We start from the raw sequence: 72,089 nt of genomic DNA on the forward strand, positions 1-72,089 counted from the left end.
TGTCATGGACGTCTAAGTATTTTTGATATTTTTGAAAGTTTTTTAACATTTCCAAATCTTTTATATTCAACGTGCTGGACATCTTAGTGTGCAACCCCTGACACAATCAAAATCTGAGCCAGTATGGGCTCATGAACACACCGCCATAACATTAGCAAAAATACGGCTGTTCCATCTTGCACATTCGTAATGCACATCTAGGTATTTTTGATATGACATATTATAATCATCAATGATGATAAGGGCTTATTCGATGCAGAAGCATGGTCTTTGATGCAGATATGTTGGATGGTCCTGAAAAGGGCTTTTTTTTTCATAGGCCAGGGGTAATTGAAGACGTTGACATAGATCAGCTTATCCTTGATTTTGTCATTTGCTCCAGGTGTAATGACATGAATGGAAAGCCTTCACTTATCACGTTGACAACCTCCTGCCGCTTGCGGGAATGGATAGAGAGAGCAGCTTTCTTCAGCAGTGTATCCAAGTTCTGATACATATGACGAAATGCCCAAATCTGAAATTTTGCATAACGTACCATGAAACACACATTTTTATATGCAAATAAAAAGCTGCGCAAGAGAAACAAACCTTACAACACCTTTCAGGAGAATACAACACCATGTGTACGTGACGGATCGAAACAGGTTCCGGATTGTGCGCACAACACATGGTATTGGCGAGCAGTGGCTACACACACACCTGCAATGTTTGTACAATTTAGAATGGTGTCACGATCAGGCGGAACATATATACGCAAACAAGTGCGCTTTTATGGATGAGTCTTACCCGTCAATCGATTCCGGATCATCCACTACTTTCACTGGCTAACCACGTTGTTGTGGCAAAGGGCCAGTAGCTAAAGGTTCATCGACGTCCCCGGTTCTTCAATCGATCGGCGCCGATGAGCTCATCTTCACCGCTTAGTGATAGGGACCCGTCACTATCGCTAAATTTGCTATCAGACATTACGACGTCGCGCGTGACAACTTCCAAGCGCAAAGCGCATACACCTCCGACTGTATTGTGCATTGCGCTTCGGTCGCCCAATGGGCGACCTGCCACCATAAATACCATAACCACGTCACATGTGACGTTGCATGAGAGGGAGTTGAATCCAGCTGCGACTTCCGTCGTCTGCTGTCACGGCATATTCCTTCAAATTCCTCGAAAACCACTTCGTTGTTCTGGTTGAAACTTCGCGACTGTGTTTCTGTAGCACTCTTGAATATAATTTCAGCTAAGTTTCGGAATCGCTCGATCTGCACGAGACCGTCCCTTTAAGCGATTTCAGCGGAGTTCTTTGATATTTGAGCTTTTGAACGTTTAAGCTTCTCGCTGAACAGAAAGTTTCGATGGGCTTATATTCGCTTTTCGGTCCCTTTAACCTTGGTCAATCTCGAGGGGTCAATATTCTACATGAACTAATCGCTCCGCAACCCATCAAATACGTAAAAGGCTCCCCTAACGTAACCTTGGTCGGTCTCGAAAGGTGCATATTCTACATAAACTGATACACTCCCCAACAACTGAAATACAAAGCAGGCTCTCCTGACTTAACCTTGGTCAATCCCGAGGGGTGCATATTCTACATGAACTGACCCGCTCCATACACCATCAAAGACGATGTCACGTAATAGACTTTACCAGATGTTTTATTTTGACCACCTCAGCCTTTAGTAGCTCGCACAATAATGATCATCATATACTCTTCATCGTCTTCCTTCCTCCTCCTTCCCCTTCGTCGTCCTTCTTCACACCGGGCCCCAATGCCGTCACAGACGTAAAAGGCTCCCCTAACATAACCTTGGTCAGTCTCAACGGGTGCATATTCTACATAAACTGATACACTTCCCAACAATTGAAATACAAAGCAGGCTCTCCTGACTTAACCTTGGTCAATCCCGAGGGGTGCATATTCTACATGAACTGACCCGCTCCACACACCATCAAAGACGATGTCACGTAATAGACTTTACCAGAGGTTTTATTTTGACCACCTCAGCCTTTAGTAGCTCGCACAATAATGATCATCATATACTCTTCATCGTCTTCCTTCCTCCTCCTTCCCCTTCGTCGTCCTTCTTCACACCGGGCCCCAATGCTGTCACAGACGTAAAAGGCTCCCCTAACATAACCTTGGTCAGTCTCAACGGGTGCATATTCTACATAAACTGATACACTCCCCAACAATTGAAATACAAAGCAGGCTCTCCTGACTTAACCTTGGTCAGTCCCGAGGGGTGCATATTCTACATGAACATACCGGTCCGACACCCATCAAATACGTAAAAGGCTCCCCTGTGGGGAGCCTTTTGCAAAAGTGCTGCAAAAGTTTAAATATTTTTATTAGTGGCCAATGTATAAATAAAGCAGCTGGAAAACAAGAAGCAAGTAAAACGGTGATCTTATCTTCGCCTTGAAAGTTACGACCGTAAGCGTTTGTCCGGTGAGCTTTTGTTTGTGTCCAGGGAGATACACCGTATGAGCGGTGCAGTCCCTTGAGAAGGTTGCCTTATTTCAGGGAAGGAATCTGACCAAAACGCATTGTGTCACCAAAATAGTTGTTCTTAGGCCAAACTCCAAAGCGCGTTGTCCTCTCCTCTAGCATTACATGATAACTCATTGCAGTTATGCTCCTACATTTGACCCGAACGTGAAAACCATAAACTCCGAATTTAAAATTATCCCAGCATTTTGTTCCACGTTGATATGTTATCTCTCGTTGCACCACAAGGGAGACCTTTAATTTTGCTCCCTACACTCTTAGAAAAAAAGGTGAAGCAGTTACACCTTTTAGAAGGTAATAGTTGTCACTATATGTTGTGCCTAAAAGGTTGCGAAGTTCTATCTGCTACCTCACTCTCAAAACAGAACTTCAACGCGTAGCACGTTTTCCCGCTTCTGATTCGGTCAGCCACGGGGGCGTACGCCTTTCTGTAGCGATTTGGATAAATGATGATTTCATTTACCACCACATTTTACACCCTTTATTAGACGCCATGTTGACCACGGTGACAACTATAGAAGTTACCCCCTTTTCACACCCTTCTTTCTTTCTTCTCCCTGATTTGAAATGGAGAATGCATCGGAAAGTAAAACAACAGGAAACGAGAAACCGCACTTATGAGGTTACCGCATACGCATAGTTGTGCACGGCGTCACTTCGTATTTTACACTTTGTTATCCTTGTTTCTTTCTACTTCTTCTTCTTCTCCTTGGAATACGTAGTAAGCAACACGCGTCTTTTTTTTTTCTGTCTGATATAACATGCTGTGTTTCATCCTTTCTTTTTTCTTTTTTTGGTTCTAATAAATACATCCCCTTGTACGTGCGTATTTAGCGAATCAATGCACCACGCAGCAATTTCCACGCGCTGTATAATCTGAATCCCTGTCTCGTTCATGGCCATAACCTTGTCATCTTGTTTACGGTTGATGTCGAATTTTGTTTTATTTTTGATATCCCACGTGCACATGTGGCTGTGAACGCGTGCTTGCAAAGGAAATGCCATGTACAAAGTACAGGTAGGTTAGTTGTAGTTGTACGAGGTAGGTTAGTTTTTGTATTTTACGTGCACATGTGGTTGTGAACGCGTGCTTGCAAAGGAAATGCCATGTACAAGGTACAGGTAGGTTAGTTGTAGTTGTACAAGGTAGGTTAGTTTTTGTATTTTACGTGCACATGTGGTTGTGAACGCGTGCTTGCAGAGGAAATGCCATGTACAAGGTACTTACTGGAAAGTCAATTCTCGTCGGGGACTTTTCAGAAATCTCATTGATACAGATATTTATGAAGGAATCACGTACACCTGTATGGAGTGTCCTATAAAAGCCAGGCAGTTCCGATAGTGTACATACATCTGAAATATCCTCTCTATACAGGTAAGCACTTCTTTGAGAGATAACCGCTTTTTATTACTTCCTGTACTGTACTAGCATGGTTCTCTGTTTGAAGTACTTTGCGTTGGCTATTATGTGGTGTAATGCAATTGAATACATCTAATCACTTCGTAACCACGGCTCCTTTGGCACAGTTCTAACCCTACCACGTTTGTGATATGATAAGATGTCGGTCTGTTCCTCCTTCAAAATATCTCGACTCAAAGATGACTCTGAAAAACGAGGGCGTTGGAAAAAAAGACTCCTGTAATAGTATCCATTTATCGCCAGAAAAGCGTATTCTCAGCGTCAACGTCAAAGTTTTAGAAGCCTAACCTTAAATGCTAAACTCGCAACTCATTCTCCACACGAGACAGTTCATGTTCTGAGGCTGGAACACATGTCTAGAAGGACAAACACAAACGTGTTCATCATTTCTTTAATCATTTTTCACTTTCACGGAGGAAGCGAGGTTTCTACCGAAACTATTTCTGAGGACTTCAAACAAACAAGCTCTTTTATTCTCTTTCTCCAGGAAAGTTTCAACGATCTCTTCGTGGACACAATGACGCCTCTACGTTTCGCTGTTGTCTTCGTCCTCCTCTTTGGTAACACTAATATGGGATCTAATATAGGATGTTGTGAAAGTTTGATCAAACCAAAAGTTCCACTTCGAGAGCTGCGGTAGTTTGCAACCGACAATTATTCTACCATGTCTACTATGTGGGGATGTCCTAGGATAGTACAAGAACCAGTAATTTATCCATACCCTCTGCACCACCCTAAAACTCCCCAAATGTTCTGTGACGCCCCCTACATTTTCGACGTGTGTATCCCCTACAGAGAGTGCCCTTAGGATTCTGGTTTAGATACATCACAGTGATGATATGTTATGATAACGTAACCATAATAATGACGCACCCCCCATTTTTTCCAACACCCCTCCACGCTTAGAATTCTGGGTAAACCACTGAAAAGAACACACGGTGTTGGAAACATTGGCGGGTTCCGAACTAGGGTTTTTGTCCCCGTCTTTTACCCCTAGCGGATTGCTCCAGGATAATTCAGCTTTAGTTAGGTTGAAAAGTATGGCGAAACTGACTGAAAAACACCGATATACACCCCCCCTATCCTTTCCTTTTTCCTTGAACATGTCCTTCGCCCTAAGACAGCAGAAAGTTTTCTACACGAAGGCTTTCCTCGTCATTCGGTAACACGTTCAGAGAGATGAGGTAGTCACGTGAACAGGTGCCCAGGACGCGTAACAAGCTGTCGAAAGCGCGTGACGTAACAGCTCACCTGGTGCGATCCAAGTTGCGGGGAACTTGAGAGTGCGAGAAACTCGAAAACTTCCCTTTCTTTTTAAGGTGTATTTGTCGCCAGTGAAGCTGCACCTGAAGGACACGAGCTTGAACGTAAGTTCCTTTGGAATTATTAACGATGTTACCGTATAGCCATCATTGTGAGGACGTTTCCCTTTGCAGGTCGTGACGATGACTTCGGTGTCTGCACTTGTGTTCAGGGTATTACATGCCCTCATAACATCCCTTGCACAAAGTTTAGCGAGTGTAAGAAATGCTTCGTTCTCGGTGGACTAAAACATGACTGACCGGCAACCCTTAACAACGAAACGATCAACTGCACGTATATGAAATAAGAGTCCCTGGCATTCTCTTTCACCAACATGATCATGGGTGGCGGGAACTTTTGAGGGCAATAAATTGTACTAAGCAGCAGACGTTGCGTTCGTTTATTTCTCTTTCGATTTTCTCTACGACTGCATTTTCATCGGATCCCGTGCGCCTGCACAACTGCACGCCGTGCAGCGATAACAACACATGCCGTCTGAAAGCCCAGCTTTACTGCGTAACACTCTCGCCATCAACCATTTTGCCGAACAGTTAGGACACAGTTAGAACAGTTAGAACAGTTTGCATTTATCGGTTCACAGAAGAGTGGATCCTTTTTCTAAGGATTATCGTATACATTTACTCGAACACGTAGAGACTGACCAAGGTAAGGTCAGGAAAATCTTCACCTGACCTAACCTTGGTCAGTCTCTACGTGTTCATATCTATACATAAACTGACCCACTCGCCAAAGTGTAAAAAATTCATAAAAGGCAGTCCTTACCTGACCCTGGCCAGTCTCGACGGGTGCATGTTCTACATGAACCGACCCACCCCAAGTGTGAAATACGTAACAGGGTGTAGAGGCCTAAACTTGGTCAGTCTCAACGGGTGCATATCCCACGTGAAGTGACTCAATCTACAACGCATGAAAAATATAGAAGGCTCTAGTAACCTACCCCTGGTCAGTCTAGACGGGTGCATATTCTACGTGAACTGACCATCTCCACGACGTCTGAAATACACAAAAGGCTCTGAAAGGCTCTACACGAACTGACCCACTACCACACGTGTAACTAACAGCCCAGCACACCATTAATCAGATTCCTACAGCTTGGGACAAAAGTTTACGCAACACCGGTGTGCAGTATTTCTCCAATGGAGCGACAACCTAGCAGCAAGCTGGAGCGGGCACACATACTGAGAGATGGAAGGAATAGCCGGCCACCCATTTCTTATTCGATCTCTTCGTGATAGCTCACATGGGGCCGCTCCTATGAAGAAATGGGCAGGCGCCGTGTTCCGTAAACTTTTGCCACAAAGCTGTACAACAACAGAGCATATGAAATGAATCTGCGGCACAGTGCCAGGTCCCGATTCAACATGACTCGAACACACACAGGCGACTAAAATAACTGATCGTGTACTTACGAATAAAACGTGTTCCCATGACAGAGCTGCTTTCTGTTCGACGAGAGCCGAAATCGGGACAGAAACACGTTACCATATACGTCGTTTCTACGAAGGTGCTCACATTTCCACAATAAATGACTTTCGAAAAGCGAAATCACACGGAGAGCAGCGCGAGAAACAAAGTCTCGCAAAACCGAAACTTTAGAGAGGATCACGTGGTGGACAGGACGTAATGGCGATTTTGACCCGAGCGACCGCTAGAGGGCGGCTATGCCAGTCTGGAAGGAAGAGCCGCTCCTTGCATTTCCTTCTTCGATGGATACTGCCCCAGAGTTAAAGAGATGTAGACGCCTGAAACTCAACTGGAACTCGAGTCCTGATCGGCGATGATGGAATAGAAGCGTCAGATGCGCTGGAGAGCTCGTGGGTCCAGGAGTAAAGATCCACCAGGACAATCACATGAACAACATCCTAAAGAAGCATTTGGTCCCTCGGATCAATTTCCATTTTCGGTAACGAACCATACGTGTTTCAACGAGACTCGGCGCTAGCTCACAAAAGCAGCGATGGTGCACGGCTGGAGCAGAGGAAGTCTCAGTGATTTCATCTCGGCACAGGAGTGATCCCCATACAGTCCTCATCTCAATCACTCTTATCTGCGGAGTATAATAAGCACGGACATGTTGTACTCCTGACTGCAGACTCCTTCGAGTCTCATTCGAGGAAGGCGTGGGACAAAATGGATGACTACTACCTGCGACACATACTGTCAACTCCTTCCTGCGTCGTCATCTGCGAGTGCATCCCTAACAGAGGCGATGCAGTTAACAGGTCTGGTTTATTTCGAGTAAATGTATTACGTTGAGCTGAAAATATTAGAAAATACGAATTATACAACTGAGGAGTCATAATTGAGGACAATCCGGATACAGCTTCACCACGCGACACACGCAAGGCCAATCACTGCACAGATCTGAGGATAATCCAATAACGTCAAGTAACAGGGGAGTAGTTGTGGTGTCCAGTTACTCCATCGTATAAAAAGCGTTCCCCCGAGACTGAGGACACCAACGATAGAACGTCGGACAGCCCCATCGGCGGCTGTATCATTGCACCGTTTCTCAAAAAACCCCTTCTCCTCGCAAGGCGGGACTAGTTGTAACTGCCGTAACGAACGTTTCTCAACTGTACCTGAAGCGTCAGTCACGAGAACATTTATTCATTAATTAAGCCAGCGCTGTCTCATGTAACAAACATCACAACCACATCTAGTCTCTCATACAACACACAACTGCCTCACAGTGATCGCTCCATAGTACCGAACGATTCATAGACGCTGTGTGTGTCGCATAGTCTCTTCCTCCGTTTCTGATATTTGCCTTTCGCCGTATTTCGAGTGATTTCGACGGCAGATATACCACGTCGTTGTTGTCCAAACCAAAACCATGCACCCACATGGTCCCGCGGTCATCCTCGTCGTTCACAGTTGGATCAGAGAATTGGATAGCTGTGACGTAAGCCCTTTTCAAAGCCAATTATCCAGCAGTCACGCCCTGCTATTTTTGCCCGATAACTCTGCCCCAGTTGTACTGAATACAGTTAGAGGTCGATGTATCTACTCGATAGTAAAGCATCGTGAGAACGTTGTCCTGCAGAGTATTCGCTATTCACGGAAATCATCATGGTCCCTTTAAGTTCATTGATTTTCCCATCACTTTCCCGCTTACCTGGTAGTGACCTGGTGCTACAGTGTCTTGTGTTTCCTAGGAGTGGTGGTCACGCCGACACCACTGATTCAAACTGCCACCGTAAGGCACGCGTTCCCAGATGGTGGTGGCGGTGGTAAAAAGGCTTGCCGATGTCGCCCTCACATGGTCGCATTCCTTCCTAGGTATGATCCTAGGCAGAATATTTCACAGAATTGTGTCACCGGCACCAGTTAACTTCATGCGTCGTCGTCATCGCCTTCAGCTAGGGGAGCACCCGTGACGAACATTTTTAATTATAAACGCATCCGCCACACCAGTAAAGTTGAACGACTGGCGCTGAGGTTATGTAACAGTCGCCAAACTCGCATCTCGCGTTTGCGGTGATCGCCGCGGTAACAGTTGCAATGTGGGTAAGCTTACACTCTTAAAAATGAACTTCACCTCATAGCACGCTCCTAGCCAACCATCATCTCAAATGATATCGTTATCTGCCCTGATTTGTTGAAAACAGGGGACGGACGCCTTTTCTGTAACACTTATGCTGTTCATAATTGTCACAAAAAAGGCGTCCGCCCCCTGTTTTCAACAAATCAGGGCAGATAAAGATATCATTTGAGATGATGGTTGGATAGGAGCGTGCTATGCGGTGAAGTTCATTTTTAAGAGTGTATGTCTGCCACCTACAGTCATTCGGGTCGCCATAACTCGCAACACGTTGCGTTTCCTGGGTCAGGAGGTCACAGCTGTATCTCACGCGTGATCGGGGCGGTTTAGCCGTGCCGGCTATCACGGAGCGCTCTCTAGCACTGCAGATCCGGGCTCTCTTTGAGGCGCTTCACAATCCTGATCATCCAGCGTGACCACGCCCCCCTCCCTTGACTCCGCCCCCTCTCCCGGCCCCGCTTCCCCTTGGGTGCCGCGCGCCTTCACGCCCGGTCCTACAGCTGGCTAACCTTTTCAGTGACTTTCTTCGTTTACTCCACTCTTAGAAATGAACCTCACCACATAGCACGCTCCTAGCCAACCATCACCGCGAATGACAACGTTCTCGTCATAGATTTGTTGAAAACGGGAGGAGGAGCCTAGTTTGTGCCGGCCTCTCCTGTGGTTTTAAACAAATCAGGGTCGAGAACGTTGTCATTCGGGATTATGGTTGGCTAGGAGCGTGCTATGTGGTGTAGTTCATTTCTAAGAGCGTAGGGTACTTGCTCCGAAGCAACCATACGCGATGACGTCATCTCTGCTCTTGCAACCAATGCACAAAGTATGAATGTGAGTTCACTACATGCCATACAACATTTACTTAAATGTTATCATATATAGTAAACTATGTCGTACTTCTATACTATACTACCCTACCAGTTAAGCGACGATTTATGATTTACGTGCTTCTTGCACTTAGTGGTGTAACTCTATTCCTTCAGTGTTACTCTAAACCCACATTCCCACACCAGGAGGTGACACTTACTCGCACGACAAACAAAGGCGCGGTGAAAGATAACGCCTTATCTGCCTTCCACATAAGCAGGTTTCCCATATGCGTCGCTTCAGACTCCGCCAGGTAATCGATGGACCTCCATCTCTTCAACTGAACATCACTGCAAGTCTAAAGTGAGGTGAGGTCCCCAATACGTATATTTTTCACTATTATTTATGCTGCGTTGTAGCGATTCACTGTGTGGTTGCGATTATTTTTACTGTTCTCACTGTGTTGGTAAATTGTTTTTTATTAACTGTATAGCGTATTTTTAGAAGCGGGATTTTCTTGCGTCTGTCTTTGCTTATCCTGCTACTCCTCTGCGACTCATTATCTATTAATCTGTATCGTCACAGTAAATAACGTACGCTGCATCCGGAAAGGTGGTTCGTTAAATTGTCTAAGCATCACCGAAGCGCGCCCTTGCTTCTCCTTCGATTAATATAAAGCGTCACTCACACCGATGGTCGCTCAGAATTCCCACCTATTTGTGCCGTCTGCCTTTTTTTTTCCTTTCTCGGTGGTTGTGTTGCGGTTAATTGGAACGCTCGTCATTAATGCTACCATCCCTAAATAACTGCGTACTTCGCCCATCGTTGTCACCTTGTCGTCTCAACACGATTTGTTGCATCCGCAGTGGGAAACAATCTCACTGCGCCATCCCTTCTCGTGTCTGGTGGTGTCTTTCTGAACAATTACTGGCGACTTTTGCTCATAGTTTGTTATATAAAGTGTAAATTTAATGATGTCCTCGCTAGGAAAGGTCACCTTGGGTGGTCCGCAGGCAGAAAAACAACTGATAAGACGATAAGAACCCATGAAGGCATCACGTGAAGTACCCTCTCGAGCCTAGGAAAGAGATATTTATGTCTTTCCTAGTCACCGTGATGTGACTAGCTCACATAGGGCACATAGACGTTGTAATATATAATCTTTTCCCCTTCTAGCTTAATTGATACATATTATAATACACATTTTTATATTTGTGCAGTTTTGAAACCTATAGCTCCCATTGATGGTCCTCTATTCGACAGAAAATAAAATTTTTTTGTTATGTTAAACCGGTAGGGCCCTGCTGTAGGTGAAACTAACCCTGAATGACATTACTGACATGCCATTTAAAAGTCAGACTACGGACACTTTATGAATACGTTGTGGAGGCGATCTTCAACACAACGCAGTGACGAGCATGAATTTATGAACGCCAATCGTTGTTAGAAAGCATGCAGCAAGCCCTGTATGGAATGTGAGACAACACAGTTTACACCACACTTGTGACCACACCATGCAAGATCACCATGAGAATGTCTCGTAAGTCACATGGCACATTGCAGGTGGGCCATGGGTCCGGCGTGGGAACATCGACGACGATCGTAACTGAAGTGTTCGGCGGAGCCAGGGCACGATGAGCGCAGGGTACAAAGACTGACACGTGATCTACCTGGTGCTTGAAAGGAGTACTGAAGAAAAAGGTTTGTAAGACTCGAATACTATTATACGCTCCATTGTGTGATATTGCATTCAGCCAGATAACATAGTTGACGGGGACTATAGCCCGCATTGCGTTGACGTTTTCTTTTTTTACCGTAGCAGGTATTCGATCAACCACCCGTCAACACGTGCCATCACAGCGAGGGCTGCCAGGGAGGTCACCTTCTTGCACACGGTTGTATCGCCCAATAAGGTAAGTCCCGTCAGAGTCTCCCACTTACCAGAAACGACCGATTGGCAAACAAACGCGTTTGCTGGAATCTGTTCCGTATAATTTCAGGCTAGATAAACATTTTGAACGTAGAACAGATTCCTTAAAGGGGCTTTCTGGACTCCACATGTGAACTAAATAGGCCTCATCAGGTGATCGTCATTCGTGTAGTAGTTTTTTTTTACGAACCCTAGCGGAAAATATTTTACTCATTGAATATGTTACTCGCAAATCGTTTATTTCAAGTTTCTTCGGTTATGTGACTGGTTGTTCGACATTATATTCTGAATGTGAACAGATGTTCGAATATATTTATTCGCGTCATCTTCTGCAAGCAACTGTTTCGATCCCTGCCATCTGGGAAGCGAGAGCTTCGGCCACGCTGATTGGTTTTCGCAAACACGTGGCCTTACCGGAAGTAGAGGCAAACACGTCTTCGAAGGTGTCTTCAGTGATGTCATGGTTGGTTTAGTTGCGGTATTCTCAGTGCGAATTTTCCACGCGCAATTACTTTTACTTTCATTTCGTTATTATTTTTTTACAACTTGATGGAAAGAGAGATATATAACAAACGTAAATATATAGTGTAACACACTAGTGCGTAAATAACGCAGTATAGGCAGTACAAAGACTCGTTTTCTTCTATAGATTAACTCCAGACGGCTTCATCATTTGCAATGCTCATCTTACCTCAGATATGCGATCTTTTGAATCGCTATGTTTCCCGTGTGTGAACCACACTCTGAAAAACCTTCCTACTTTGCAGAGACGATGACGACCGTTACGACAAATAAATCAGAGCTGGAGCTTCACAAACTCCTTGAACGAGCAGTCCTTCTCTCCTACTACGACAAATTCATCGAGATAGGTGAGCCAAAACGGAACTTTGTATCACCGGGCACGTCAATCAGGGACGTGACACTTTCGTCGTCAACCACGCAGAGCCAACAGGTCGGGAGTGACCGCTGCCGAGGTCATGTGTTCGAAACCCTGTACCATGCGAGCAGGAGTCGGTCACGTCCTCCTCTGAGACTGTAGCCAAATACGCTGTCCCGTGCGATGGGGTTTAGCGAAGGTTGAGTAACTCTCAGTATAGGACGAATGATAAGGTACTCCTTGACCAGAGTTCCCTTTCGAGGCAAACCCCGATGTTACTAGAACGCCTATTTTCTTACTACGATCGCGAAGAGGCAAAGGTCCCAGTACAAAATATCGCGTGCCAAGATTGTCTACACTGAGGGATGTGTTTATATTGACGTAATTCGTTTGCAGGAATATGTTGCAAAGACAACTTTCACCTTGGAACCGAAGACCAGCTTAAATGGGTTGTCGGGTCCGGAAGCGCGTGCATAAGATCGATGGTGTAATTTTCTTCACCGCTTGATAGCTTCATTGGTGAAGTTTCCCTCCCGAAAACAGCTTACATGTTAAATAAACGGGATTTAAAAACTCGCACACCCTCAGAAGTACCGAAAAAATATCCCCAGATATAAATAGCGTTGATCCCTTTAACATTTGGGGAAATATATTTTTCGTACGATTTTTTTTTTCATGATAAGTGAAACACCCTACAACAGAAGCCTCAAGTCCTGAGAACAAGTACTTTATATTACTAAGAGCAGCTACTTTCCAGTACTCTTTGCATATTCTCAAGTACAACGATGGTTGCCTCATGATCTAAAAACTAGGAATCAGAGGAAAATCTGTTGGAATATATATACACAATTACCTCAATACTATGCACTTTGGAGTACGGATCTACATGTCAGTGCATTGGCAAAACACAAGGCAACTGTTCCGTCCACAAAAAAAGAAAAAAAGAAAACACCGGTCCAGATAAATAAATCTTTGATATCGAAGATGAAGGCTGCAAACAATGACACTGGTATCTCTACAACGCATGGAGTCACGTGTCTTGATAAGGAATCTGTCCACCCTAACCTCACTTACGGATTTGCCCTTAGGCGGGGACAATGTGCAGCAGCTTCGTGACTCCAGCGGACACGATTTCCAGGAGTTGATCAACATGGTAGATATGGCCAGAAAGCCACCTCACGTCAAGAGGTTCAAGAAAGCACTGGCAGAGTGGAAACCAGACACAGGTAAATAGAAAACTAAATTTGAAGAAAAGGCTGTCTCTTCATGTACCGTGTGTTGGCACGCGTGCGCAGTACATAATGTCCGTATAGAAAGATGGCGTTTCGTTGAACTAGGCCTCAGTCCGGCCTCACAAGCAGATCAGTTAACGAGCTATTTTCTGCAATCTCCGTAAGTCTTTCTAATGATTCTAATTGTGTGCACGAATCTCCTACATGGAAGCAACGATCGCGTAGGCCTTTGTGGGAACGCCCGGCTCTCCGTATATGGATAACTTGGCAGAAGTGGAGGATAGTTAGGTAGAATTGCAAGCGGCTGCATTCCTCTCGAAAGACCTTACTCAACCGACAGTTACGTTACCGCCACATTAGCCCTTCAGTCGTTTCCGACAACGAAAAAGTGCGTCTGAATCTAAGAATAAAAACGACAGTTTCAGCAACGTCCACTCCAGCGGATGGGGCAGAAGGGGAGCTTCACAACCTACTTCGAGGAGCAGATCTTCTCTCCTATCACGACAAGTTCATGGAGATAGGTGAGTCAGAATAGGCCGTGTCGATGCGTACGCGGAATACTAACGGAAGCTAGTCGTGCGTGTACATGTGAGGACAAGGGACGGTGGCCGCATGATTCAGAGCGTACCCGCGACCAATTAAGAGTTAATTTGGAGAAGAGAAAGATACGGAATAAATTTATGAAAAAACAAATCTGCCTATCACGCAATACGTATTTTGACCTGGTTCGTAGGAGACGCCGCGCGACATGTCGTCACTGTTAGCGTTGCGTCTGGTGTAATAATGGCGACACAGAACACGATTGTCACGTTCTCACTGTAAAGGCCGACTTGCATTCTGAATAGTGACTCCTGGTGGACAGCTTGACAGACGAAGCAGGATTTCGAGCGACGTCAAATGTCGCTCGATTGCTTCTCTAAAGGGACGCTAAAATTAAAAAAAGAAGTTGCTCTCATATGAAAGTCAGCGTTCGAATTGGTTTAATGCAAACACAGTGCGCACAGCACTAGCGCTACAGGAGAGGGCCACCAAATTGGAGTACCGACGAAATAAGCAACACAGTTAAGATGTTTAATTGAGAAAGGAAGATTTCCGTTTATGGAAGGAACCAAAAAGGTCGTCCTACTTACAGAACACCACGATGGTCGCAACAGTTACTTCCCTCTAGTTTTGAAAGCCGTACGGTTCCACAAATTGAGAGGACTCCTTTCGCATACTACTGTCTATACATGTCTATACATGAAATACATTATAAAGGATGTTTGCTGTAATGCGTCCCTAAATTATATTTTAAAAAAATTTAGAGGATGTAGCTCGCTACATTCGTCTTTGCGGCACTTCTTTCACCAGGGAAGACTGATTTTGTCGTATTTCAACTGGGATAAATTGAATTTTTAAAATTGATCTCGCTAATTTCCTGAGTCAACGCCACGTTTTTCCAACGGAAATGGAATGCGCATATTTGATTTACTCCGAAACATCACTGAAGGCGTCAAGCACCACATCGGGAACACATAAAAAAAAACAAAGAAAAAAGGCGCCGTTTTGGTACTCCCAAGTCGCTGGGCGGGAGTATGTCAGCGCTATGTGGGCCGTCATTGCTCCGCCCTCTTCACAGTCCCTCGCCGCACAAAATTTGCTGCGTCACGCCTTCAGTTTCCCCTGGCGCTTCCTGTCGTTCCACGCATATCTCTTCTTGCCGACTCCCAAACCGGTGCTTTTTGCATTTTTTTATGTGTTCCCGCTGTGGTGCTGGACGCCTTCAGCTATGTTTCGGGGTAAATCGAACGTGCGATTTCCATTTCCATTGGAAAAACGTGAGGTTGACTGCACAGATTTGCGAGATCAAGTTTAGAAATTCAATTTAATGCTGTTGAAATTTGACTGGTGAAAAAAAAAACTGGTGTGTTCCTGGTGAAAAAAGTGCCGCAAAGACCAATGCAATAAGCAGCATACACTGTCCAGATTTTTAAAAATATAATTCATAGGCACTTTATAGGAAACATCCTGTATATTTCCAGTCCCCTTACCTGGACCTGACCCCATTGATGCCAGATAAAGTATTCGTTGCGGATTTTGAGCCCTGTTTGTCTTCCTGTTCTTGTGGACATTTCGTTCCCATGGAGTTGAGATGACTACAGGTGTTTTGTCGACACACCTAAATGATGTTTATCTTTGTTTTTCTTTTTTTGGTGACCGCCACGTTTCAGTTGTTGATCTTCTATGTAAAGGCCCCGACAAATATTTACGGAACACGCAGCAGGTGTATTTTCTCCTGTGCGCGACAGCCCATATCCCCAAGCAGCACAATGTACTGAAAGTCGGGTGCAATAGGGGTGGACGGGTAGGTGGAAGACCTTGAACAGGCTTGTGAAACGAAAGAACATTGATGAAACACATACCGGCCACCCCTATTGCACTCGACTTTCAGTACATTGTGTTGCTTGGGTCAGCATGCACGTGGCACTTGTCCATAGGGACCCCCCTCCCTTTGGGAAAATCCTGGGGATCCGCCCCTGCTCGAAACATGGTTTGAATTGGTGTCGCTGCCGTCGCACTCCTCTACCCCTCTGAACGAGTGAACAATCCCACTTCCGCTTGCCGCCAGGGTGTCGCACCGAGGTGGAAATATACCGGTGGCGTCTTCCGTAAACTTTTGCGGGGCCTGTACTCTCGCGACTAAGAACGCCGTAAGCGGCACCGAAGGCCAAGCATCGCCGACGCTGGTCAAGGAACCGTCGAGAAATCACCGTGTGCAGGTGGGCTGAGCGGTTTTCTGACAGGCTGACGTCACCACCGCGGAACTCTGTGTCTTTCCGTCGAGAAAACGTTGTACGCGGGTTTCATTTTATAGCGCGGTCATCGCCATGTATCGCAGTCAGGCGCTACTCTCCAGGATATTTCTAGGGTTCACTCACCATTCAACGTCTACTCTCCACCCGTAGCCGCCCTTTCAGTTTGTTTTAGTGTTACTTCTATAATGCACGGAGTCACGTGTCTTGGAACCTTAACCTCAGTTTTGGAATTGTTTTTAGGCGGGGACAATGTTCAGCAGCTTTTTGACTCGACGGCGGGCGATTTCCAGGAAGTGATTGACCTTGTTGATATGGCCAGAAAGCCATTTCACGTCAAGAGACTGGAGAAAGCACTGGGCCAGTGGACAGGACCGTCAGGTAAATGAAGAACCAAACGGGTAGAAAGGACTCCATCTTCGTGTATCCCGTATAAGCTTTCGGTACCGGTGTATAATGGCACCCTGAATGCCGGGAAGGCTTTCTTCGTTGGTTCACAAATCCAATATTACGAGCCGAGCAGTTGACGACCTATTTTCTGCAATCTCCGCAATATACCTAATCGATCTAATTGCATGGAAGAACATTTCAACTTGAAGCAGATGATCACATAGGTCATTTGGGGGTACCGGACTTCCGCATGCACGATTGTATAGAAAATGTAGAATTGAGAGATAGAGGTACCGATAACCTACCCACAACTGACTCGATTCTCACACGCGCTGTTGTCACATCAATCACTCTGTAGTTTTATCTCTGAGCATCTTTAAATGAAGATAGTGACAGGAGTTTCACGTTATCTTACAATGAATTATGATTTTGCGTGGATGTCGATCGATGGCTTAACAGTCGACATTGCTTTACAGTCGCGGTAGCGTCCAGTGCGGCCGACGAATCAGAAGGGGAACTGCACAAATTACTTCGAGGAGCGGATCTTCTCTCCTACCACGACAAGTTCATCGAACTAGGTGAGTTAAAAAGTGTGTCTGTGTATATCGAATACTAGCGGGATCCAGGCAGGTTGCTGCATTTGCAAAGGCGTGTGGGGCCGGTGGTGGTGAAAGGCGAAATATGAGATAGAGCAGAGTGTTAAGATAGAGAGAGTTAAGCCGTCACCTAACGCCGTCCCGAATGGTAGTTCTTCTTCCTGCGCTGAAGAAGCGCTAAAGTTCAGCTCGTAGACCTGTGTGAGTGCGCCACAAAAATTCCACGATTCGCTAATTGGCAGAGGGCGCGACATGGGGGGTGAATTCCACCACGCAAAGCGGGGCCTCAGGGTGTTTTTCATATATCTTTACCATAGTCGTGTGGATGCAACCAGCCATCAAAACGGCAAGCTTTCTATACAGTTACAATTATTATTACAAATAAATCTCTTTCGACAGATTGATAATTTCGGCATGCTGAGCTAAGACTGAAGACGTTAGAATGATGGGCTGGTTGTGTTGAAAATCTAGATAAAATGGTTAAAAAGCAAGCGAGCTGGTGGCTAAGATCCATGACGAAAACCCGAGACTGGGAAAAAGACGAAAAACAGACGACACAACACAAAGTCTCAACTTTGAGACTTTGTGTTGTGTCGTCTGTTTTTCGTCTTTTTCCCAGTCTCGGGTTTTCGTCATGGAAATTCTAGAATCGCCAGTGAAGGGGAACACGAAAAGAAATGTTTAGTCCCGTCGTTTCGTGCACTCTTGTATGGCTTCTCTTGCCATTCTAAGAAGTAATTTAAGAATACTTATTTTAGAATGGGATTAAATGTTTGCTGCATCCCCTGGAGTGAAAGAACAAAAAAGACTGAAAATAGGGCCTTTGGGATTGCAGAGGTTAACGAGCCTTATAGTATAGGTCATCATAAAACTATTTAACGCGAGACAGAGACAAAAATTCGTATTCCAGGTCAGGTAGGGCCTTCTGCGTTAGGGATGTGTCTAATGTGTCCGAGGACACGTTACGGATGTTTAATCTCGGTACTGGATTTGTTCTCAGGCGCAGACAATGTGCAGCAGCTTTGTGACTCAACCGACGAAGAGTTCCAGACACTCGCCGAGCACGTAGGCATGGCCAGAAAGCCCCTTCACGTGAAAAGATTGAAGAACGTACTCAAACAGCGGTCAGGCCATGCAGGTAATTGAGAAATCCTGGGTTCTGGTAAAACCACTCACTTTTCGTGTACATGCTCCTGGCACTCCATGGTAGTATTCATACACGACGGTCCGTATTGGCCAAGGGGAATTCGGTTGTATACGTGCGGTGTTTTTTGATTCCCAGGTCCTACGCCGAGTATATACATAGTAGCAAGGCGTTACGTGGCACTGTAAATCAGTTGTATGTTGCTTTACGTTTCCTCTACTTCAATCTCCGCGATGCCTCTAATTATTCCACGAACAATCCGCGATCCACAAAAGATGTTACGGACCCTTCGGAGCTCTTACAGGTTCAGGTTAGTAAAGGCATGTGCCTCAGCAAGGATTCTCAACTCGGGATGGGAAATTTTGGAATTGAAATGTGGGAAGGACGCCCCGCGTCATTCACTTGTGTAGTGTATCATTCGCAGGACATCTCCTTCGTCAGGGACACACCAAGGGTAGGTCATGGCAGTTTCTAGATGGGCGTGTCTCATCGGTGCCAGCGGTAGGGTCGCTCGCTAGGAGCAATACAGCCTCAAGAAACTCGGGAGGAGGAATAAGATACCTCGGAACTTATGCGCGTATTGCTTTGGAGTTATTATGAGCAGGGGATAGTGCCTTGATGGACGGTAAAACGGGTTCATACGTGAGCGAAAGGGTGTTGAGAACCGATCACGTAGAGAGGTACCAGTCCTATGTCTCAAACCTCCAGCTGCATTAGTCATTGTGTCCTTTTATGACCGAGTGCTTCTCTGGAGCTTCCAAAAAGAAATACAGTGACGGTAGTAATGTCAGTGAAACGGTGGCTGCAGATGTTTTCTCGTCCATTTCTCAAGTCAGAGGAGGAAAAAATCCTCAGCCCCTCCTATGGTTTTATTATCTTGTCAATGAACAGCGCGATGGCCGTAGGTTGCTATAGGTCTGTCTGACTTATGGACGTGGACGTCAGCCGGAGAGATATGCACGATGGCTCACAAACCCTATTGACTGACATGTCTCCCGCATTTCCGAGCCAGCTGTGTTTCGGGATTCGCACAAACGATGTAATACGCGTCTATTACCCTCTGTTGTGAAGCTCTGTATACAGGTCCTCATCGTATCGGAGAACCTTCTCTTAAATATGCACCACGTAACAGGGGGCCAAGTGTTACATCCCCTTCTGCCCATATTATTCCTCTTCCTGGTCCAGTATAGCTTACGTATTCCTTTATGCTAGCAAGTCGATTTTATCTTATCTTACATGAAAATTTAAAACCTCACTGCCCGGACATATGTGTCTGTATCGCCTACACTGAACTTCCTTTGCAGTCATAATGACGTCCATTCCTTCAAACGAGTCGGAGCGTGAAGTTCACGAACTGCTTCAGCGAGCGGATCTCCTCGCTTACTACGACAAGTTCATCGAGAAAGGTGAGCCAGAACGTGATTTCGTGTCAGCAAATATAGCGAGCTCACAGGTACTTCGGTTGTTTTGTTAACGATTAAGATCAATATTTTTCGGCATGCTCGCTGAACGATTTTTCTGAAGTCAGCCTGGGTGGATCAGTAGTATACTGCGGCCAAGTGCCTCGGATTTGAAATGGCGCGAATAATAATAAAAATAAATAAATAAATAAATCCAAAGGACAACTTCTCTCACTTGTAGAGCAGCGCCTTGTGTGGTCTACAATGCACTTACTAAATCGTCTTCATGGGACTTGGAATGTGTTTAACTTAAGTGTTCAACTTGACCCTAGGCGTAGACAATATGCAGCGGCTTTTTGACTCGACTGAAGAAGAGTTCCAGAAGTTCATGGATCTTGTTGGCATGGCCGGATACCCTTTTCACGTGATGAGGTTCCAGAACGAAGTAGAACAGTGGACAGGGCACCCAGGTGAGCTACGCACCATTGAACTGAGGCACAGCACTCGGTCCTCGTGTACCGAGCGATGAACACACACCTATACCCTAATACGCAGTTCAGTTTTTTATCAGTTTGCACGCTGTGTAGTAAATCGTGTGCACAATGCAAACTAACGTCTATCGAGGTTTTGCTACCCGTTTAGATACATGGATCAACAATCCACCGCTGTCTTTGTATTTATGTACCACATAATAGCCATCGTATTTTTTTCTGTTTATTTATTTATTTATTTATTTCATTTAAATGGGCCCTAAAGAGGTTCGTGTCTTGTGTCTCATAGACTACTGGACGCAGGTATATTCTGTTTTGAATGGTTATTATTTTAATACATGCACAATGTAATGCAGGGAGTGTAAGATGTGCGCGCTATGTCGCTAAAAATGACGGAACGATATATCGTAATGACGAAGTTTCCCACCTGCCGCTAGCAGACCGCCTGTGCACGTGCAACTCGGTAACTTCATCCACAGACAGTCTTTCACCGCAATTTGAGAATGCGGCTTCGAACGTGACCTTTGATGTCTTTTCGTTAGCTGGTATTTACCAAATCTTACTCTCTTTATTACGCCGAAATATCTCTATCATCCTTAATAGATGGCTATCGACATGTCTGTAAAAAGGTATACACAGGGTGCCCCAGCTAAATGCGAACATATTTCATATATATGTATATCAAAGTAAAACATAGAGTAAGAAATATAAAAGTATTTAACTTCGCAGCCGTCTGATAGATCAACCTCTTCAACCTCACTTTTTCCGAGATGAAATCAATCAATTTAGCGTATGCTGAAGGGCACTCCGTAGGAGGTCATCAGTGACCAGTGACACCAGTGCACACCGGTGCACCAGTGACACTTTGCAGGTCGAACTTACGACCTCTGGGTACGTATTACGCCTTCAAAAGTACTATAATACATGAAACGCTTCGTTTTGTGTATTATAATACAGATACAAATACATTTCAAAAAGGAGTATTATAATACGTAATAAAAATACTGAAAAGTATTACAGTAATAGTATTATAATACAAAGTATTAGTATTACTGCCCATCCCTGCCTACGCATCACAGGCAAGTCTGAGATTCCCTTCCCCCGCTTTCATTGGACAAGGGGGATTTCTGGCAATATGTTTCCTCTGGTAATTATAGACGTTGGGGGTGACGTACCCTCCATGTTTCGCGCCGATTCAGAGGAAGCTCCAAAGTGGCACCTTTATTCGCGCTTTAATTACAAACTGTGCAAGTGGTGGGTTTAGTTCCTGTTGCATTATTCCAGTGAAGACAGGATGTTTCATATCGCGGATATATTTTTCAACTTGAGTGGCCCTTTAATATAGACGAACGTTACGCAGATGCAAATACCCGAGGCTTAGCAGCTACCCTCACCGAAATGTTTTTCTTAAAATTCCAGTGAACGCAGCTCATAATAATAATAATAATAACAAAACGTCAAGTTCGTGGCCAATACGATGTCATTTTGCGAGCATTCAGTACTGCTGTGTGTGTTCATTCAACATTTGCTACATACGAACATGTGCCCATGTACGTCTCCTCTGCTCGAGTGTTTCTCAGCGTTCGTTCAGCCCTTTTGTCCTATGAATTAAGCTCATAAGCTTCACGGCAATAACAAAGACGCCAGCGACTAGAAGCAAATGTTCTCCAAGTGCGGGGAATCCTTCCTTAGTGGAGATTTTAAGCCTAACACTCATCTAAAGTCTAGCTAACACTCATCTCCGATCGCCCCTGCAATACACTGCTCGTACTACACCCTTCATATTCATACACTTCACCAACTATATGAATGGTGTATGAATGGAATATGCTGGCGTCTCTGTTATTGCTGTTTGCATGCGCTGATGCGATAGATTTTCCTTTGAGATGTCGTTCCAATGCATACACAATGTATGTAACCCATATAACGCATATACAAGTTCAATGATCATTTTTTTCCAGCGTGCCAACCAATCGCTTATTTTTTCAGTCACAATGACGCCCGTTCCGGCAAATAAACCGAGACTATCTGAGATTCACCACCTCCTTGAACGAGCGGGTCTCCTCTCTTACTGGGAGAAATTTGAGGAAACAGGTGAGTCCAAACGATTCGCACAGCTTGCACAGCACACAACACACAGGGCGCTTGTTGGTCTGTGCAGGCTATGGTAAGTGCGTACTGAAAACCCTGTCTTTCCGTTCGAGCCAAAACGCACTCTGTCGCCTCATGCCATGGAACAACCGCATGAGTCAGTTAGAAGGCAAATTCGCAGTAACGATGTAACGATTCACTGTGTCTATATTCTCAAATATGAGTCTTGGTGTTTTTCAAGTAACGGATACTCTAAACAACATCAGGAACTTTATTTTAAGATGATGAATGGGGAGTTCCATCGTGAGAGCAGACACACTACCTCATTGCTGGTGGAGATGTGGGGAATGAAATGATGAGCCCCTTGAGTATAAGGATCGAAGTCCTATGGTGTCCAGAAAGGTACAGAGAGCTTGGAGGACAGAGCGTTGGTGGGCTGCGGATGTGGCCAGGGACCAAGCAGTTTTCTGTGGAGAGGGGAGGATGGGCGAGAGTCCAGCTGACTAACGTTGGTAGTGTGGCCAAAGAAGAAGAATGTGACCACAGCGGCAGCGTCTAGGAGAGTCAACTTGTACGCACTTTTACCGAATTAAGGCTTACTCGTGGAAGAAGCTACGACACCATGCAGTATCTTACGACGAAATGTTAATCATTTGAGGTCACGTAATTCGTAATTAGTCCTAACGTGTAAAAAGGAATATTTAATGTAACGTTTCAACGGGAACATTACATTAATTCGCAAATGCTCGTATACGAGCACTTGGGATTTCACGGTTACGGTTTTAGTCTTGGTGTGACGGGCGACTACGTTTGCCAATTTGTTTAATCTCGACCACTCTCGCCATCGCGGCCCGTAAAGGCTTAGTAAACACCACTATGTGGAAGCAGACGCGGTTATTCTCGACTTTTTAGGGACACATTTTTCCATCCCAGCGTACTGCCTCTGGGTACTTTTAACGCAGCCTGTTGACAAGCCAACCTTTCAATACGCATTGAGATGAATACGTAATGCCCCTAAGCGGGCCTCTAACTAATGACCAATAAATAAATAAATCAAAACGACAATTTCTCTCGCTTGTAGAGCAGCGCTTTGCGTGGTCTACAACGCATTTAGTAAATCGTCTTCATGAGATTTGGGACGTGTTTAACTTAAGTGTTGAACTTGACCCTAGGCGTAGACAATGTGCAGCAGCTTTTTGACGCGACGAAAGAAGAGTTCCAGGAGTTTATGGACCTTGTTGGCATGGCCGGATTCCCTTTTCACGTGATGAGGTTCAAGAAGGAACTGGAACAGTGGACAGGACACCCAGGTGAGCTACACACCACTGAACTGAGGCACAGCACTCGTACCTCGTGTACTCCACCTTGGCATACCTGCGCGGAACATCCCAGACAACCATCAACGTCCCGAGGACATCCATGTTTTGTCATAACGTCCAGATCCATGATGGATGTCCAGGTGACATTCCATGGATATCCAAAAATATCCATAAATTTCCTACATTCATCCAGGGGTGACGTGGCAAGAGGGACGTCCCCTGGATGTCCTGTAGATATATATTTTGGACGTGTCCTGAAATTGACAACGAGACTAACAGTTTTATGTTATCTATGCTAACAGTTAACAGTTGTGCATTCTGGTCACAGCTAATATTAACTACATGCCTGAAATTACATAATGTAAGATTTTGTTGCCCATATTAGCAGCTATGTTCAGTTTGGATTGGCGTCGTGCGAGAAATACTACTCCAGCTTCATTTATTCAATACCTCCATAAATGAATGTGCATACAACTGCGACAGTATCAAATCGGAATACACGCTAGGTTCGCTGGAATCAAAGAACAAGAAACGTTGCCTGCTGTCCACTGCTGAGCGTCGTCTGCTATACTAACTGCACCGCCGCGACCAAGGCAGAAAGCGCCATGGATATCGACAATAGCGCCGACATTCATCATCATCATCCGCTCGCCTGTGCCGGCGTGCTTTGTCCAGTAGCTCTTTCCGTTGTGCTGTTCCAAGTTTGAAGGTGGGCTTATTAAATGTGCACGAAGTTGCCGTGATGCCGAAAGTTAAGGGTAAAAGGTGTGTGTACATGAAGGCACTATACGGGCTGAAAAAAAAAAGGCTCCATGCGATTTCGGCTGACGCCCTGAATACGCTACGCGAGCAACACGAGTGTCGCGCGTCTTGTTCACGGGATCAAGATCAAGACCTTTGTGTACATGGTGATTGAAAGTGATGAGAATTGTGTTCTCAGCAGTCCCTCCAGTCGCCGAGGAGATTGAGGAAACTTATTCGTCGACGTCAGAGAGTGCTGAACAACAACTTGATTGTGAGATGATGAATGGCGTCCGAACAGTTTGCTGTTCAACAGTTTAAAACACAAAGTACTCAATGTGATTTCCAAGGCAGAAGAGAATCGAGCCCGGCTGTACATGGTACGTTCACGCCAAATGTAAATGAAAAACCGCATATTTTGACTTCTTTGAGGAAGTGGGCCGTTGAGTGTATAGCATACATGCTTTACATTAAGCATATGCTATCAGTGCCATATGAACTCGAATGTATCGTTTTCGCTCGTGACTTGGTGGGAACGGGAGGAGTACGCCTTTTTTGTACCACTTATCAATTGCATAATTGATACAAAAAAGGTCACGCCTCCGGTTTTCAACAAAATCGGGGGCGGGAACGCTGTCATTCGGGATTAACAGGCTATGAGGTAAAGTTCGTTTTTAAGAGTGTGCTGGTAACAATCTTGTGTCAGATTTACTTCAGTCTCCTCAAGACAAATTATTGTTGATGTAATATTGTAATCATGTTTTGAGCCGATATTCTGTGAATAGTGGATTGAAATTTTTGACAAAATTCAGTTGGAGCCTGTCTAGGCAAGGGAGCGTGCTATCAAGCGAAGTTTGTACCGTAAAAGTTGATTTGAAAAATTCATTTGTTACACTCTAAAGACAGAACTTCACCATATAACACGCTCTGCGCCAACCATGGCTACGAACGATAGGGCTAGCCTCTAATTCCAAGAGAGAGGAGGGCGTACGCCTTTTTGTGTCAATTATCATATATCCAAATTGACACAAAAAGGCGTACGTACCGCTCTGTCCTCATATCAGAAGCTACAACCCTATCATTCGTAGCAATGGTTAGCGCAGAGCGTGCTACGCGGGGAAGAGATGTTTTTCGAGAGCGGAAGGGAGTATGTCTACCAAGACGTGGCAAACATAAAATGAAATTCAACAGTGTCCACCCTGTGTTCCTTTCTACTGTGCTTTTTTGTGTGAAATTTTTTATTTGGAGTATTGTTAAACGTACCAATAAAAGAGAATGCTATCTTGGGCTGTAGAGTTTTAGAGAAGCAAATGACGTAGGGTACCGCCATGGGGTGGTGATTTTCCTACACTCTTAGAAATGAACTTCACCGCATAGCACGCTACTAGCCAACCATAATCTCGAACGATATCGTTATCTGCCCCGATTTGTTGAAAATGGGAGGCGTACGCCTTTTTTGTGACACTTATGATGCTCATAATTGTCACAGAAAAGGCGTACGCTTCCCGTTTTCAACAAATCAGGGCAGATAACGATATCATGTGAGAATATGGCTGGCTAGGAGCGTGCTATGCGGCGAAGATCCTTTTTAAGAGTGTATATCTGTAAATGTGTTCTTATATGCTCACATAATTTCAACTTCTTTTTTGTTTAGCGAGCTGTGATAAACAAGCTACAGTGCATTCTGCACTATGTTACAGTTACTTCATTGAAGTGTTCCTTATGATTACAATCTCTAAGAACTTTATTTATTTATTTATTTCTTCATGTTAGCACAAGCTGTGATATTTACTCACTTCCATGAAGTTTATAGAAGTATGTCACAAGGCTATAGTGGCATTCCTAGGAATGTGATGTCATGTGTTTGCTGAATAAATTTGACTACATTCGTTAAATACTTTTGGTGTGTCTTGTACTACCAGTTATATTGCGAAACATATATTGCAGACATTACAACATTATACACAGAAATATGATTGTCTGGGAGTATTCCGATCGGCAATTGTGCATTGTTTCAGGATAAGTGAGGTCGTGTATATAAGGAGTGTAATACTAGAGCATACTTCCTCGAATAACCTAGGTGTAGTTCAGTGGAGCCAGCATGTAATTCGGCAACATACATAGGTTGATAGTCACTGTAAATCACATTTGTGAGGGTGGGCTAGGATGACCGTACAACATCCTTGAAGCGTCAGTAAGGACATCCACTGGACTGACCTGGGACATCTATGGATGCAACTTTGGCAGTAAATTTGACGTCCACGAGACGTCATAGGGATTTCTGTGGACATCCCTAGGATGTCCAGATGTCCCAGAACGAACGTCCACAGGATGTTCCTGGAACGTTGGTGGTTGTCTGGGATAATGACTCGGAGAACGTCGATACATTTTTCTTCGTTGATTCAGAATTTACACGCTTATCACCTATTTTTTTGTTATCTCCACAATGCACCTACTGTCCTACTGACTAACGACGCAGACTGAACGAACGGATAACCCTATGGTCCCGATGATGGACACACCTATATCCTAATACGCAGTTTAGCTAGTTTTCTCAATTTACACGCTTGGTAGTACGTTGTGTGCACAATGCAAACTAATAACGTCTATCGAGGTCTCGCGACCCGTTTAGATACGTAGATCAACAGTCCACTGCTGTCTTTGTACTTATGTACCACACAATACCCATCGTATTTCCCCCCCCCCTGTTTTTGTCATTTACATGGGCCCTGAAGAGGTTCGTATTCTCAGTCTCATAGGGTACTGGACGCAGTTGTATTCCGTATTAAATGGTTATTATTTTAATACACGCACAATGCAATGTAGGGAGTGTAAGATGTGCGCGCTATGTCGCTCAATATGAAGAAAGGATATATCGTGATGACGAAGTGTCCGACCTGCCTGCTTGGAGACCGCCTGTCTCTGTTCTACTCGTTAGCTCCACTCACAGACAATACTATACTGCAATTAGAGAATGCTGCTTCGAATGCGACCTTTGATGTCTTTTCGTTAGCTGGTATTTACCAAATCTTACTCTGCTTATTACGCCGAAATACCTCTATCATCCTTAATAGATGGTTATCGATGTGTCTGTAAAAAATACAGGGTGTTCAAAATTAAGCTTTCATTATCACTCTATAAATAGGCGAACAAACGGAAACTGGTGCTATTTTCTCTGTTCCTTGAGTAAGAAACAGGTGCTACATAATTAGCAGCACCTGGGGTCGGATTCACAAACGCGATCGTAAGTTACGCTAAGATGCGCTAAGACGTCGTATCCTGCGACGCGCGTATGACGGCGTCGTAATCGCGATTCACAAAGCTATCGTAGTGGAGAGGGTACCCCCTTTGACGAGGAAGAGAAAGTTGCTCGCTTCCCGTCACGTGCGCCTCGGAGAGAAACAGCCAAAGGGTGCGAGACTATGTTTTCGCTATGGTAACGATGACGAAAATTTGTAATCGCACCAATAAGAGTCGTCCCATTAGAAGAAGACGAAGTTTTTCGCCCCAAATGTTTTGTTACTGCACGTGCTCTCGGTCTTTCGGTAGCCAAGCCATAATGGATGCCATGCAATCACAGGCGAAACGCGTTCGATGACACAGCAAATATATTTCCAGTATGTTCGTCTCAGGGAGGGGGTGGGTGAGGGTGTTTTGTAAGCGGTGTGTGGCACCCAGTTTTGCTGCTTTTATGGCTTCTTTTGCCTTTCTTGCAGACAATTTGGAGGGGTGTTGGGGGTGTCTTAGCGGTGTGTAGGGGATGCTTGAAAAATCCCTGCAACCCTATTTTACGGAGCACAAAGTCGAAGCATTTGTTGAAGGTTACCAAGCAAAAAAGTGCCTCAATGTCACTTCGGCGATGGTCTCGAAGGTACTGTGGCAAAGTACAATGCGTTGGAGCGTATTACGGAGTCTTTATTTGCCGTCTCCAAATCCACCGCTGCCAAATAACGCCGCCATCTTTCTTCGTAAGACTGTTCGGAAGCTCTCGCAGGATTCCGCAGTAAGCTGCGAAGATTTTGCGACGCGCGCCCTTCGTGAATCTACACTTCGTCGTAACTTTCCCGTACGACGGAGCACCGACGGAGATACGACAGATTCCGTCGCATGAGCTCTTTGTGAATCCGACCCCTGTTTCTTACACAAGTAGCGTAAAGTTATTCTTTAAAGTTATCCGGTTTCCTGTCAACGCTGTGTTTGCGTAGCGCTCGTGATAGCTTAATTTTGCAAAAATTTTGCAAAATTATTTAATTATTTAATAATTTGCAAATTTTGCGCAAAAATTTCCATAATTAAATTTACTTTACACGACATTCACACGAGCAGGTGGCAAAAACCCAGTAAGAACAAATGCCATTGACCGCATGACTCTAGGGGGTGTAGTTTTTTTTTTATAATTCAATGACACGTTTTCTGGGACACCCTGTATATATAGACAGCGTGCCCCAGCTAAATGCGAACATATTTTTTTATATGTGTCTATTAAAGAAAAACGTAAAGAAAGAAACATTAAAGCTTGCAACTTCACAGCCGCCTGATATACCAACCACTTTCGCATGCGATGGCGCCTTTCCCGTTCTCCTATGTGTCTGCTTCATTCTCGTCGTAACAAAACCAATGCTTCGCGACGGCCGCTGTGACGACCACAAAAATGGTACCCATTGACGTGGCTTAGTTCAGTTCGGAACGCTGTTTTGTACGCAAGCACAGTAGTATAGTTTATTAAAAGCGCAATAGTCAACCCCAAAATAAGTGACACGTTAAGGACCAACTACAAATTCACGTTAAGTATGTATTGATTACCTTAGCATCGTGTCGTTCTATTTCTGGATATATCATCAGTGCACACTGAGATCCCAGTGTTTGTGTTATACTGGGAGCATGCTGAGGGCGACATTTTTCCCCTGGTGGCGTGCGGGAGTATCTGGGCGACAGAGTTTGTCGCGAGAGGCGTTTTAGCTTGCAAAAAACGCTCCATGGGCGTCAGCCTTCAGACAACGTGATGATACAATAAAAGCGAGTGCCGCGATCCGGACGAAATGCCACACTTGATCAGTCTCTTTTACTTCGATGAATATGTGTTTAGGTTACTAATTTCCTTATGAAAATTACAGGAACTTATCCGGCAGCTCAATTTGATCCCCACATGGAAAGGTCGCAACAGTGGAAAGACGTCAGGAAGGAAATGCACGAAGCTATTGCGGCCAAAGATGAGGCTCGTGTTCTAAAGTGCCTGGATGCTGCGCCTGCATTGAAACTGTGGTTGGATCCTGACACAAAAAAGTCAGCTCTTTACAAAGCAGTCGAAGAGAAAGCTTTCCGTATTCATGGTCTCTTAGTCTCGCACGAATGCGCCCTCAAAGACGACGAAGAATCATCGTGTTACCAAGGTCTCACACGCCTTGAACGAGCTGAAATTCGTCGGCAACAATATTACACCACCAAATACGAGGACTCTTACATCGACTATCTGAAAAGCAAATCGCGGAGCGCCACCGGATGTGATGACTTCGGTGTACGATTGGAGAAGATGTTTAAGCAGCTCTCCAGTGATGAAGTAAACAGGATTATTCTCAAAGTTGTTTCAACAGCACCACACCTAGAAATAGTGTTCGACTCTGCGGCTAAAAACGTTCAGGGGATTACTGGATCCGGCGGGTGTTCCACACGCGGTCTGACCTATCCTGAAGAACAAATGGTTTGTGTTTGCGGCAGCATAGAGAAGCGAGAAGTTTGGGGAACTCTCATTCATGAGTTGTCCCACATGGCGCTGTCCTTAGTTTACAAGAATGAGGGAAAGCCATATAACCGCGGCGATAAGAAGAAGGAACGTGACTACCAAGAAATTCTGAACGACGTTAAAGGAAGGAAAAATAATGTGCATTTCCTTATCCAGAAAGCCTTCGACAATAATGAGGAAGAAGAGCTAATTGTACGGATTCCTCACATACTGACCGAATGTGACGAAGGAAATAGGATTCTGGAGCTTCAAGCACCGAAACTACTAAAGTTTTTCAAGGACACTGTCATGCCAGACATGCAGAGATACATTATGAATGGAATCCCGTCCATAGATTCAACGGAAATCGAAAAAGAGAACATAAGACTTGGAAAAGCTTCCCATGTTGGCCAATTCAAAGTCAATTTCGAGAAGCCGCTGGACCTGCGTGACCTGCAAAATATACCTCTTCTCGTCCTTGCGGGTCCAGAATTGAGACTCCTCGAAATAATGGTTTACAACACTGTGCAATCCACGGGGCAGCCATACTTGTTTTTCGAAGCAAACCAAAAAATGGACCCTACGCTGAACCATGTGTTAGTGAACTACAAATGTCGATTTGTGCTTGTAACGGTTTATCCAAACAAAAACGTCCAAGATGTTATTGCACTTCTGAGTGAAGTATCCCGTGTGACTGGAACAAACGTCATCTTCCTTGTGGAAGACAGCGGCAAATCTTCCTTGTTGGAGCAAGTGCAAGGAGACGCATTCTTTGCCGCTGGACTTGTAGTGCATAACATCCTTGAAGCCAGTTTGGAACATGTTTCGAATAGCTGCAAAGAAGAAGTGTTCGAAAAATCTGGCGTAGAACTTCAGGGCATTTATGTTTCTTCCTTTCCTGAAGCAATGAATATGGACACCTTCTCATGTTGTGTAGACACTTCGGTTTTCCTAAACCTCTGTGAGCATAAAAACATTAACCTGGGACCTCCGCTTCATGAACTCGAAGAATGTGTTCAGAACTGTTATGTGGAGCGAGTGTTTACAAGGGCCGTGAAAATTGACCTCAAAAAGTGCAGAATGGACGACGAGAATGAGGCTTTCGCACTTTTGGGGTGTCCGCATGATTGTGCTGCAAAACTTGTACCTGATGGCTACGAGGCAAAACATCAGAAAAATTTAATGCAGTTTGAAAAATTTGTGATCCTTAAGGAACCATGTGACTATGAAGCTCTCCTGAAAAATGGTAATTACCAAGGGAAGGTAGTGCATCTGTTGCGGACCACCAAATCCGGTAACGAAGTGCTGTGGACTAAATCAAATGGTCGTCTCAGTCACCTTTCAGCGACGGGAAGTGACGATTATACCACGGAGGTGTTGCTGAAGGTGCCCGAGAAGGTCGTCGTCGTCTCTGGTACTCCTGGTATGGGAAAGAGTGTGTTGGCATCTCGGATGTGTACACAGGTAAAAACTCAAGACGAGAAGCGGTGGGTGCTCTACGTCGACCTTCCTCGGAGAATGAAATTAGTGAAAACTGCGTCTCCTACTCTGAAATATCTAGCGGATCTGTGCCAAGTACAGAAAGATGGGCTGGAGTTCGTCTTGTTCGAAGAAAGCTTGAACAATGGGAGCCCTTTCAAGGTCGTTGTCATGTTGGATGGCTTCGATGAAGTAACCGAAGAATGTCGAGAGTGTGTGGGGGAACTTGTACAGTTTCTAGCTGAGAGAGAAGTTTACAAGGTGTACATTTTTACTCGCACTGTGTTTAAGCGTGATGTACAAGATGCCCTGCACACGGTGTCATATGATCTCGTTCCCTTTTCTGTACAGAACCAGAATGATTTCCTCACAAAATGTAGGGTCCAAACAGAAACTTCAGCGACCAGGAATGACGCATTTGCGGCAAAATTCCAGCAACTGTACGCGACACTGAAAGAGAAAAACAAGACAATCCTGGAAACCCCACTCCTACTTCGCATGATGGCACAGATGGAGAGCGGGGAAATTACGGAGTCGCACGATTACTCTTCGCTGCTTAATATTGCTGACATTTGTGGCGGCAGTATATACACTGTACACATCTACAAGATGTTTGTCGACTACAAGCATCTTGTGCACCGAAAAGAAAAGTTGAAGGAAGACATCGTCCTACGTGCCACGCGAGGGGAGCACGAAACAGCGCAGTCTTCATTCTACACACACCATCGTCTCCTCGCTATGAAGTGTATATTTCCTCAGGATATATTGCAAACCTTATTGAATGAAGACGAATTAGTGCAGTTAGATCCAGAAGGAAGTATCATGAAGGGCGTTGTGGACAATTCTCTCAAAGAAGGTTTTGTGAATAGAATTAATGGAGGAATTCCCGAGTTCGTTCATAAGACTTTCGCCGAATTTTTCGCAGCTCAATATCTCCTCGAGAAGGCAAAGATAAGGACAAAATCGAGCTATTGGGAAAAAGTAGTAGAACTATATGGTAAAGAAGACTACGAGGGTGTAATGCTGTTGTTCGATGGACTGGCGTCAGAGTCCTGTCCACTTCACTCTGCTGTGATAAACAACGACGCTTCTTATTTTGAGCAACGTGTTATTCAAAAAGAAGGCATGCTCGCTGTCGATGAGCTAAAAAGGACGCCGTGGCACGTAGCAGCCCTGCATTCTGATAAAGCAACACTGAAAAGGCTTCCAATGGATGATGCACTAATCCAGAATGATTTGTTTAATATGTCACCGTTGGGGTACATGGAACTTTTTTCCCCATGGATGGATGTTTTGTCGACTGGGACTTCGACTGTGAAAGGCAGACTCGACGTATTATGCGCTCGATGCAGTGAGGAAGCAGTGAGGCGTTCTAACGAAAATCTGCGCAGGTTTCAAACCTTGGAGCAAAAGGGATATTTTATTGAACGAGCAATATTCACGGCTGTGAGACTCGACCTACGAGGCGTTTTAGACGTGTGTCTGAGCTATGTGTCCCCGAGAGAGAGTACAGTAGATCTGCACAGAGACATCATGGACCAATTAGAATCACGCAAGGAACGAAGCTTGAGATGTTCTGCAGAGTCTTCGGTAATTAGAAACCTTGATAGTTTTACAGACAGTAGCAATAGAACTGTCCTTTTTTACGCAAAGTCCGAGACTGTTTGTAAAATGCTCGTTCCTTACTGCGATATGGGAATTCTTGATGAGGATGGAAACACAATGTTGCACATTAGCGCGGATGAAGGAAATCTGGAGACAACACAGTTTCACCTCGCACATTTTTCCATTAACGATAGAAATAGATACTTTCAAACTCCTTTGCACTTGGCTGAAGATGCAGAGATTGTGAGGCTACTTCTTCCTCTTTATCCCTCAGTGAATGTTCTCGATTATGATCAACAAACTCCGATGGGTATATGTGCAAAGAGAGATGATTTGGAGGCCATGAAGTTATTACTCCTTCGCACTCGAACATATGACACACATCACATCAGACTGAACACAATACTTCATGTGGCTTCTGACTCTCATTCCCTTAAAGCTGTGACGTTCCTTCTACCTCACACAAATGCGCAAATGCTTAACCGCGCTTGGACAGGTTTGCAATATGGGACGACTTTGGAGTCCAACGTTGTGAGGTGTCTCATCCCACACTCGATCGTGAACTCACCTGAAACGTTCGGCTCATCACCGTTGTACGTCTGGGCTATAGATGGTAGAAGGAAAGCAAACTCTATGCAAACTCTATGGCCTTATTTGCGACACAGTGACCCTAGGCATGCACAGAGGATCAGCAGAAGCCATGTGTTGGTGTGGATGACCAGGGATTTTCAAAAAGAAATTTGGTGTCTGAAACTTCTCTTCCTCCACTTAGATGACATCGCTGGTGATCGTTGTGGCTGTAAACTGCTACATGATGTGGCCAAGAAAAAGCTACGTGAGATAAAAGAAGAAAATTTCATTAATTACGTGAAGCTGTTACTGCCGCATTTAAATCTCACTCAGCAGGATTATGTAGAACGTGGAGTTAAAAATGAGGACATTGTAACCTTATATCGGGGATGGTCGGACACGAATAACATCGATGATCCCCACATTGACGATGTCGACACGGAAATGATTGATGACGATGACAATACGGAGTTGCTAATGGAAGCAGAGGAAGGTGATGTGGAAGCTGTTAAGATTCACCTCTCCCCTTCATCCGTGTGGTTTACAGATGAAGAAGAGAACACTGCATTGCATTTGAGCGCGTCGAATGCACACACAAATGTGGTGAAGCTTCTCATTCCTTTTTATACATCAGTGGACGTGATCAATGTGCATGGAGAAACGCCCATGCATGTGTGCGCCTCAAATGGACACCTGGGCGTTGTAAAGTTATTATTACTCCGCTCTAGAATGAGTTTCCGTGACGTGGTTGGAAGGACACCTCTTCACTGGGCCTGTGAAACTGATGAAGTTGATATCGTGAACTTCCTTCTTCCCCACTCATTTCCTAATATGCGTGACGGGTTGGGTTTCACGTGCTGCGCTCTTTCCGTGATGGAAGAGGAAATGAATGTTTTGAGATGTATCATCCCTCACTCTCTTATAAAATGCCCTGATTCGAGAGGCTATTCACCAACTCGAATGTGTGCAAGGGGTTATAGGAGAGAAGAGCTGGTGACATTATTGCCATATTCTTGTGATTATGACGCAGTGAGTTTATTGACTATTCTCCCGCTGTCAATTTTTAAGGACGATATGAGTATGGAAGCTACGTCTTGTCTGAAACTGATGGTACTCCACTCAAATGTCAGTGCGGTAGATAAGTGTTTACGTGAAACACTCAACGACGTTGAAAAGTTTCACGTTGTAGAGTCTGATGCAGAGAGTGATGAGAGTGATGTATTCCTGAGTCTAGAAGAGCTATTACTACTCCTGAACTATATTTCTCTCTTGCTTCCGCATACAAATGTTTCTGCTAAGGACGATGAAGGCATACTATTACAAGGAGCCCTCCAAAGTATCCAAGATCCCGAATTGGTTAGCTTCCTTCGGAAATGGACTCGCTTGAGTGACTTTCATTCATGATGCTGACGATTGTTTGCAATGGTTGTGGTTAAGCACCAAGTGGCACCGAGCTGTCAATGGACACGAGCCCTGAAGATGATATAGCAGTTTTAATAGAGGTATCAACAGCAGTATACTGAGTCCTTGCCTTCATCCGAGAAAGCACAAATATTCATCCAGTGTCAAAATGAAAGAAAAAAGATCACTTTTCTGATTTTTTGTGATTGTGATTATGACTTACGCATTTTGTTTCTTATTCCTTATGTTACAAAGTACTATTCCGTAGTAGGTTCATAAGGTGATTTGAAAATGTGTAAAAAATGTGTCTATTCCTAATGTGCTAGTAATATGGTTAGCAATGATATGCCACAGTATTAGAATACGGCTGCGTGCGATTATGTTTGGTGTCAAATGTATATACCCAAATGTCAAATGTAAATGAACAAAAGTGTTTTTCGCACATTGGAGAAGGTTTAATTCAAATTATTTTGGAACTCTCGCTCACTTCGCTGCAGAGTTGTGTAAAGTAAATATTGTCGAGCGAAACACATGTGTGATACAGTCGTACTTTTATTACGACCTAATAAATGTAAGGGTTCCAAATTGCTTTCCCAGTTATCGTTACAGATTACGGAACATATTACTTTGAAGTAATCAAGGTTCGTGTAAAGAAACCTCGACTGACTCAAATATGCCTGTTACAAATTAGATTTGTGTACGTGTAATTAAATGATTATATGCAGTTGTCCTTGGAAGTAATGTGTCCACTTAGATGTCATCAAGAGATGCAGATGAGGAGAAAATTCAGTGAACCGGTAAGCAAAGATGAAGGGAAGTGTCCCAGGAGGAGAGACGCCCATATATTTCGAACAGAGACTGCTATTCCTCTTCATCATGAGCGAGAATCAGAATTAGCGGCTCGCACACAGCGCAGGACATGTCCTAGGGCCTCATAGCAGCCACAAGGACACGTGCTTCGAGGGGACGCAAGTTATAGTTATGGCCAGCTTGTGAAAGCTTGGGATGCGTGCTTTAGTTGTTATTACAGTTACTTTTGCGGATTCTAACTACCCGAGCAGCACACAATATTGGTCCAATATTGGCACTGTCTCGGTTTTAGTGAGCCTAATGAGGGCCAACCAATGAAGAGCAATAAGGTGTTATCCTGGCTCACCCTACTCTCACCACCGTGCTACCCATGGCAGTGTTTCAGTACCTACCCAGGTAAATATAAGAGAAAAGACAAAAGAGAAAAAAAGAATGTATTGTACTGTGATGCCTTCCCGTTGTCGTGCTGCCATTCAAACCAATTAAAACTAGACCAGAGTGGCAGTTACTATAGCTACAGGGCATTCGTATTCTTCATTGGCTCACCACGGGCTTGCAACATTGGACCAATATTGGCAGTTTTGATTGGCGTATTACCAGACCTTTGTTGCACGGCCTATATACTGGACCAACGTAACTTATATTGGCTGCCAATTTTGGACCGATGTGGGACCATTGATGGCGTGCTGTTTTTAGAGTTATGTTTAGAGTTACCAAATTAAATTTTCGCAGCCATCTTGTGCTCCCACCACATCACTTTCATAGCTGCTTTCATATCGTGCATTCGTGCTGCCCAAACTCGAATACGCATCGGCCATATCGGATCCCCATCAAGAGTACTTAATTCAAGCATTAGATTCAGTTCAAAATGTGCTTCATTACATCTAACTATTCCAGAGACGCGAGTGTTTCACGTATAAAGAAAAAACCTCGACGTTGATCAAGACGGTTGATAGCCAGGCGGTGTCTCTTCCATAAAATGTATCACAACACAAACGCTGGCGATCGTCTCCTAGTCCCTGCTAACTAGATTTCTAAAAGCGATAAAACTCCGGTGCAGGGGACACAGACAGACAAAACAGACGACGCAAGTTCTATCGCTTTTTAACTACATTTCCTCTCGTCTGAACGACATCCATGTGATTAAGCTTCCCCATCGTAATATCACTTCCTTTCTGAAATAATTCTTTCCTAACGATATTAGTGATGGAATCTTCAGCCTGAACATGTTGCTTGTACACTCGACACCACTCTGTTCTACTACAGTAATGTATATATTATATTGAGCATCCTTTCATTGTTTTATAGTTTGTAAATATTTCACCCACTTGCCGTTGGGTCATACTGCCTTGTATATAGTGATACAATACAAACTTCACATAGTGTATGTCAAGAGCAAACGTTGGCTCATGTAAATAATTTGTTGCTGCTTTTTGTTCTGGGGCTCCCCAGCACTGTTCCTTTAACCTGCGTCAGTAAATACTTCATTCAGTAACTACTGGACTACCAAGATGTTTCTCAAACTCCCTAACCAAGGTCTCAGGAACACCATGTCATGGTAAAAGCCGGTAAAGCGATAAACTACTGCGGCTGCCCAACTGACTGAGGTAGGGGACTTTTTTTTTCTTTTTGCGGACACTTTATATTCAGTTTAGGTAAAAAAAAAAGATGACATACATTCACAACAAGTTTGATTTATCAACGGGCAGCCGGTACAGCGGAAATATTGCGAAGGAATTAGCCGCTGTACGCAACACTTCACCATGTACTATGAGGTCACATCCCCGAGCGTTTATGTTTAACTGTTGCTGCATTCGATCAAACTTGTCAGTACGATCAAAACATGTTTTTCAATCCAAGCACAGAAGCAAAAGTGACATTGTTTACAAACGTGTTCACCGGCGATCATGTACGCCGCCATTTTACTGATCATGTGAGTGATGACGTTTGCGTAAACGTCATGATAATGATGATGATGAATCTGGTGGCTGTACCCGCTGTACCCTTTGTAGCGGGCAGACAACGCTAAAATAGCGCGTCCTAGCTTAAAATCCTAAAGAAAAAAAAAAAAACTAACCACAAAAATTACCGTTCTCTAATAAAATTTCTGTCCACTTTTTTCACACCATAGCGTCCGTTTCTCCGCCAAATCCCAAAGCGTCTAGCAAAGATTCTGTATCCGCTTCCGGTGACAACTTTGAGCACCGCAACACGATAACGATATGTTCAATTGTTTCATCCGTTTGCCCGCAAATGGAGCAGCGTGTGTCGGTCTTCGGTGAATCTGAGTCGTCAGTTTTTTCCTGCCGTGGTCGCAACTTGGCCCTGCATTTCCTCGTTCGGAGTACTCCCTCGCGTGCCTCAAACAAGAGTCTACTTGATGGTGAATTATCGTAGAGTGTCCTCTCCGCCTTTATTACCTCCTTTCCAGCCGCGTAAATTCCAAGTGCTGATTTTAGGTTTACTTGTTTGCGCCATAGGGTCATTTCCCAAAAACGGACGTGGTTCCGAATGGTACCGCGATTTACGTGGTCCCCGTCGGTCAACGTCTTTTCATTTAGGTCCGCGGTTTTCAGAAAAGATCGTGTTTAGATGTCCCTGACGATGAGGATGGAGACACATCATCTTTGCATTCTTATTATTATTTCATTACCTTCGCGGGGATGGAGATCCAGCCGTCCTGGCGAGAGGATCGAAAGAGAAGGGGGGGTGATAAGATGTACAGCTTTCGGCTAGAGGCGCGCCCGGTCTTCCGGCCGCGGCGCGGGTCGTGAAATGGGTCTGTGGGCTCCACGACATAGTTGACGTCAGATGATGTAGTCATAAAAACTACCATTACACTTATGTTGATCGCTCTGGAACAACAGCTGATACGCCTCTACCACCATGACAAAGGCAACATCACTTTGACCCAACTTTTCTTCGTCACTTGAAAGAGATATGTCGCTCGGGAACCAGCGACAGTCATCTACCGCAGACTGTCGCAGTTATTATTGCGGTGTTCATCCTCACTTGATCCGCGCGGAAGAGGCACAGAAGTTACATCTGATATCCCTGTCTCCTCCCCATCCACTCCGTTAGGAGCGACAAGAGCGGCAGGCTGAAATGCCACAGAATCCGTGACCTCCGACACCACATCCGCAGAAGGCGCACTCTCTCTCAGCGCCACGGGTTTCCAGCACTGTATGATCACACATGTTTAGGGGATAGCTCTTTGGCTGCACGTATAGCATATGTTTGGAAGTCAAACATCGCCATGCCAGTACTGGACAGCTGTTTCGGCCTTCTTGGGCCTCATCAGCAGTTACTGTTGATGAGGCCATGCCAGTCGTCGCCATATGCCATGCTATGACGTCGTCATGCCAGTAATGGACAGTTGTTTCGGCCTTCTTGGGCCTCTTGTGCGACGTTTGACTTACAAATATATACTATACGTGCAGTCAAAGAGCTCCGGCTATCTTTTTTTTTCCTATTATACTTCACTCGCTTCGCACTGGGCTTTCAGTGGTGAGCTAACTTACCCTCACAGGAGCGATCACGTGTTACGTGACCTTCTGACGCCATCCAGTCAAACGTTGTCTGCCTGCGTACAGCCGATGAGGCCCACGAAGGCCAAAACAACTGTCCGGTACCGGCATGGCGACGTCTGACTAGGTTACATACAAACATATGTTAGGGGATGTTTATTATACACGTTCGTCATACACGTATGACGGGATGTTCGTCTATAACGTATAAACAGTGTGACTCTGGCCTAACGCGGATGAAGTTTGTCACCCGAGACTTCCTTTCCATAATCACATGGCGGTAGCAGGAGCCTATGAAATTGAGTTCCGGATGGTCGAATGTCTCGCAGACAATGTCCTTTGCTGTATTGTCGTCAAGCAGGAGAGCTAATTATGGAAGTAGGCTCCTTTACACGAACAGGAACACTAGTATCGCGCAATGCTGAAAGGCAGGATAACAACTCTCCTAAGTGAGATTGCTGTTTGTACGAGTCATACTATGAGAACAATCCATGATATACGGGAGAGTCGCGACGGAGGACAGCACAGGTCTAGCAATCTGGCTAGAGCAGAATGTGCCACTCACCCTGATCACAGCGGAAGATGCGAGTGGAGCAGAGCCAGCGACGGGAGCACTCGACTGGGCCGAACACTGCCTGTTCCGTGATCAGCCCCCGTAATCCAGTACGAACTACCTGAAACAAACCTACGCTCCCGCAGTTGGGGCCACCGAAGGCTAACCGGCACCGGCGTATCCAAATTTTGAAATTTATTTCCGCCATCAAACACGCCGAATGTTTCCGACCCGCTGCTGCAACCGGCAACAGTTCCATGAACCTTACAGCCCACTCGACTCTTGGAAGATAAAAAACAACAGCCACTCTTCTCCGCAGGAGCAGAGGAATCTGGCACTGAAGGAAGCAGTGCTCTGTCGAATCCGAGATGCCACAAGACGGGCAGTGATCCGTGCGACAAATAAGAAAGCGGTGTAAACGTTCAAGGAGCGGCAGGACACCATGAGCCAGCTTCCACTGGAGACTCGCCCGACGAGCGTCTAACCAACCAGCCGTGATACATCGCCAGGCTCTCCCGGAAGTACCACCCACGGCACCAGGCAGGGAGGGAACCAGCAGCGCCTCCATGAGCGCGGCGTAGAAATCCGTGGCTTCCCAAAGAGACACGTCAGCGTCCGGGGACGTCTCGCGTACGCGCCTGACGACAGCTATGCAAGCTGTGAAAAGGGGAGAAGGAACTTCTGCTCTCGGGCGGCTGTGTCAGTGATATCGGTGAACCACCGGACGGTATGACTGAGGAAATAGCGCACCAAAGCGCACTCTGGATGATCAGGGCTGTGAAGCGCATCAAAAAGAGCACGGATCTACAGTGCTAGACATCGCTCTGTGATAGCCGGCACGGCCAAACCGCCCCGATCACGCGTGAGATACAGCTGTGACGTCCTGACCCATTCAACTGAACCGGCGCACAGGAAACGGAGCGCGTTGCGAGTTATGATACTCGAATGACTGCAGGTGGCAGACATACAGCAGCGAGGAACAACAGACTACTGTAGTACTAAGAGGGCAGTAAACGGGCACGGAAAGTGAGGCGCTGGTCTACAGATTTGAGTTCACTGAGAACAGCGGAACGTTTAAACACTGTAGGCCAGTTTACTCGAGCTACCCCACTACCATTGAAGACAACACCAAGGATTTTGACTTGAGGTTTTGAGGGTAAGCCATAGGGGGCAACGCGGGAAGATTCCGCATTAATGTAGAGGGCACCGCTCTTAGCCCTGTTGAGTTGTGCGCCAGACACTTTACCGTAATCGTCGAATGCCTTCAGCACAGGTTCAAGGCAAGCTTTCTCGGTAGTATGACAGAGGTGTCATCTGCATATGCGAAAACAGGAGGGGGGCAACCACCAGGCAATCTAAGAAGCATAGATTGATAAGTTACCCGTCATAGAGAACTCGTGACAAGTTAAGTTACCGTATGGAAAATGTAACTAAGTTAATAACGAAGCTCTTCAGCCTGAAATGTAACTCGCAGTTACTGAGTTACTTAAAAAAGAAAGAGTTACTTCCAAGTTACATCGGACACAAAATAGTATTACGCAGGTGCAGCGCGCGTGAGCAGCTGAGTTAGACTTTGAGTTGCACCTTGCACGCGAAGGAGTGCGACACGCTTAGATCTTTTTCATTTATGTCCAACAATAGTCCTCTCCCTGTTTGTAAAAAATAAAGTTGTCCGTCTCAAAATAAAGTTATTGTTGTTTTGACAGCTCCAAAATCTGGTAGAATTGAACTACGCTCGAAGCTAGAGGTGGACAAGGTCGCGCCCGAAAATCACGATCTTGAGGGGATTACGGTATGGTCCTTTAAAGGGACGCGACCCTCGGTCCTACTTTTCTTTCAATGGGAGGCAGCGAACAAGTGCAGCGTTCGTGGAATCCAACCCTCTTCTTCCAATTTGTTTCGGTTTCAGTCTGTCTACCAATGTCATGATGACGGAAGGGAGTTGCCTCAGGACAGAAGCCGCCGATATTTCGAACAGAGTTTGCTCTTCTTCTGGGCACCGTCCTCATCATTGGCATGGTATTTAAAGGGTTATGTGTGACGTGTTTAAAGGTTCATTCAAATTTCTTTCCCCACGTAACCGCTGACCTCCTTATCTTTCGCTATGATTGCCAACTCTTGCCTGTTGTCCCGTTTCGTCCACCTGTTCGTGAACCTCCCATTATTCTGTAACCGGTCAGGAGCCTAGATCAGTTCGAGACGATGTCACGGATGGCCATCCTGTGGAGGACCGATGACCTGCCAGGGACCGAACAGGCTTGACATGGGTGCAAGACCTTCTGCGGCGAAACGCGTAGGACAGGCGCCTTGGCTAGAATTTTGTAGTCCCAAGTCAAAAGTGTTACGGGGCGATACGCATCCTGGTCCTGCTTTCTTGACGCTTCCCTGCAGAGAAGGACAATCACGCCACTCTGCATCGTGGAGCAGAGCGCGCCTCGCGACATTGGTTACATATACGAGTTAAAGCACCGCCAATTACCCTCCAAAAACGTTTGTAGAACTCGACTAGGGGGCCATCGATGCCGGGACACTTCCCGTTCGGTATTGACGAAACAGCGGCAAAAAGTTCATTTCGCGTGAGCTGTCCTGAGTGTGCAAACTCTATTTGTTTCACCGGGAGTGGGCACTCTGGGCTAACAACCGGCTCGTCGGATGATGACTCTTGATAAATGGCCGCGCAATGCTCACGCATTGCAGCTCGAATGTCATCAGGTTGTGTGAGAAGTGAGCTGTCAGCTGATCGGACAACGGCGACATCCGAGGCCGTGTTTCCTGCCAAAGAGCGCCGGAGGAGTAAGCGATAGCAATATGCTTCCCGACACCAGCGTTCGACGTTTCGCTGCGCTGCGAAATTGCGCCAGGAGCGCATTCTCATGGCCATCAGGCGCCTCTGCACATCCGCAGTATCAAATTCAGTGTCATGGCTGCGAGAGCCAGGGTAGCGTAGAATAACTAAGACCTGCCTGAGTGCATCTTTACACTCCCGGTGTTCACTCGCGCGCCGTCTACCCCAACATCGAAAGCGATCAGCGGCTCCCAGCTTCAAAGCCTCCCAGTGATCGGGCGCAAAATCGAATACGGAACATTGTTCCGGCAGCCAATGTTGCATATCTTCTTTAATTTCTTGGTCTTCTAGTAAGGACGCGTTCAATCGCCAAAGGCAGCGACCGGAGCGAAACTTCTTCAGCCCTGACAAGGATAAAACGACTCCATGATGATCAATGAGGTCCCCGATCGGTTTTGTGTTGCGCCCAGAGACAGAATTCAGCATTCCCGGAGACATATAGAAGCGATCCAGCCGACTGTGGTGGCCGCGGGAGGCCCAAGTGAATTCGTATCTGTCACCATGAACATGGGACCAGGCGTCAGTTAAGCCGATGGCGCTTACAAGACGCTTAAATTCTCTGCAGGCCTGCCTACCGTGTTGGCGGTCGATCGTGCAACTAGAATCACCAGCAAGTATCAAGTTTTGGCTGCCAAAAAGAAAAGTGTGTATTGTCATCAAGCAGGAGAGACACCTATAGAGGCAGTCCCTTTTGGAGGAAGTATGAAGTTTTGGCAGCCGAAAAGAAAGATCTAAGAAAAGATCTTCCTGGAACAGCACCACCAAGACGAAAGAATAAAATTATTTCCCGGAACAGCACCGCAAGCGGTACTGCCCCGTCGACCTGTTTATCGGCCGTACCAGTCAAAGACACGGCCCACCCAGGGGCGGACCGCGGTATCAAGGGGCCCTTCTCCATATATGAAGGACCGGCTCCCTTTCGCCTCCCTCCACCGCGAAAGGTCGTGGCCACAAAAGGCGAAATATCAATGCGCGGATTTGAAGGGAGACCAGAGCACGAAAAGTGTGGAGGTAGTCCCCTTTGGACAGACACTAACTTTACGTTACAGTCCTACAAGCTAGATAACAACACTCTTTAGGGGAGTTTGCTTTTCGTACTGACCATACCAAGTGAACAATCCAAGCACGGGAGAGCCGCTGCGGAGAGCAGTACGGTCCTAGCGAGCTGGCTAGCTAGAACATGATTTGTCACTCACCCTGAACGTGGCGGAGAAGACAAGTAGACATCAGCCAGCGGCGCAAGCACTCCACGAGACCATACAGTGCTTGTTCACGGACAATGCGGCAACGAAGACCAGTCCTGACAGCCTGAAATATAGGTGCGTCTCTGAAGTCTGGGCCACCGAAAGCAAGCCAGCAACAACGAATCCAGATTTGAAAGTTGATCTCGGTAATTAATAAAGCCAATTGTTTACGCTGAACGCGCGGAACAGGCAACGGTTCCAGCAACTGTACGGTGGCCCAGGCGACAGTCGACAGCTCAGATATCTGGGTTACTCTACGCCACAGCAAATGAGGAACATGACAACGCCTGAAACAGTGCTCTGCTGTTTCACACATCCCGCAAGACGGGCAACCTTCAGAGCGAGAGATGTGAAAACGGTGTAGTCGCTCACGAAGAGGAAGTACAGCGTGGGCCAACTTCCATTGAAGACTCGCGCGGCGGGCGTCTAGCCAGCCCGCGGTGATTCGACGCCGAGACAGCTTCGTCGGCACCGAAGCAACTGGGGGACCAGACTCCAACTCCCGGATAGCTGTATGAAAACCTCTGACAGCCCATAACTGAATGTCAGCATCCGGGAGCTGCAGTCGCAAACACCGTACAACATCAACACAGGCACTGTAGTGATGAGGCAGGACTTCGGACCTACGCCGAAACCTAAGGCTCTCAACGAACCACCTGGTAGCACATCCCAGGGAGTACTGCACTAATGCGCACGCTGGGTGTTCGCTAGTGTGCAATGCCTGGAAATAAACGCGCGACTGAAGTGCAAGGCACTTGTCGAGCACCACCGGCAAGTCTAAGCCGCCCTGGTCACGTGTACGGTGCAAGCGGGACCTCGCGACCCACTCCACTGAACCGCCCCAGAGGAAACGGAACGCGTGCCTAGTGGTGGCAGTACGAATTAGTGGTGGCGGCGTGGCAACGACACCCAGAAACCACAAGCGACTATAGTAAAAGGCCACTAGCAGATGAGCGCGAAAAGTGATGGGTAAATCAACAAACTTAAGCTGCCGCAGGACAGCACTGCAACGATTAAACGATTCGTGGCCAATTTACGGTTGATATGCCAATGCAATCAAAAGTAACACCAAGAAGTTTGACTTCAGCCCTCACTGGAACACAGAAAGGAGCCCCGCAGGAAGACTGGAGGTTCAGAAACAGTGCTGCACTTTTTGATCTATTCAGTCTTGCCCTTGAAACGGCTCCGTAATCCTCAAACGCCTTCAAAACAGGCCCTTGGGAACACTGACGAGAAGGGACCACAGAACGCAAAGACAGGTGGGGGGTATCCATTGTGCAGTGGCAATGTAACAAGAAGCGAGCACAGTCTCTCGAGTAGAGAGTTGATGGCAATGTCGTACAAGGCGGAAAGAGAGGATACCCTTGACGGACCCCACAAGTTACGTCAAAGGGGGACGGCAGTCCGCCACCGACAGAGACAACGCTTCTAGCGCCCCTATACAACGTTTCCACATACCTGACCCAAGCAACGGCGAACCCATATGCCCTGAGCCGAGAGAACAGGTAGGCGTGTCGCACACGGTCAAATGCCTTGCACTGATCGAATGACGCCAGCACAGCGGGGGCATGACCACTGTTAATCCAGTTTGTATCGCCAACTGTGTGATGGGACAAGCGTTAGCTTGCCCATATCACATTTCAAAAATAGTACTGAGGTCCCTCAGAAGCCTTCATTGGGATCGCAAGCACCACGTGTTTGTGACGTGTTTGCAAAGAAACAGATACTAATACAACAGTCGAATTGCCAACTGTAGGATGGGACAAACGAAAGCTTGCCCACATCACATTTCAAAAATAGTACTGCTCTCGCCCTAAAAACGAAGAGCAGGGTCAACTAGTGCTAGGCAGGCAGTCCCACGGAACTGCCAGTTAAGCCAATTAATCGAGTTTCTGTATTGTTACCGCGGCGATCACCGCTAACGCGAAATTTGGGTCCGGCGACTGTTACATATCATCAACGCCAGTCATTCAACTTTGCTTGTGTGACGGATGCGTTCATAATAAAAATGTTAGTCACTGCTGCTCCCATAGCAGAACGCGATGACGACGACGCCTGAGTTAACTGGTGCCGGTGGCACAATTCTGTGAAATATTCTGCCTAGGATCATACCTAGGAAGGAACGCGACCATGTGAGGCCGACAACGGCAAGTCCTTTTACCACCACCACCATCTAGGAACTCGTGCCTTACGGCGGCAGTTTGAATCAGTGATGTCGGCGTGGCAACGACTCCTAGGAAACACAAGCCACTGTAGCCCCAGGTCACTACCAGGTAAGCGGGAAAGTGATGGGAAAATCAATGAACTTAAAGGGACCATGATGATTTCCGTGAATAGCGAGTACTCTGCAGGACAACTTTCTCATCCTCCTTCACTATCGAGTAGACACATCGACCTCTAACTGTATTCAGTACAACTGGGACGGAGTTATCAGGCAAAAATTGCAGGGCGTGACTGCTGAATAATTGCCTTTGAAATGGGCTTACGTCATATGTACAATTGTCTCTCGTAATTGCACGCATACCGCAACAACTCACGGGATGTTTTCAACAATATGTTTTCTAGTGTCACGTGACCAAACATGACGTCACTGCACAAGCCTCATTGAGGCTACTAGCCTGCCCTGACAGCCTGAAATATTGCCACGAAATGATGATTCTTGGCAATATTTCAGGCAGCCTATTTGAGGCAATTATCATAAAAATATTTAAATATTTGGCAATATTTCAGGCAGACTCATTGAGGCTTGTGCAGTGACGTCATATTTGGTCACGTGACACTGGAAAACGTATTGCAGTCTGAAGTCACTGTAGGAGGGCATCCCGTGAGTTGTTGCGGTATGCGTGCAATTACGAGAGAAAATTGTAAAAGCATACGCTGCTGCCTCATTCGGCCCAAAGAAAGACTCCTCTGAAGCATCCCCATGTTTTCCCATGTCACGTGGCTCCAAGGCGCGCAAAGGCTGCGCGTGACGTCACGTGCACAAGCCTCATTCTCTCAGCAAACTGTGAACGACGAAGAGGACAGACGCCGCGGGACCATGTGGGCCCATGGTTTAGATTTGGACAACAACGACGGGGTATATCTGCCCGTCGAAATCACACGAAATACGAGATATGCAACACACACAGCGTCTATGGATCGTTCGGTACTCAACCAATGTATGCATGTATATTCTGACGAATAAGAAGTTCAGAGAGAAAAACGTGCTCCAGTAACCATGCTGACATTCAACGACTACAATATAGGGTGTTTTCACATGACGTCAAACAAACGCGTTTGGCTGCCATAGTGGTGGTCACTTATTTGGCGCAGCTGCCGGGCTTATCCAGCATTTGCTCGAATACGAAGCCTTGAATTGTGTTTGTGAAATCCGGGAGCGTCCGTACCCTTCTTTTATCCCGAAGACACTTCGTCATTGTCGTTCTCACATTTTCTTTGATGAAAACTATGGTTCTCGTACTGAAAAATAGCGCAGTTTCTCATCTTTCTATGCCGCTAGCACAACAAGTGACTACCAGTGGGAGGAGCTCACGAGCATGCACGTCACTGCGACATCACAATGTGACGTAGATGAAAACTCCCTATAGTTGTCTCAGGATTTATGTGCAATCGTTCGTTGGGGAGCTTCGCTGAAAGGCAGGGACTCAAGCATTCCATCGCAGCATCATTTATTTGCGACCATGTCTCGCGGTACTCGAACCAAGAATGCACAATGCGGCATAGTTCTCTCTCCGTGGGAGGAACCGTCGTAGGGCCTGTAGAAAACACTTGCTGGAAATGTCCTCGGACAGCTCGAGTTTTCTACGGGCCCTACGGCGTAGTTGAAGGACGTCGCTTGTGGCATTATACCTCATCCATAGCTGCGGAACTCTACGCCATACTTTTCTTTCTGCAGCACAGCGTTCCATTCCCCCACCCCCGGAATTGGGTGGTCTTTACTGACTCAGCATCTGCGCTGCAAGCAAATTCTGGCATACGAGGCTTCTCCGCACCGTTGGTTATGAATGTGTTAACGTCTTACAACCTTGTCTACGAAGCAGGACATAGGTTCGCTCTCCAATGGGTTCCAGCCCTGTGCGGTGTCCAAAGCAATGAACTGGCTGACAGCACCGCCGAAGCAGCTCTCTCGTCTCGGGGTCGGACGCGTATTACGCTGTTGAGAGGAGATCGACGATCCATACTTCGACGCCTCGTGACTCCTCTGGCTACCCACTAACGGACCGCTGACATACTACCCCCACCATGCTGAGCAGAGTTGACCCAGCACCTATCTCTCGGCAAGATGCCACATTAGTTCATCGAATGCGCCTCGACGTGGCTTTCACAGCACAGTGGCACTACCGCTTGAGACAAGTCGCCTCTCCCCCCTGCAGCCACTGCGGTGCTGTTGAAGATCTCGAGCACATTCTTCTCCATTCTCCACATTACCAATTTTCCCGATCCCCACTCTCCGCATCCCTCAACGAGCTATACTCCCACCCCTATCTCTCACAAAATTGCTTGACCCCTGGCCCCATTCAGCTCACCCACGCTCTGCCCTCAAGGCGCTCTTCGCCTTTCTGGACGCCACAAGATTTCGTTCCTTATTGTGAAGGGCCACATTATTTCCCCGCTTCACCTCCAGCAACGGGGTAGAGTGTCGCCCCCTGGCGATGAAACTCCCCATCGGTCATCCCGAAATAAAGTTGTTGTTGTTTGTCTTAGAATCCTGTGTCAAAGGTTAGATACAATCTAGGTGAAATTAAAACACATTTCATGGTAAAGTTTGCAAGCTTGTTTGCAAATTTTGCAGTTTGCTCCCAAAAGCCCGTCCACGAGTCCTCACCACGTTCTGTGCATGGTGTCACTCCCATGAAAGATGAAAGTCACTGAAAAGGTTAGCCATTTGTAGGGATCGAACCCACATCTTCTGGATTGCCGGTTCAGGGGTCTACCAATTGAGCTAAGCTAACACGCCTCTCCAGCGACTTTCGGGGTGCGTCATCTGAAGGGACGACAAACCAGCCACTCACTCTCACTCACCCTCCTTTCACTCTTACATTTTTGCTCACTCATACACACATTCATACGACGGAAATCGACGCAAGCGGCACCTGTTGAACAAGAGATAAACTGATGTTCTGAGGCTGGAACAACATAGAAGGGACAGATACAAACAAAGCCTCAAATGCTCAAAGGCTCAAAGGCTTTGTTTGTATCTGTCCCTTCTATGTTGTTCCAGCCTCAGAACATCAGTTTATCTCTTGTCACTCCCAGTTCACATCGAAGGGGGCCGTAACACCTACCGTTTCCTCCCGTGGTTAATATACAATATATTTTCTATTTGAACCATTTTAAACTTCGTATTTCACAGAGTGAATTATCTTGCCTAATTACTATCTTACTAATTACTAAGTACTGTCTTACTAGTGCAGAGGAAACAATTCGAAATGACCGTGGGATCGGTCCTTTTAAGATGCTGCAGGGCAGCTCTGCAACCATTAAAAACGTGTGGCCAATTTACTCTAGATATGCCAGTGCAATTAAAAGTCACGTCAAGAGTCTTGACGTCTGGTCTCACTAGAACACGTAAAGGAGCCCCGCAGGAAGGGTGCAGGTTCAAAAACAGTGGTGCTACACTTTTTGATCTTTTCAGTCTGGCCTGAAGCAGCTCCGTAATCTTCAAACGCCTTCTAAACAGGCTCTAGGGAACACTCGCCAGAAGGTATCACTGAGATGTCATCCACGAACAGAAAAAGAAGAGGTGGGGGCATCCATTGGGCAGTGTCAGAATAACAGGAATCCAACACAGTCTCTCGTGTAGAGTATTGGTGGTGGTGGCGTAGAAGAGAGGACAGAGAGGGCATCCTTGACGGACACCACAAGTTGGATTAAAGTGCAGCGACAGTGACAACGCTTCTAGTGCCCCCTATACAACTTTTCCACGTACCTTATACAAGCAATGGCGAACCCATAACACCTTCTCCAGCAGAGGTGAAACGCGCAACAGAAGAGTTGTAGCTAGGATCTTATAATCGCTCGTCTGTAAAGTAATCGGGCGATAAGAACCTGGGTCCAGTTTTCGAGACTTATCTTTGCACAGGAGGAAAACAACACGAATCTGCATGCTAGGGCATAGCAACCCCTTAGCTAGGCAGATGTAAAAAACCCGGGTCATGCAAGAGTCTATTACACTCTAGGAGGACTTGTAGAACTCAACTGGGAGGTCGAAAATGCCGGGGCACCTTTCCGCTCGTCATTAAGGAGACAGGCGCAAATGCTTCATTTTGGGTGAGCAACCCTGAGTAAACATGCTCCATTTGTTATGCCGGCAGCGGACACTCTCGGCTGAAAAGAGTATCGTCGTCGGGTGACTCCTGATAAAGGGCCCGCAAGGGCGATAAAGAGCATCGTGCAGAGAGTCGCTTACAAAGGCCTTTCGAGACATTAAAGGAGCCGTAAACAGGTATGAAAGGTGCGCATCTCTCTGCGTTATATTATTGCAACTTAAGCAGGGAAAGTTCAGTATAATTACTAGCGCTCAAAACAAAAAGGAGCTTGCATGCGAATGAAATATTCGCTGCACTCTTTCGCATTTTAGCTCCGCCCTGCGCTCTAACTTCCCGTTATTTTGATGTGGCACTTTCCTCACCAATTACGGTCAACGGTTCCACGTATGATTTTATTCCACTTGGGGAATGGACTAGATGAATGCGAGTCCTCTTCTATTCAATACCAAAACAGTTACAATCTCAAGCTGAAAAAGAAATGCATTTAATTTAGGTATCACACGCGCACTACGTTTTCCGCGCAGAAGCACGCAGCACGCCGCGAGCGCGCATGGATCCGTCACTACAGTTCCGGAATCTAAGGTAGGAGCGCGATGGGCCGTCTTCGTCATGTTCGAATGGTTCCGACGAGGGCGCTGCCGTACTTTGGTTTGAGTCACGCGGCATCGCGTCTCCAGCTCGCCTGGTACAGTGGTTAGCGTGCTCGCCATGTCACTCAGGACCATGTCGCCATGTCACACCCGGGTTCCTCCTGGGAACCCGGGTTCGAACCGCGTCCAACGACAGCAGTCCATCTGCTGGCGTTTGCTCCAGGCGAAAATGTTGGAGATATCATGACGCTCAATTTCAGAACCGCGGAGCGCAGACTCAAGTTCCATAGAAAACAAAACGAAGCGCTCCGCCTTACAGCCATAGAAATCATAAGGAGAGAGGCTAGAAGAAAAGCTAGGAGAGAGAGAGAGTGATGGGGAAGAGCAAAGGTATTTGTACGGGGCCGAGACCCTCTCCCAATGTCCAAGTCCGGGAGGCGCCATGACCGACATTCTGGATTTGGCCGGATTTGCCACAGCATTTCCAAGTGTGAAGATCGGGTGCGTTCGGTGCAGTGATATCCAATCCAATGCAAGTCGCTTCCGCTGGGCTCCGTGTGCCACGCCCTGTGCGAAGTGTATTTGTTTTGTCTGTCATCACCTGTGCGTTTGAATTCTCTAGGGAAAGAGTATCGCACAGTTTAAACCCTGCGCTGCGACACGAAAGAGCGGCGCAGAGAACTCGTAGGAGCCACCGTTCGTAACACGCTAGGCCTACCGTATCGATCACGGCGGCCCACATGTTGACATACTCCTCTCCGCTGGCTTGGTTTCTAGTTGTTATGAGAGCCCTATGCTCACAGCTGATAATGAAGCGTGTTTATTGGCTGGTAGTTTGAAACGTCATGTTCGAAGCTCGGCCCCGCGATTGGACGGCAAAAGGCTACGTAGCCATTTGACGTACGCATGATGGAAAGAGGCGCGCTGGCTACTCATCTTTGAAAGTTCAGTTATATGGGTCACTGCGAGCTGGTATGAGGCAAAAGAAATGTATATTTGCGTATTATGACCAGAGTTTTTTTTTTCACAGAGTCCCATTAGATGCGAAATGTTCGGCGGCCTGGTTATGGTCGATCGTTTTAAGAAATGGAGATTAATTCGTAGTTTCTCCATTCTTCCGAGGAGATAAATGTCTTGAAGCAATTGAGACAGGAGAGAGGCCGAAACATTTGTACTGTTTTTTTTTGTTTTTGTATTGTTGACTGATTAGATGAGTCACAAAATTAGTGAGCCCATCTTCCTTATCTTTTAGCCTACCACTCCCTATATCCTGTTGTACTGTTTCTATGTACTGTTTTGTACTGTTTTTGTATTTCTACTGTTGACTCGTCTTTTACGAACTTGGAAATTTTGAAATGTTACTGCGAATATCGCTATAAGAACTGAGTTGAAGATCGACCACGGCTCCATATAATCACTGGCTGTTATCCAAATTTGCCGGTGTCACATAAGCTTTACGAAGGAAAGTGTTCGCCACTCCCGACGCTATGCGGCACGCAGCGGTGACGACAACGACGATTCAGTTTTAAAACCATAGAGTTAATATAGGAAGACGCTAGAGAACGTAATTGTCGCGCCGTCAATGGTATTCTCCTAGCCCCGAGCGTGACCTCCCGGGCGCAGCCATCCGTTGGTCATGGACAGTGTTAGTGGACGAATTTCTACCCCTTAACTACTGCGGAGCTGCTCCATTTGTTGCCAACCCTGTGTAGCCACGTGGGAAACAAACGGGGAAACAAGCCGATGGAGGGAATAACGCCCAGCGTAGGAAGCGAGGCAACCCGTGTAATTACGTTGAGTACGTACGAACCTTCGCAACACGTGCAGAATTCAGTAGTGCAACCGGAATCGCAAGGTAAACGTTGTCATATGAAACGTGAATCATATTTTATCTATGAGATTACATGCGACACCGCCATCCCTTCGCTTTCGAATAACACACATGAAGATATGCTTACCGCCTATGGCGTGTTGAAGTGGCGTTTGTATGCCTTGCGAGTGAAATCAATAAATCGTTATCCATCGTAACAAATGTAGGCACGTATTTCCGAAGACAGCAATAGTCCAAAGATGAATACACACAGTAAACCGACACGTCCGTGCCACTGGTCTCGATTGTAAAAGGCTGGATCGCGGATAGGGAGCGCGAGCGTGCGGCAACCGGCCGCCATCTTACTGTACCCAAAACAGTCGCTGCAGCGATCATGGCAACTTCTTGCAATTACGCTCGTACCAACCGTACCGGCAAGGATACAGGGCCAAAATTTCTACAGGTGAGTCATTCTTTATCAAGGAATAAATAGGCGTCCATTCTGTACATTTATTTGACAATTACCAAGTGTTTTTTCCCCAGAACCAGCACTGGGTGCAAGTTGTTTGATCGCTCTTCCGAGGTTCAATCGAACACACTTCCATTTTACCCGGCAAATACAGTTTGAGTGCATAATTTGCTGGAGAGAACATGTTACACTACACTGATAGTGTCGTCATCAATATGGGCGAGCACTGGAGCGCTTTCCTGCATGCATTGCTAGCACGGTACACGGTGTTCTCTACGGAAGCAAGTGCACAGTCATTGCTTTGAATCACTTTCGCGCACAAGTTCAGTATTACGACGTAATGAGACCAAGAGAGTCAATCTTTTTCATGTATTGGTATTGTTTTGTGCCTTGGTTTGATTTGTGACAAAGAATCCTACGTAACGGTGCTGTGGTGTGACTTATGGATACCGCCTTTGTGTCTGAGCTATGTTGTAAGCTTGTTCCGATAATAATAATTTTTATTGATAATTAATAATGTTAATAATAATTTGTAGCTGTGTTTAAGGCAAAAGTGGTCTCTCAATACAGGTTTCCTCACGGGGGCTACCCAGAGGATCGCCTGTGCAGTGTGATGCGATCGAGCTTGCAGATAAGTATCATGTGTTCCTCATCCACGGGTTCCTACTTTACGGGGAGGAATCACCTCAGTGCACGCACTGTGGTGAGCCTCTCTCAATTTTGCACATTCTCTCTACATGTTCACATCATGGATCACATCACTTCAGAGAGTTTTATATGCACCTTAGGCCCCTTCACCCAGCATTGTCTTGGTGATGAAGCTATAATTCTTTTTAAAACAGCGTTTAGACGTTGCAATTTCTAAAAGATATCGGGATTGTAAACCCCGTTTTAAACTGGTGTTTTAAACATTTATGCAATGCTTTTGCTAAACAACATATTTATTTTTAACTAGTTGCATCCTAACCAGTGTTCTCTCCTTCACAGCTGCCTCGACATACTCAAGAAATGGGTGCAAAACCTGAGCAGTGCCCACAAACTTCGATCACCGCAGCATCTCCAAAAAGTAAAAGCATATGTGTCGCATGAGATTTTTAAAGGTATTCATAGTGTATAATACCTTGTATTAACTGTTGTAGATCTAGCCCACCTCTACAGTATACACCCTCAGGAATTAAAACTTGTTGGGGAACTGTGATCATTGTTTCGAATCGGACCCAAGAATTCGTCACCGACAGATCTGATGCCTTCTACAAACTGAACTTTTATTCCTCTCGCTCCTCGTCTTCGTCCACCACTGAGCCTAAAAGCCCTCTCCTCCTCCTCTTTCTTCCACATCCTCCCGGGTGGTGCGATATCCCCTTCCAAGCGGTGCAGCAACTGCACGGGACGGTGAAGAATGGTCTTGTTGGCCAGCATGACCGCACAGGCACGAACAACACCGTCGCGTCCGGGAATGGTCTGAGTTACGCGGCCGAGCTTCCACAGTAGCGGCGGTCCTTTTTCGTGGATGACGACCACATCTCCGACCCTCAGTTGACTCTCCGGGTCCCGTTTCGCCATATGCGCGGATCTCAGCTGGAAGAGGTATTCCTTGCGCCACCTGCTCCAGAACTGCTGGCGAAGACTATCCTGTGCTTTCAGGTAGTGCTTGAGTCTCCCTGCGTCCAACGGCTGTGCAACTTCGCCCGGTGTTGGGGTGGCAGTCAAGCGCTTCCCTACGAGGAAGTCTGCAGGAGTCAAAGGGTGCAGGGCGGCGGGATCGGAATCCACATACGTCAGCGGCCGGCAATTCACTATGCATTCTACTTCGCATAAGGCCGTTGTAAGATCTTCATAGGTCAAATGGCGCCTTCCTAAGCAACCCCTGAGGGAGTCCTTCACGCATCTGGCCATCCTCTCCCACCATCCGCCCCACCAGGGTGCTCTTTCGACAATAAACCTCCATTTGATGCGATTCCTTGCGGCAAAGTCTTGCACTTCTGAGGACACGGTGGAGAGAATCCGTGACGTCTGATGGAAGGTGCGAGCATTGTCTGACATGATCAGTGACGGGACCCCGCGTCGGGACGCAAAACGCCTAAATGCGCCGAGGAAGTATTGAGTGGACATCCCGGTCGCCAATCCGAGGTGGATCGCGCGGGTAACGCCACAAGAGAAAAGGACGATGTACGCCTTCCGCTGTTCGTTATTGTCAAATGCATAGACCTCTCAAGCATCAACATATGAAGTCGTGGAATGGCTGACTCTACCAAGTGAAAGAGGACGACCCGGGTCATCAGAACAGTGAGGTCGTATTTATCGCATCTTACTGAAGGCCAATTTTGTTGAAACTCTGGGAGCAGGCACCCGGTTTTCTGTCGTAGGCGTGCTCAAATTCTTGGTTTCTGAAGTGCTCCAGTCGGCGCACAACGCGGCTGCCCCAAAAGAGACGAGGATCATCCCCCATCACCGCCTCGGGCTCCCCGTTCTATGCTGGCAGTTTGTCGTTAACCTCTCAAGCGTCAACATATGAAGTCGTGGAATGGCTGACACTACCAAGTGAAAGAGGACGACCCGGGCCATCACAACAGTGAGGTCGTATTTATCGCATCTTACTGAAGGCCAATTTTGTTGAAACTCTGGGAGCAGGCACCCGGTTTTCTGTCGTAGGCGTGCTCAAATTCTTGGTTTCTGAAGTGCTCCAGTCGGCGCACAACGCGGCTGCCCCAAAAGAGACGAGGATCATCCCCCATCACCGCCTCGGGCTCCCCGTTCTATGCTGGCAGTTTGTCGTTAACCTCTCAAGCGTCAACATATGAAGTCGTGGAATGGCTGACACTACCAAGTGAAAGAGGACGACCCGGGCCATCACAACAGTGAGGTCGTATTTATCGCATCTTACTGAAGGCCAATTTTGTTGAAACTCTGGGAGCAGGCACCCGGTTTTCTGTCGTAGGCGTGCTCAAATTCTTGGTTTCTGAAGTGCTCCAGTCGGCGCACAACGCGGCTGCCCCAAAAGAGACGAGGATCATCCCCCATCACCGCCTCGGGCTCCCCGTTCTATGCTGGCAGTTTGTCGTTAACCTCTCAAGCGTCAACATATGAAGTCGTGGAATGGCTGACACTACCAAGTGAAAGAGGACGACCCGGGCCATCACAACAGTGAGGTCGTATTTATCGCATCTTACTGAAGGCCAATTTTGTTGAAACTCTGGGAGCAGGCACCCGGTTTTCTGTCGTAGGCGTGCTCAAATTCTTGGTTTCTGAAGTGCTCCAGTCGGCGCACAACGCGGCTGCCCCAAAAGAGACGAGGATCATCCCCCATCACCGCCTCGGGCTCCCCGTTCTATGCTGGCAGTTTGTCGTTAACCTCTCAAGCGTCAACATATGAAGTCGTGGAATGGCTGACTCTACCAAGTGAAAGAGGACGACCCGGGCCATCAGAACAGTGAGGTCGTATTTATCGCATCTTACTGAAGGCCAATTTTGTTGAAACTCTGGGAGCAGGCACCCGGTTTTCTGTCGTAGGCGTGCTCAAATTCTTGGTTTCTGAAGTGCTCCAGTCGGCGCACAACGCGGCTGCCCCAAAAGAGACGAGGATCATCCCCCATCACCGCCTCGGGCTCCCCGTTCTATGCTGGCAGTTTGTCGTTAACCTCTCAAGCGTCAACATATGAAGTCGTGGAATGGCTGACTCTACCAAGTGAAAGAGGACGACCCGGGCCATCAGAACAGTGAGGTCGTATTTATCGCATCTTACTGAAGGCCAATTTTGTTGAAACTCTGGGAGCAGGCACCCGGTTTTCTGTCGTAGGCGTGCTCAAATTCTTGGTTTCTGAAGTGCTCCAGTCGGCGCACAACGCGGCTGCCCCAAAAGAGACGAGGATCATCCCCCATCACCGCCTCGGGCTCCCCGTTCTATGCTGGCAGTTTGTCGTTAACCTCTCAAGCGTCAACATATGAAGTCGTGGAATGGCTGACACTACCAAGTGAAAGAGGACGACCCGGGCCATCACAACAGTGAGGTCGTATTTATCGCATCTTACTGAAGGCCAATTTTGTTGAAACTCTGGGAGCAGGCACCCGGTTTTCTGTCGTAGGCGTGCTCAAATTCTTGGTTTCTGAAGTGCTCCAGTCGGCGCACAACGCGGCTGCCCCAAAAGAGACGAGGATCATCCCCCATCACCGCCTCGGGCTCCCCGTTCTATGCTGGCAGTTTGTCGTTAACCTCTCAAGCGTCAACATATGAAGTCGTGGAATGGCTGACACTACCAAGTGAAAGAGGACGACCCGGGCCATCACAACAGTGAGGTCGTATTTATCGCATCTTACTGAAGGCCAATTTTGTTGAAACTCTGGGAGCAAGCACCCGGTTTTCTGTCGTAGGCGTGCTCAAATTCTTGGTTTCTGAAGTGCTCCAGTCGGCGCACAACGCGGCTGCCCCAAAAGAGACGAGGATCATCCCCCATCACCGCCTCGGGCTCCCCGTTCTATGCTGGCAGTTTGTCGTTAACCTCTCAAGCGTCAACATATGAAGTCGTGGAATGGCTGACACTACCAAGTGAAAGAGGACGACCCGGGCCATCACAACAGTGAGGTCGTATTTATCGCATCTTACTGAAGGCCAATTTTGTTGAAACTCTGGGAGCAAGGCACCCGGTTTTCTGTCGTAGGCGTGCTCAAATTCTTGGTTTCTGAAGTGCTCCAGTCGGCGCACAACGCGGCTGCCCCAAAAGAGACGAGGATCATCCCCCATCACCGCCTCGGGCTCCCCGTTCTATGCTGGCAGTTTGTCGTTAACCTCTCAAGCGTCAACATATGAAGTCGTGGAATGGCTGACACTACCAAGTGAAAGAGGACGACCCGGGCCATCAGAACAGTGAGGTCGTATTTATCGCATCTTACTGAAGGCCAATTTTGTTGAAACTCTGGGAGCAGGCACCCGGTTTTCTGTCGTAGGCGTGCTCAAATTCTTGGTTTCTGAAGTGCTCCAGTCGGCGCACAACGCGGCTGCCCCAAAAGAGACGAGGATCATCCCCCATCACCGCCTCGGGCTCCCCGTTCTATGCTGGCAGTTTGTCGTTAACCTCTCAAGCGTCAACATATGAAGTCGTGGAATGGCTGACACTACCAAGTGAAAGAGGACGACCCGGGCCATCAGAACAGTGAGGTCGTATTTATCGCATCTTACTGAAGGCCAATTTTGTTGAAACTCTGGGAGCAGGCACCCGGTTTTCTGTCGTAGGCGTGCTCAAATTCTTGGTTTCTGAAGTGCTCCAGTCGGCGCACAACGCGGCTGCCCCAAAAGAGACGAGGATCATCCCCCATCACCGCCTCGGGCTCCCCGTTCTATGCTGGCAGTTTGTCGTTAACCTCTCAAGCGTCAACATATGAAGTCGTGGAATGGCTGACACTACCAAGTGAAAGAGGACGACCCGGGCCATCACAACAGTGAGGTCGTATTTATCGCATCTTACTGAAGGCCAATTTTGTTGAAACTCTGGGAGCAGGCACCCGGTTTTCTGTCGTAGGCGTGCTCAAATTCTTGGTTTCTGAAGTGCTCCAGTCGGCGCACAACGCGGCTGCCCCAAAAGAGACGAGGATCATCCCCCATCACCGCCTCGGGCTCCCCGTTCTATGCTGGCAGTTTGTCGTTAACCTCTCAAGCGTCAACATATGAAGTCGTGGAATGGCTGACACTACCAAGTGAAAGAGGACGACCCGGGCCATCAGAACAGTGAGGTCGTATTTATCGCATCTTACTGAAGGCCAATTTTGTTGAAACTCTGGGAGCAGGCACCCGGTTTTCTGTCGTAGGCGTGCTCAAATTCTTGGTTTCTGAAGTGCTCCAGTCGGCGCACAACGCGGCTGCCCCAAAAGAGACGAGGATCATCCCCCATCACCGCCTCGGGCTCCCCGTTCTATGCTGGCAGTTTGTCGTTAACCTCTCAAGCGTCAACATATGAAGTCGTGGAATGGCTGACACTACCAAGTGAAAGAGGACGACCCGGGCCATCAGAACAGTGAGGTCGTATTTATCGCATCTTACTGAAGGCCAATTTTGTTGAAACTCTGGGAGCAGGCACCCGGTTTTCTGTCGTAGGCGTGCTCAAATTCTTGGTTTCTGAAGTGCTCCAGTCGGCGCACAACGCGGCTGCCCCAAAAGAGACGAGGATCATCCCCCATCACCGCCTCGGGCTCCCCGTTCTATGCTGGCAGTTTGTCGTTAACCTCTCAAGCGTCAACATATGAAGTCGTGGAATGGCTGACTCTACCAAGTGAAAGAGGACGACCCGGGCCATCAGAACAGTGAGGTCGTATTTATCGCATCTTACTGAAGGCCAATTTTGTTGAAACTCTGGGAGCAGGCACCCGGTTTTCTGTCGTAGGCGTGCTCAAATTCTTGGTTTCTGAAGTGCTCCAGTCGGCGCACAACGCGGCTGCCCCAAAAGAGACGAGGATCATCCCCCATCACCGCCTCGGGCTCCCCGTTCTATGCTGGCAGTTTGTCGTTAACCTCTCAAGCGTCAACATATGAAGTCGTGGAATGGCTGACACTACCAAGTGAAAGAGGACGACCCGGGCCATCAGAACAGTGAGGTCGTATTTATCGCATCTTACTGAAGGCCAATTTTGTTGAAACTCTGGGAGCAGGCACCCGGTTTTCTGTCGTAGGCGTGCTCAAATTCTTGGTTTCTGAAGTGCTCCAGTCGGCGCACAACGCGGCTGCCCCAAAAGAGACGAGGATCATCCCCCATCACCGCCTCGGGCTCCCCGTTCTATGCTGGCAGTTTGTCGTTAACCTCTCAAGCGTCAACATATGAAGTCGTGGAATGGCTGACACTACCAAGTGAAAGAGGACGACCCGGGCCATCAGAACAGTGAGGTCGTATTTATCGCATCTTACTGAAGGCCAATTTTGTTGAAACTCTGGGAGCAGGCACCCGGTTTTCTGTCGTAGGCGTGCTCAAATTCTTGGTTTCTGAAGTGCTCCAGTCGGCGCACAACGCGGCTGCCCCAAAAGAGACGAGGATCATCCCCCATCACCGCCTCGGGCTCCCCGTTCTATGCTGGCAGTTTGTCGTTAACCTCTCAAGCGTCAACATATGAAGTCGTGGAATGGCTGACACTACCAAGTGAAAGAGGACGACCCGGGCCATCACAACAGTGAGGTCGTATTTATCGCATCTTACTGAAGGCCAATTTTGCTGAAACTCTGGGAGCAGGCACCCGGTTTTCTGTCGTAGGCGTGCTCAAATTCTTGGTTTCTGAAGTGCTCCAGTCGGCGCACAACGCGGCTGCCCCAAAAGAGACGAGGATCATCCCCCATCACCGCCTCGGGCTCGCCGTTCTATGCTGGCAGTTTGTCGTTAACCTCTCAAGCGTCAACATATGAAGTCGTGGAATGGCTGACACTACCAAGTGAAAGAGGACGACCCGGGCCATCACAACAGTGAGGTCGTATTTATCGCATCTTACTGAAGGCCAATTTTGCTGAAACTCTGGGAGCAGGCACCCGGTTTTCTGTCGTAGGCGTGCTCAAATTCTTGGTTTCTGAAGTGCTCCAGTCGGCGCACAACGCGGCTGCCCCAAAAGAGACGAGGATCATCCCCCATCACCGCCTCGGGCTCGCCGTTCTATGCTGGCAGTTTGTCGTTAACCTCTCAAGCGTCAACATATGAAGTCGTGGAATGGCTGACACTACCAAGTGAAAGAGGACGACCCGGGCCATCACAACAGTGAGGTCGTATTTATCGCATCTTACTGAAGGCCAATTTTGCTGAAACTCTGGGAGCAGGCACCCGGTTTTCTGTCGTAGGCGTGCTCAAATTCTTGGTTTCTGAAGTGCTCCAGTCGGCACACAACGCGGCTGCCCCAAAAGAGACGAGGATCATCCCCCATCACCGCCTCGGGCTCGCCGTTCTATGCTGGCAGTTTGTCGTTAACCTCTCAAGCGTCAACATATGAAGTCGTGGAATGGCTGACACTACCAAGTGAAAGAGGACGACCCGGGCCATCAGAACAGTGAGGTCGTATTTATCGCATCTTACTGAAGGCCAATTTTGCTGAAACTCTGGGAGCAGGCACCCGGTTTTCTGTCATAGGCGTGCTCAAATTCTTGGTTTCTGAAGTGCTCCAGTCGGCACACAACGCGGCTGCCCCAAAAGAGACGAGGATCATCCCCCATCACCGCCTCGGGCTCGCCGTTCTATGCTGGCAGTTTGTCGTTAACCTCTCAAGCGTCAACATATGAAGTCGTGGAATGGCTGACACTACCAAGTGAAAGAGGACGGCCCGGGCCATCAGAACAGTGAGGTCGTATTTATCGCATCTTACTGAAGGCCAATTTTGCTGAAACTCTGGGAGCAGGCACCCGGTTTTCTGTCGTAGGCGTGCTCAAATTCTTGGTTTCTGAAGTGCTCCAGTCGGCGCACAACGCGGCTGCCCCAAAAGAGACGAGGATCATCCCCCATCACCGCCTCGGGCTCGCCGTTCTATGCTGGCAGTTTGTCGTTAACCTCTCAAGCGTCAACATATGAAGTCGTGGAATGGCTGACACTACCAAGTGAAAGAGGACGACCCGGGCCATCAGAACAGTGAGGTCGTATTTATCGCATCTTACTGAAGGCCAATTTTGCTGAAACTCTGGGAGCAGGCACCCGGTTTTCTGTCGTAGGCGTGCTCAAATTCTTGGTTTCTGAAGTGCTCCAGTCGGCGCGCAACGCGGCTGCGCCAAAAGACACGAGGATGGTAGAAGGTGGCGTCGACGGCGTGGATGCTAACGGGTTGAAGGGTGATGACGATGAGGACGAGCATGCACAGGGGAACGATGTTCGGCGACCATGGGGTGATGAGGCGATGGGGACGCTGTGCTGCTCGCTGTAGGGTCAGTGTTCCGAGGGCGGGAGCTGAGCCATCGCGGGGTGCTGCTGTCATGGGCGTCGGTTCTCAACGGGGATGGGGACTTCTGGTCAGGTCGGGTCATCTTGGGTCTCATAGGTCTGTTGGCAGGTCGGGCTGGGGTGTCGATGACCCTGGCGGCAGCAGTTCCGTCGGGGCGAGCCAGCACCTCCACCAAAATGATACGGGAAGTACAGCGTGGTGATGGCAATGGTTTAATGGGCAGAATGAGAATGCGTGAGACATGAGTCGCGTGGCATGAGTCTTCGTTATCGTCGTCACAATATGAGGTTCCATGGTGTAATGGTGAGCACTCTGAGTCCAGCGATCCGAGGTCGACTCTCGGTGGGACGTGTCTGTTTTTGTATCTATACCTGTTTCATGCGTTGACTACTTTTTTCATCTGAATTCCTTTTCTCTATAAACCAACCCCTGCCTAACGTGTCCGGTGTGGTCTAGTGGCTGGGATACCTGGCTTTCACCCAGGAGGCCCGGGATCGATTCTTGGCATCGGAATATAAGGTCCCATGGTGTAATGGCGAGCACTCTGGACTCTGAATCCAGCGATCTAAGTTCGACTCTCCATGGGAACTGTCTGTTCTTGCATGTATACCTGTTTCAGGCGTTGACTATTTTTCATCTTCTTTCTATTGACCAACTCCTGCTTAACATGTGCAGTGTGGTCTAGTGGCTAGGATACCTAACTTTCACCCAGGAGGCCCGGCATCGGAATATGAGGTCTCATGGTGTAATGGTCAGCATTCTGGACTCTGAATCTAGCGATCCGAGTTCGACCCTCCGTGTGCCTGTCTGTTTGGTCTCTATGCCTGTTTCTGCCGTTGACTACTTTTTTCATCCCAATGCTTTTTTTCTATAGACCAACTCCTGGCGAACATGTCCGGTGTGGTCTATTGGCTTGGATGAGTGGCATGCTAAAAGCAAGCCGTGTGTGGGGGGCATCGTGGGGATAGTAGGGGGACGAAGTGGTGGACTTCATTTTCGCTAATGACCTGAGCGTTATAAATGTGCCCGGAGGGTTATCTACACAGTAAAACTTTTCACAGCCTTAAGAGTGTTTTTTAAGCTTTCCCATGGCGAACACCTTTAAGGGTGTTAACGTGGACACCCTTTCAGTATGGAATAATAATGTACACCCATTTTACACCCATGAAACACCCTTGTAGCTTGACAAGGGTGTAGCGAAGAGTGTAACTGAAAAAAGTGGGGTGTCATCCGCAAATTACACCCCTTTTACACCCTAAAGGGTGCAAAAAGATTTACTGTGTACCTTTCATCGTATTAACGGTCACTCTTAAATCGACTTAATCTCTTAATAACTTAATAAACTCTTAATCGGGATTATAGGCCGATCTGTATTCCTTTCCTTATGGGGAAAATTTTGAAAAAATTACTTCTTAACAGGCTATACAGGGTCTTAACTACAGCAAAATTCTTCAGAGGTGGACAGTTTGGATTTTCCCATGGACAATCAGGTACGTTAGCATTACATCAAATTATTGGCAAATTAAGGAAAGCGTGGATGGAAGACAACTCTGGGCTGTTATTGTCTATGGATGTTTCGAACGCATTCGGGATGGTTAAGGAACAAAGGATACGCTCCGTGTTGAGGGACATCAACTGTCCAGATAATCTCATTAATGTGGTGGGTTCTTGGGGCACCTGTTACCAAACAACTGTTACCGATCGGCACTGCTGACTGCACTCTTCACAGTTGACTGCAATTATTTAGTCCATTTTTTATGACTGTTGGTTGACCATTTTGCATTTGAGATATATATTTTTATGTATCTCAAATATATTATATTTTGCATAGTCTTCGTCACACTCTACGCGCTCTACTCAAAACACGAAAGCATGAAAATCAACTCGCCGTCTTGCACAACAGTTTCAGAAGACTTGCGAGACAATCGTCCCTTCTACACACGCATAAACACCGGGTACAATAGCATAGAGGAGAGACCCAAGGTCAAACGATGCAGTCCCCAGCTGCTCCATGCGTAACGGAGTCATCCACGGAAACCGCGAAGGTGGCGCCCCGTCGTAGGAAGCCCGTAAGTACATTCAAGATGGCTACCGTGAAACCGTAGCCTTAAAGGTGTGAAAGCTGTTCCAGTGCATACATTGTCAAGACTGCGTTTAATCATCCTCCGTGATTTTCTGTGGGTTTCCGTGGAAGCTTTTGATGTGAGCACAGCTCATCATCGGCATTACTCCTGTGTCCATGTGTTCTGGTTACTCAATGTGTGGCGTTACGACACAGGGTCTCCGACAGTGTCTTCCCACAGGAAATATGAACCAATCAACATACCGAGTAGGTCTGATATGCGCCGTGATATAACAAGAAGAAAACGCGTATAAGGGGACAGCCATCTCAACATTTCATTCCACAGCTAGTAACACGTACCGCGTGACCATGTGGCACATTCCAAAAGGAAATTTTCCTTCATTTTTTTTTACTCCTTCTATATTGCGAGCGTTCGATTTGACTTCTTGTAAAAAATGTTCTCATTTCGGTTGTTAGTGTCAGCACCAACAGTAAACAGGAGAAGTGTACTTGCTGGAAAAGAAGACAGACCCCAGACGTTAGTCCTGTACAGTTCAGCTACCCTGGCATAAAGAATTCAGCACTGTGAACAGTAAAGTTTATATGTGTTAAAAACATATATGTGTGGATGAATGCGTTGAAACATTATTTCTTCTCGCTTGTTTCGTTGTACATGGTGCAATATGCTGTTCATGGCATGCTTTGTAGAGCTAACATGCTGCAATCCCGAGTTTCGCACTCAATGTGTCCAAAAAATCATTAAAGGAATGGACATCCCACATTTTTCTGTGAGCGAAATAAAACGCAATAATGGCTGCACAATGGTTATGCACAATGCACGATGTTAATTCTGGACAGTAACGTTGAAACATTACGAATCGCATTCTTTTTTCCCTGGAAAGTCCGCTTGTAATGAGGCACATACTGTTAAACCTGGCTAAAGGAAGGCAGGAGAAACTGAGAATTGGAAGAAGTTACTGCACTTGAAATGTAATGAAATTATATTAGAATTACTACGAAACAGTAACTACATTACAGAGTCATTACTGCGAAGTTAATCGCACCGCTATTGAGGATGAGGAAAATAATTGTCAAAGACCACTATGTTGTAACAACAAGACATTTTATTCTGTTCATCACAGGTATTGTCACTATCTCTTATTGCAAAGAAAGTTCTTCTTGCAGCATAGAAGCAACGGACTCTCGAAGTGGCAGTCTTTGGGCTACCCCCTCTTATGAGGAAACACGTCTTCAGCCATGCGGAAGATTCTCTGTGTCGATGCGGACACTGGCAACGCGGTGTTGTACTCATAGTCATCATCCTCATCTACATCTTTTAACTCGCCAGTCGGCAACTCTCTTTCTGCCAAGTGCCAGCACAGGACACACACACGATAGTTTTGTAAAAGTTATGAGTAATGTCAGTAAAAGTAACATGCGATTACTTTTGTAATTTACTGTAACATGTTTGTTGCGGGTTGCTTCGATACTCTGTGTGAACATAAATATACAGTGATGAAACGTGATCTCGTTGGGGTAGAGAGCAAGATGCTGAACATATATGTACGTTCTGACCTTTATGGTACCACAGCACAGTCTCATATATATGAGAGTATTCACAGATCTTCAAAGCGAACTGCACTCCCCAAATCACTTTTGCAAACTTCTTGATGTAATACGCGTCTGCGAAACCGTCCGTAAAATTGGTGTTACCACATAAGTTTTTGGCGTCGCTGTGCTCAATGTCGAAGAGGACATAGCCGCCGTTGTAGCTGTACAGTCTTTGTGCGTTGCATATCCGAAAAAAGAGCAGTCAGTAACTGTTCGTACTTTGATTATACGTTGACGATCCAATATATATCTGCTGGAGAGCCCTCCTTGATGCTACGTATCTTCTATGGTTACGGTTCCTACCCTAGGAGGAATAGTTGCGCGTACGCCATAACTTCCTTGTTTGTACCTGCTTGCAAGAGCCGGCGATGCTATGGCGCCCGCCGCTACGAAGGTGCGAAGCTACGAACATCAAGCCGACACGATGGACATCGACACGATCAAAGCGAGAGAACTCCCCGACCTTTTAGCTTGAGGTTGTCGGAAGTGACTCGTGCCCAATCGGCTGCTTCGAGGGGGGGGGGGAGAACTCTTGAACTCGGGGCGCAACCACTGGAACTCGGGGCGCAACCACTGGAACTCGGGGCGCAACCACTGGAACTCGGGGCGCAACCACTGGAACTCGGGGCGCAACCACTGGAACTCGGGGCGCAACCACTGGAACTCGGGGCGCAACCACTGGAACTCGGGGCGCAACCACTGGAACTCGGGGCGCAACCACTGGAACTCGGGGCGCAACCACTGGAACTCGCGGCGCAACCACTGGAACTCGGGGCGCAACCACTGGAACTCGGGGCGCAACCACTGGAACTCGGGGCGCAACCACTGGAACCAATATTCGCTAACGGAGATTAAACAGTTTCTTACAGAAGGTGCGAGGAACTTGGCCGTATTTGGCTAAGAAAGGAATCTCTGCCCGTCCGTCAACGGCTGTCCACCATAGGCAGAGTAACTCCAGCGACGTCACCGTAGTGCCTCCAAAGTACACAGACAACACATCCAGCGCAGATCCATGTGGTGACACACACAGAAGATAAACCAGCAATCCTGAAAAAGACCAAGGCTTTAAGCAATCGTAATGTTTCTTTACCGTTTGCCCCGTTATCCCAAATATGCAACATCGGGAACGCTAAGTTGTTACGGCATTTGTAAAGTTTGAAACAGGGTCGGTTCTTTTCACTTCGCTAGTTTTCAACGTACAAAACAAGCCGCGAAATTATAGCAAAAACTACCGCCAACAGCCCACCTCAAGATTGCCGAAACCCCCTTTAAGACGTACAACACCTTCAGGAAGAACAACAGCGAGCATCAACTTACCAAGCAGCTGAAGATGAAGTGGCCTAACCTCGCACGCCTTGACTTTGAACTGGACGCCTAACCTTGGTATACCCAGGAGTGTTCGACGTCACCAGCCTCAGTGACAAATGACGATGATCGGTTAGGAATATCATATGAATCGGCAGAAGGTGCAGGGGGCGTCGATGAGGGATTGAAAGAAAACCCTAGAAAGAAAGGGGGAATTGTTATCGTTATCAGGCGCGACGTATCGGGCCATCGCAAGCGCCAGAAATGCTGTCAAGATGTCAAGCGCAATGGGGGTGGCCGATATGCCTCTTATCAATGTTCTTTAGTTTCACGAGTCTGTTCAAGGTCTTCCACCTACCCGTCCACCACTATTACACTCGACTTTCAGTAAATTGTGCTTCTTCGGACGTGTCCTTGTTTGTTCGGATGTCTTTGTGTGCGTGTGTTATTCTTGCTAGCAATCTTGACAGCGCCTCGAAAAGCATATGGTAAAAACCAAGTATGACACCTCATTTGCCATCAGGGAAAGCGTGCAATCACTTAATTCAGTGGGTAACCCACAGAGCTCGGCATTTTGACTCACGCTAACTCACGATCACAATCATCTGATAAAGTGTGCGCCCATTTCAGTCGCACGCGTAATCAGCGGTGGCTGCTATGGCGTCCGTCATCTCGTACTCACAGGAAACTAATTGCAGCGCCGGTGCGATACTGTACTTACTCAGCCGAGGATCGCTGGTTACCGCAGGCTAAGACGCTTCTAGAAAAAAACGGTGACACTGGTGACTGCAGTCACACGTTGGCGTTATTATAAAGCGTGATCATGGGGCATTACGAGTGCATTCGTGCGATAGCGATAACAACACACGTGCCACCCCGCAGCGCCAGCTGCTGACGCTGTATCATCTCTGATATTTATTTATTTATTTATTTATTGTCAGTGCCCACCAACAGCTGAAGCCTACACGGTGGTGCGCTCTAATTGACAGAACACCAATACAGTAAATACAACAGATAAAACAGAAAAGCGCTAAGCAACATTAGACGCACAAACAAGAATAGACAGCAGTTCTAAAAACCTTAAAATTAGAAAAAATATCAACATCATTATTTTGTAAGTCATTGTAAAAACACTGCATTCGAACAATCGGAGAGGATATATAAGGGAAACCAGGGTAAAATATAGAAGGAAACCTAGTTAGCCTTGGAGGGACGTAAAAGCAAACTTCAGACAAAAGTCCAGGAGCATCCATTGTTCCATGAACGAGCTTGTGAAAAAATATCATATCACGCAGCTGTCGTCTGTTACTTAGGGGCATCATGCTCAGCTTAGATAGAATATTGTTATAGCTGAAGTATCACGTCCGACTCACAAATCTGTCGTAAACAATTCTAACAAGTCTCTTTTGTATAGTTTCCAAATGGTCCGACGATGATTTCGATAAGCTGTTCCCAACTACAGAAGGAAACTCCAATTTGCTTCTCACAAGGCTATAATACAGACTAAGAAGTGAATGCATATTCTTGAATACCTTAGAGATACGAGAAATAAACCCCAGAGACCTCATACTGGCAGAGTACACATACGAAGCATGGTGATTGAACTTCAATGCACTATCGAAAAAGATACCAAGATCACGGATAACCTCAACCCTCTCTATAGACAAGTTATCAAGAACATAATTAAATTGTGCTGCTCGGGTCTTCTTCCGTGTAAACGATACGATTTTAGTCTTGGACACGTTCAGACACAATGCGTTAACTTTACACCAGTTCTTAATCTCTACTGCATCCTCTTGCAGCAATAAACTATCCTGCATAGTTGAGACGGAACGAAATATTTTTACATCGTCCGCAAATAAGAGTACACGAGACCGCTTAACAACATTTACAAGGTCATTAACAAACACTAAGAACAGGAGCGGTCCTAAGTTACTACCCTGAGGTACGCCAGAGACAGAAATGAATGGATCAGATGACGCAGTGCCAGCTCGTACAATGTTACCTCGGTCCGAAACATAGCTCTTCAATAACGCGCAGTACTCTTCACATAAACCATACAGTTGTAATTTCGAAAGAAGTAACTCATGATTAACTTTATCAAACGCCTTGGTAAGGTCGAAATAAATTGTGTCCACTTGCTCACGGTTACAAATGAACGGGACCGTATAGCTCATAAACGTACACAGATTCGATTCCACAGATCGATTTCTCATAAATCCACATTGCTCAATTTTTCTACAAAAGTAGTTATAGAAACGTTCATAGAGAATAATCTCAAATACTTTCGAGAACGCACAAAGTAAAGACACTGGACGATAATTGTTAACAATACAAGGATCGCCAGACTTGAAAACAGGTACAACAATTGCTGATTTCCAAGTGATGGGATAGTGACCAGAACACAATGAAATATTGAAAATATGTGTAAGACTCGGTAACAGTAAATCCGTGCAACCCTTGACGATGAAGCTGGGAATACTGTCAACTCCTGACGTAGTTTTCGGTTTAAGTTTCTTAATTGCGCGTCGAACCTCATCAACATCAACTCCCTTCGAAGGAAGGCAGTCATTACATTGTATAACTGAAAGGCTGCACAGATACAGTTGAAGAAGAAAAACAAGAGCTGAAATGGGCAGCAAATAAATTGCTCACACTGCAAGCATCAGATACTAGACCACCCTGTTCTCTCAGTGTAATGTTATCTTGTGCTGCTTAACATATTTCCAGAAGTCACGAGGACTTCGTCTAAGGTTATGTTCGGTTCATTCCAAATACAAAGCCTTATCTCTTGCAAAGAGCCTCTTAGACAACGCACGTGCCACACTGAACTTGTCATACCGCAGTACTGTGTTAGGTTCTTTCTAAACATACGCTGATAATGAAGTTCCAAAGAAAACCAAGCAGGATCCCAAGCAGCACAATGTACTGAAAGTCGAGTGCAATAGGGGTGGACGGTATGTGTCTTATCGATGTTCCTTAGTTTCACGAGTCTGTTCAAGGCCTTCCACCTACCCGTCCACCCCTATTGCACCCGACTTTCAGTACATTTTGCCGCTTTGGTATATTGCTGTGATTGTTGTGATATGGTACAGGAGTGGTTTGTGAGAGAAAAAAAACACTTCATTTTTAGGGGAGAGAGGGTATGTTATCATAAATAGCGACAGTCTGTTGGTTGTAAAGTCTGGCGTAGAGGGGCTACAATAAAAGCGGGCTTCCAGTCCTTTGCACAGGAACAAAAAAAAAGAGAAAGTAAAAGAAGGAAGAAAACGACGATAATAATAACAGTAACAATAATAATTGGTGGGTCTTTTATTATTAGTAGTAGTAGGGGTTTACGTCACGAGGCAGCTGAGACCATGAGCGGCGCCACAGTGGTCGGTCTGAAGATTGCTTTTGCCCACCCGAGGGTCACCTGTGATGAAGGCTCACCACACGGCACTTCGTATGTAACGTCCCTCGCGGAAGACGGCGTTTCTAACCAATTTGTACCCAACTACAAAGTTTCTCGGCCGGATTCGACCCCGCGATCTTATGATCATACGCGAACACGCTACACCGATGAGCCGCCGAGGCCGTTGATGACCAAAACGTGCGCAATGTAGAACGATGTTTCATGTAGCAAACTACAAAGACATTGGAGGGTTTAGTGCATCATACGCTATCGCCCTTGCGTACGTAAGAGATAGCGTTGGCGGTTTTGGGCACGCGAAATACATAAAGAGAGTTTCGCGCAGTGCACAGAACCATCATGCTGTCCCTTACGTACGCAAAGACGATAGCGTACGATGCACTATAACTTGTGCCACGACTTTGTCGCCGGCTCCGGAAATGCTGCGCTTCAAACGCTCAATAGTGATTTTCATTCCGCAAGGGACATGCAGGGGAGTTTGTGCACACGCAAACTAGTGTTCTGGCAACAGGACAAATTGTGATTTGCTTGAAGGTCTGGTGAAAGCCGTTATAATAAAAACGTGAGGCTACATAACAATGTAGATCTAACGAAGAACCAAATGTACAATTGTACCCCCAGTACAACAAATGCGCATCGGCATCGATACGGGATACAATGCAGAAGAATAGACCATGCCACAAAAAGATTTAAAAAAAAAGAAAATAAAGTAAGCCCGAGCTGTTTCAGTTTCAAGCAAAGAGCACCGGCCTTCAAAGCGTCGCAGCTTGTGATGGCGCACTCACGAAATCATTACATGAAGCGCGCCATCACGTAGTCCGGTTGTATTGAGATTGCTTTTTTCGCACCGCCGTGGGGCGCCACAGTGTGATCGTAATACTCGAACCAGCGAGATAAGATGACAGCTGGGCGCAACCGTAAGAACTTCCCACCTCATTCATGTTCCATCAACCTTGTTTAAGATAATCGCAAGTGCCTTGTCAAAATGATTTCAACCACGTTAGACTCTTCGCTTCGGTGATTGTGAGTGTGGATATCGCGATTTATCGCACTCATGAGTTTTTTTTTTTTTTTTTGCCGAGGTCTGGTAAACCATAGCAGCGCCACTGGCGTGCGACCCCTGTATTCGCCACTGCACACTAAAAAATTTCACACCTCTTTAGGTGTTAAAAGGGCGTATTGCACAATTTACACCCCACAGTTAACTGTCTAACACCCATTTGAGTGTAAAGTGGGTGTATCTTGCTGTTTACGCCCTTCTACCTGCTTTTTACACCCTTCCGTGAGAAGGTCATCAGGCCCATAGGGTGTAAGAGGCG

General features: G+C 46.7%; 1 protein-coding gene and 1 long non-coding RNA gene across 8 annotated transcripts; both read left to right on the forward strand.

Annotated features, from left to right (window-relative positions):
- The first annotated feature begins 3,720 nt into the window (after positions 1 to 3,720).
- LOC135374623 (uncharacterized) lies at positions 3,721 to 5,616 on the forward strand. The gene is made up of 4 exons (XR_010417034.1): positions 3,721 to 3,881; positions 4,414 to 4,486; positions 5,246 to 5,293; positions 5,363 to 5,616. It is a non-coding gene; the product is annotated as an uncharacterized LOC135374623 (long non-coding RNA).
- A 3,970-nt stretch (positions 5,617 to 9,586) lies between these two features.
- LOC135374608 (uncharacterized) lies at positions 9,587 to 36,103 on the forward strand. Of its 7 annotated transcripts, none has more exons than XM_064607551.1 (14): positions 9,589 to 9,965; positions 11,161 to 11,298; positions 11,417 to 11,510; positions 12,295 to 12,396; positions 13,493 to 13,630; positions 14,056 to 14,157; positions 16,672 to 16,809; positions 17,295 to 17,396; positions 18,415 to 18,552; positions 19,863 to 19,964; positions 20,291 to 20,428; positions 22,439 to 22,543; positions 23,713 to 23,850; positions 29,715 to 36,103. In XM_064607551.1, the coding sequence occupies exons 4-14, from the start codon at positions 12,300 to 12,302 to the stop codon at positions 35,375 to 35,377; spliced, it is 6,861 nt and encodes a 2,286-aa protein (XP_064463621.1). In that variant the 5' UTR covers positions 9,589 to 9,965; positions 11,161 to 11,298; positions 11,417 to 11,510; positions 12,295 to 12,299; the 3' UTR covers positions 35,378 to 36,103. The 7 variants fall into 7 exon arrangements, with proteins under 7 accessions (XP_064463626.1, XP_064463625.1, XP_064463627.1 ...); XM_064607552.1 differs by having other exon boundaries at positions 11,420 to 11,510; XM_064607553.1 differs by having other exon boundaries at positions 9,896 to 9,970.
- Positions 36,104 to 72,089: the final 35,986 nt, after the last annotated feature.

This window comes from Ornithodoros turicata, unplaced genomic scaffold (genome assembly GCF_037126465.1).
Source record: "Ornithodoros turicata isolate Travis unplaced genomic scaffold, ASM3712646v1 Chromosome86, whole genome shotgun sequence".
Taxonomy (NCBI): domain Eukaryota; kingdom Metazoa; phylum Arthropoda; class Arachnida; order Ixodida; family Argasidae; genus Ornithodoros; species Ornithodoros turicata.

Coding starts and splice junctions, on each gene's coding strand:
- LOC135374608 (XM_064607551.1), top strand. CDS start 12,300: ATGACGACCGTTACGACAAATAAATCAGAGCTGGAGCTTCACAAACTC. Junction 13,631..14,055: donor AGAGTGGAAACCAGACACAG/GTAAATAGAAAA, acceptor TAAAAACGACAG/TTTCAGCAACGTCCACTCCA. Junction 19,965..20,290: donor CGACAAGTTCATCGAGAAAG/GTGAGCCAGAAC, acceptor ACTTGACCCTAG/GCGTAGACAATATGCAGCGG.